Genomic DNA, 72,089 nt, shown 5'->3' with positions numbered 1-72,089 from the left:
CAATCAGCCAGAGCCCGAACGGTGATTTCCCAAAATACCCTTATTTTTGTGTTATGAGATATGTATGATGCACTTTATGAGATATTATTGCATGCTAGAGACAGGCTAGGTATTTCATATGTTAGGACTAGAGTGGCCTGATTTTTGATGCCTTAGCCTAGGACTCGTTGTTATATGTGTTATGTTTTGAGTATGTGATGAGTGAGAGTATCCAGCTAGAACCCATGAGGGGTAGAGTTACAGAGTTTGATGGTACTTTCGAGGATGAGCTGGGAAGTTGGAGTTATCACAGGGAGGGAGTCCTATGTATTCTTCGATGCTCGAATGCTACTTGCTTTGTGCTTTGTGGAACTCTCGATGATGGGAGTCAGCTACCAAGTGAATATGACGATATTCAAGAGGTAGATGGTTGGCATCATTAGGAACTCTTCAGCAGCTGATAGCAAAGAAGTGGGAGGACGACGGAAGAGCCTAGGGAATAACCCTATCCAGATGAGTACGCTGGTGGAGTAGAGGATTTCGCTGGGGAGCAAGCACGTGCGATGGGATTGGTGAAAGAGCAGGACGAGCAGCTACTTAGGAGCTCTGGGATGGTCCGTGTGGAAGGTATGGGTAGATGTGGCAGGTAGTATGGGCCCGTACTACTGAAAGCAGAGGACCCATACTTAATACAGGGAGCATTCTGAAGGTCCTAAGGAACAGATTGAGGAGTGATGCTATGGTTCGAGTACCATACATCGGAGCAGGTTGAGGAGTGAAGTTATGGTTCGGGTACCATACATCGGAGCAGATTGAGGAGTGATGCTATGGTTCAGGTACCATACATCGGAGCAGATTGAGGAGTGATGCTATGGTTCGAGTACCATACATCGGAGCAGGTTGAGGAGTGAAGCTATGGTTCGGGTACCATACATCGGAGCAGGTTGAGGAGTGAAGCTATGGTTCGGGTACCATACACCGGAGCAGATTGAGAAGGGATGTCATGGGATGAGTACCATGGTTCGTAGTGAACGATGCTTGTGATTATCTTATTATCCGGTCATGATCAATGAGGTAGAGATCGGACGCTAGGGGTTTTTAGGCCTGTAGACCCTGATTGAGTATGGAGAGGCGTCCCTCGAGAGGAAAGGCGAGTGCCTATCAGAGTATTTTGGTAAGGAGTTAAAGGAAGAGGAAAATTTCGGTCTGAGTTGAGCAATCAGTCGATAGAGGAGAGGTCATCTTCTAGGTGGGTGGTTCTATTTTTGTTCGTGTGCAAGACACGGGAGGCCTGATGTCTCAGTTTTGGGTTTGGGGGTACACCCTACAGGTCGTATCGGTGATGATTTTCCCCAGAGTATCAGGTGGCATGTGTGCCGCGAGGTAGTGACTTATCGGGAGCAGACAGTCAGTTGGGACTGAGGTAGTTGAGGACCACACCACACCTAATTGAGAATAGTAGGTTGTGTTATAGTGGTAGTAGTGGGGAGTTCAGTTGAGTTTTGCAGTGCAGGGAGTTTTCATCTATGTTGGGAGTGGGTCCCTGTCCTTGGGAAAATTCCAGTGTTGGAACATTGGTTGATGAGTTGAGGTGAGAGGAACGATGATTTTGCAGTGCAGTCTATGAGCCAGGGATGTTATTGAGCAGTTGTGATGCTTGGTGCTAGATTGGTATGGGATTTGGAACGATTAGAGGCAGTCGTGATGAGAGGTTCTTGAGGAGTTCATCAGAGGTTCAGAGTATAGGGGGTTGATTGAGTTCCTTAAAAGGGAATTATCGGGCGTGGTGTAGCACTTTCCGGGGGCAGGTGCGATTTCGCTGGTGGAAAAATAGTCGTGGGTTGGTTCTGTGCTAATTGGTAATGATTCGAACCCTAAGTGGGGGAGAACCGGGTGTAGTATGTAAGAAAGCAAATATTTTTCAAGAGTAGTTATAAGTGGAGTATAGAGATATGTTGTAAGAAATCATGAGACCAGAGATGTCGGTGATCGAGGAAAGGGGTCAGAGTGAGTTAATGCGGGAAGTACTTGAGGAGGAGTACGAATGTATCCATGACAGGTGATTGGTGTTGTTGCAAGTAGATAGAGAATGATTGGGCGGCCAACTCCCGGGGTCGGTATGCGTATCCTCGTCTGGATTTTGAGCGTCGGGAAAAAGGGGTTTCGGAGGATTATCAGTATATTTCGTAGCGTCAGCGTTTTCTCGTATTCCAATCGAGAAATTATATGCACCGAAGTTGTAATGTGGAAAAAGGTAGATCTAATTATGGGGTTCAGAGGAAACGTATCATTGTGTTTATATGGTGCTTGGGGCAGGAGATCAGTGGTTGTGGCAGGATCTTGTGGTGTTCTGTTGGAGTACTCTGTGATATCCGGGTATGATATCCTTATTTCGGAGTTACTAGTGAATCCTGAATTGAATCGACGTGTGGCATATCAAGTATCTGTGGATCTAGTGGGATCCCTTCGAGTATGGGCATCCAGGGAGATTATTTGAGAGAGTGGATTTTCGCAAAGATGGGCATTTGTTATGTTGATTGCCTCCAGAGTCTGTGGTGGATATTCGAGCCGTAGTACTCCCTACTCAGAGGGTGTTGTGATACTGCGTGGAGTTGCAGTACTCATTAGATGGCAAGAGAATTTCGATGTTGGAATGTGTTTCGAGCAGTGTATGATGTGGAAGAGTTGGGTTTGAGTAGCACTGGTATTGAGTCTTTGGAGCTTGGATGTTGAGTCGGGGGTCTCCGTCTCTGTCAGGAGATGCGGGGAGATACGCAAGGAATATGCGCAGCAGAAACCAGGGAATTGAGTTGAGACGATCCTCGGTTGGATTGTGTTTTTCTCGCATGAAGAAAAGAAGATTTTGTGACTTGTGTGTCACTGGGTTGGGATAGTGGTCACGGGGAGGAAGTTAGTGGGATATTTGGATCATGATATGAGTGACGTTGGGGGCTCAGTTGTGGAGCCAAAAGCTGATCTGGTACTCAGTCTTGAAGAGGAATATGAGAAAGGAGATTATCCTGATGACATCTAAGGACACTTTAGAGAGAGGGAGCGATCCAGACGCTCGAAGACATGCTTCGGGCATATGTATTAGATTTCGGAGGAAGCTGTGGCACGTATTTATCCTTGGTTGAGTTGTTCCATAACAACAACCATCATTAGTGCATTGGTATGCCACCCTTTTGAGTTGTTGCATAGGAGGTGATGTCGGACCCTCATTGCTGAGGAGAGGTAACGCATGGGTCTGAGAGTCCTTGCGAGCAGATCCAGAGCATGTGCGATACATGGAGTAGTGGCAAGGTCGTCAAGCGGATTTCCCTAGGTAAGGGAGAGGAAGGTATGTTGGGACTAGTGCAGCATGTGTATGCGAATACAAGAAGGGAACTCATGAGAGTTGCTCTGAGAGTGTGAATGGGTCTCTCAGTCGTTCCGAAATGGATAAAGTGGGTTTTGGATCGGGGATCCGGTGATTCATGGTTTCCTAACCCTTATGGGTCGAGTGATCGTTGAGATTTGGAGCAGAATTGCATCGTGGGTGAGTCTCGGTTACAGGGAGTAGTGGGCAGTACAGAGATCGTGCTTTAGTCGACAGAGCAGATTCAGCAGGTTAAACAGAGGTTATTGGTCGCCTAGAGCTGACAGAAAAGTTATGCAGACAGATGCCGGTACGAGCCTGAGTTTCAGGTCGGCGACTTCGTACTCCTGAAGGTCTCTCCTTGGAAAGGGGTGATTCGATTCAGGAAGAGGGGCAAGTTGGGGCCCCGGTATATTGGACCTTTTTCGTGAGATTGTGAGGGTAGGACGGGTGACCTACCGTTTGGAGTTGCCAACGGAATTGAGATAGATCCACGACACTTTTCATGTGTCGCAATTGAAGAAGTGTATAGCCGATGAGTCAGCAGTGGTTCCACTGGAGAACATTTAGGTGGATGCGAGCCTGAGTTATGCTGAGAGACCAGTGGCCATCAGGGATCGGAAGATCAAGGTTCTGAGGAGCAAGATGGTACCTCTGGTGTTGGTTCAGTGGCAACCCCGGAAAGGATCGGAAATGACTTGGGAGTCGGAACGTGAGATGCGGGAGCAGCATCCGGAACTATTTTCAGAGTAAGACTTCGAGGGCGAAGTCTGATTCTAGTGGGGGAGAATTGTAACAGCCCGGAATCTCAAGTATTGTTGAAATTATATTTATAGGGTGTTTTAAGGGGGGACTCGGCGAGTTGGAGCCAGACTCGCCGAGTAGGATCGCAGACCTGGTCGCGGGTTCGCGACTGGACTCGACGAGTCAGATAGGGACTCGGCGAGTCTGCGCTGTTTAGTGAAAACCCTAGCCGTTTAGGTTTGGGACGTATATAATGAACTTATAGGCCGTCATTGTCCGTCTTTAGCCTACTGAGAAGAACCCTAATCGGTTGTGTGCATCTGGAGCAAGGATTGAAGGCCATTGGTGATCTTGAAGAAGTTATTGTGCAAGGAAGAGAAGGGTTTGGCTAAAGGAACAGCAAGGGAATCGCATTCTGAGGATGGGAGACACAAAGAGCACATTATCCAGGTAAGGATTTGTGTATACTCTGCTATGGTGATGTATTTAGAGAATTAGGGTTTATGGAACCCTTTTATGGATAGATTGAATGTTACCCTTGTTCCCCAAACGATTGTAACCCTGTATTAGGACCCTTGGAGGTCCAGAATATCCCATGTCTGTGCATTTCGGGAATTGGTGAAGGTTTTGGATTGAAATCCTTATGCCTTAGGTCAACATGTAAATTATAAGTCTTGAGGTGTATCATGAGCACCTAAATGAAGACCTTATGTAATGGACCAGTCGAGGAAGGCCAGACCTATGAATGGTCGGAGCAGTTATGACCTTAGGAAGCAGTTTGCGCGACTGCATGGCATGGACTCGCCGAGTCAGATGAGCAGACTCGGCGAGTAGCTTGAAGAATAACTGGGACTCGTCGAGTTGTTCATCAGACTTGGCGAGTGGAGTCGGGGTGGCCCCGCGATTCTTCCAGGAGTAACTCGTCGGGTCAAGGAGGATACTCGACGAGTAGAAGGGAAAACTTAGAGGATTGGAGGACGACTAGACTCGCCGAGTCGCCAGAGTACTCGCCGAGTCCGGTCGAGTTGACCGTGGACTGTTGACCAGAGTTGACCTATGTGTGATTTCTTAGGGTCAGTTGTCTTGAAAGATAAAAGTATTAATAAGAGAATACATTATCCAGGGAGTTTGAAGCTCGGCGGATCAAGTGCAAGTGATTTCAGGAGTTGCTAATTTCCAGTATCCACGAGGTGAATCTTCTCACTATACTGTACCCGGAAGGGTTTGACTGTGTGACCGGAAGGTCGGACATGATATGTGTTATACGTGCTATAAAATGGTAAGATAATTGCTATGCGTACTATGTATGTTTATATGGGCCGGAAGGCAATATGTTATGTGACTGAAAGGTCGGATATGATATATGATATATGTGCTATATGTGTTAGGGTAAATGTATTAATTGCTATGTATGTTTATGGACTGGAAGGCAATATGTTATGGGCCGGAAGGCAATATGTTATGGGCCGGAAGGCGATTATCTCAAGGGCCGGAAGGCGATTGTGTTGTGGACCGGAAGGTCAGGGCCTGGAAAGGCGTATATGCGTAAGTAGTATACTGGGGAACTCACTAAGCATTTATGCTTACAGTGTTTTGTGTTATGTTGTTTTCAGGTTCTTTCAGTAACACGGGACGGCACCGGCTCGATTGTACACACCAGAGAAAGAGTTACATGTTGGGGGATCCTGGTTTTCTATTCAAGTGAAAATGAAATTATGTCTTGTAATTCAATTATGTATGAGATTTTAAACAAGTGTTTTAATATTAAAATGATTATTTTAAACGAAAATTTTGCCTTGAAATTTACGGTGTTACATTCACCTGAATGAATCGCGGGGCCACCCCGACTCAACTCGCCGAGTCTCAAGGACAACTCGGCGAGTCCAAGTTTGACTCAGTCCACTCGTCATCCCTCTCCAACTCACCCTGACTCACTGAGTCTACCCATGACTCGATTAGACCACTCGCTGAGCAGTCCCAAGGCAATCTTCAAGCTACTCGCCGAGTCGGATGAACAGAATCGGCGAGTCCATGCCATGCAACCACTCCAACTCGCTTCTAAGGTCAGATCTGCTTCCAAAAACTATAGATCTGGCCTCCCTCGACTGATTCATCACGTAAAGCTCCTATCTTGGTGCTCATAACACACCCTATAGCTCATAAATGGAGTTTTTGACCTAAGGCATGAGGATTCCAATCCAAAGTCTCCATTGATTCTCAAAAAACTTGGGTAAAGGAACACTCTGGACCTCTAAGGGTCCAGATCTATGGTTCCAACCTCATAAGGGACCAAGAGGACACTAAATCTTGCCATAAAAGGGTTCAACAAACCCTAAATCTAGATAAACAACAACAAACAAGAAGGTAACTCGGATTTATTACCACAAAAGTGATGCTCTGGACTCCAAACCCACAGAAGTGGCTCCTCTTGCTTTCCCTTGGCTAGCTCTTCTCCTTCCTTGCAACAATGGCACCTCCAAGGTCAATAGTGGCCTCCTACTTAGCTCCAAATGCTCACACTCGATTAGGGTTTCACTCAAGGGGCTGGTGAGCACAAATGACGGCCATTAGGCCCTTTAAATAAGTCTCAAACCCGAGAAATTAGGGTTTCATTACACAGCGTTGACTCGTCGAGTCCATATCCTGGACTCGTCGAGTCCAAGCGCGATCCCGCGTCCAGATCCGCGTCCCTACTTGGCGAGTCTGAGCTCCAACTCGCCGAGTCCCCCCCACAAATCAACAAAATATAATAAACAAGATACCTGATAAAATCCGGCTGTTACAACTCTCCCCCACTAGGACTAGACTTCATCCTCGAAGTCTCGCTCTAAAAACAGCTCCGGATACTGCTCCTGCATCATACGCTCTGGCTCCCAGGTCATCTCTGATCCCCTCCGGTGTTGCCACTGAACCAACACCAGAGGTACCTCCTTGTTTCTCAAAACCTTGATCTTCCGATCCCTGATGGCCACTGGTCTCTCGGCATAATTCAGGCTTGCATCCACCTGAATATCCTCTAACGGAACCACTGCAGATTCATCGGCTATACACTTCCTCAACTGCGACACATGAAAAGTGTCGTGAATCTGTCCCAACTCTGTTGGCAACTCCAACCGATAGGCTACCCGGCCTACCCTCGCAATCACACGAAATGGACCTATAAACCGGGGCCCCAACTTGCCCCTCTTCCTGAACCGAATCACTCCTTTCCAAGGAGAAACCTTCAGGAGAACGAAGTCGCCGACCTTAAATTCAAGCTCGGACCGGCGCCTGTCCGCATAACTCTTTTGTCAGCTCTGGGCGGTCAATAACCTCTATCTGACCCGCTGTATCTGCTCTGTCGTCTGAATCACGATCTCTGTACTGCCCATCACTCTCTGCCCAACCTCACCCCAACAAATGGGAGTCCGACACCTCCTACCATACAACAGCTCAAAGAGCGGCATACCGATGCTCGAATGATGGCTGTTGTTGTAGGAAAACTCTGCCAAGGGTAAATACGTATCCCAGCTACCCCCAAAATCCAATACACATGCTCGAAGCATGTCCTCAAGCGTCTGGATCGTCCACTCACTCTGGCCGTCTGTCTGGGGGTGATATGCGGTACTAAAATGCAGCTTAGTACCCAACTCCTCATGAAATTTCTTCCAGAATCGGGAAGTGAAGCGCACATCACGGTCCGAAACAATCGAGATTGGCACCCCATGCCGAGATACCACTTCTCTCACATAAACCTCCGCCAACTTCTCCGCTGAAGAACTCTCACTGATGGCAAGAAAGTGAGCGTTCTTTGTCAACCTATCCACAATCACCCAAATTGCATCAACTCCTCTGGCATTCCTCGGCAATTTGGTGATGAAATCCATAGTGATCTGTTCCCACTTCCACTCGGGAACCTCCAATGGCTGTAACTTGCCATGCGGTCTCTGGTGCTCGGCCTTCACCCTTCGACAGGTCAAACACCTCTCGACAAACCATGCGACGTCCCTCTTCATACAAGGCCACCAATACTCTTTCCTCAAATCCAAATACATTTTTGTAGCCCCGGGATGGATCGAAAATTTCGATCTATGAGCTTCCTCCATCAATGTAGTACGCGTACCGCCCACAAACGGTACCCAAATCCGGCCCTGAAAAGTCATAAGCCCTCGACTATCCGACACAAACTCACACACCAAACCAACGACCCGTTCTCTCTTCTGCATCTCCGGATGCACAGCCTCGGCCTGTGCCCCACGAATGGCGTCCAGAACTAGAGCTATCACGGTCAATCTCAAACATACATTTCGCAGTGGAGTACTCTCCGCCCTGCGACTCAATGTGTCGGCTACCACATTAGCCTTGCCCGGGTGGTACAAGATCTCACAATCATAATCCTTGACCACATCTAACCACCTCCTCTGCCGCATATTTAGGTTAGGCTGATCCATCAAGTACTTCAAACTCTTATGGTCCGTGTATATCGTACAACAAACCCCATACAAGTAGTGTCACCAAATCTTGAGAGCGAACACCACTGCCCCCAACTCTAAATCATGTGTGGGATATCTTGTCTCATGAGGCTTCAACTGCCTCGATGCATATGCTATCACATGTCCCTTCTGCATCAGCACCGCTCCCAGCCCTAAAATCGATGCATCACAGAATACCACAAAATCTTCCATCCCTTCCGGTAGAGCTAATAACGGAGCTTCGCACAACCTTTGGCGAAGCGTCTCAAAGGAGGTCTGCTGCTCGGGACCCCATAAAAATGTAACACCCTTCCGGGTCAATCTGGTGAGTGGCACTGCGATCTTGGAGAAATCCCTGATAAACCTCCGATAGTACCCTGCCAACCCAAGGAAGCTCCTGATCTCAGAGGGTGACTTTGGAACCTCCCATCTCATCACCGCGTCAACCTTGGCCGGATCGACCACTATCCCTTTCTGATTAACGAGGTGCCCCAAAAACTGGACCTCCCGCAACCAGAAATCGCACTTGGAAAACTTTGCATAAAGTTTCTCCGATCTCAAAACTCCAAGAACTTCCCTCAAATGCTCCTCATGCTGCTCTCTAGATCTCGAATATACCAGAATATCATCGATAAATACAATCACCGACCGATCCAACATCGGCCTGCATACCCTGTTCATGAGGTCCATGAACACAGCCGGGGCATTAGTGAGACCAAAAGGCATCACCACAAACTCATAATGCCCATAACGCATCCTGAATGCTGTCTTCTGGACGTCCTCGTCTTGCACTCTCACCTGATGGTAGCCCGACCTCAAATCGATCTTGGAGAACCAAGATGTTCCCTGTAACTGATCGAATAAATCATCGATCCTCGGCAACGGGTAACGGTTCTTGACCATCAGCTTATTCAATTCTCGGTAATCAATACACATTCGATGCGAGCCGTCCTTCTTCTTCACAAACAGAATGGGTGCTCCCCACGGCGAGCTACTCGGCCGAATAAACCCCTTCCCCAGCAGCTCCTGAAGCTGCGAGGATAACTATTGCATCTCTGGAGGTGCAAGACGATAAGGCACCTTAGCGATAGGCGCGGCTCCCGGAACCAAATCGATACTGAACTCCACTTGCCTCACGGGAGGCACACCCGGTAATTCTTCGGGAAAAACATCTGGAAACTCACGCACCACCGGAACTTCATCCACTGAACTCGGTCTCTCGGAGATCACTCGCGTATCCATCAAATACGCCACAAAACCCTTACAGCCCTGCTGTAAACACTGCCTCGCCCTAGCGGCCGAACAAAAGGCTGATCCAGAACGTGCACCCTCGCCGTATACCGAAAGAACTCCCCCACTAGGATCTCGTATGGTCACCAGCTGACGCTCGCAGTCGATAACCGCGCCGAATCGGCTCAACCAGTCCATGCCCACTATGACACAGACATCACCCATCGCAATAGGAACCAGATCAATCGGAAACTCAACCCCAAAAATCTCTACCACACACCCCTGGAGGACCTCCGTGGCACAAATCACTCTGTCGGCAGCTATGGAAACCCGCAGAGGCCGACTCAATGCCTCACGACTAACACTGATATGCTGACTAAAGGCCAAAGATACAAAAGACCGACTCGCACCCGAGTCAAATAACACTAAAGCAGGCACAGAGTTCACAAGGAAGGTACCTATGCATAGCATAATATAAGCATAATATCTCAACACCAAAAATAAATATATAGAAGGAAACGTACCAGCCACAACGTCGGGTGCAGCGTGGACCTCTTCCGCAGTCAGCTGAAAGGCTCTCCCTCGAGCTCTTGGTGCCTCGGCCTTCACGGGCCGACTCTCTGTAGCTCTGATGGCGGCGGGAGCAGATCCCTGAGATGCTCCACGCAGCAGCGGACACTCCGCCTTCCAGTGTCCGATCTGGTTGCAGTGAAAACACACTGCAAACCCCTTGGGGCAGTCCTTGGCCATATGCCCCTCCTTGCCACATTTGTAGCAAGATCCTGCTCGACAGACTCCATCGTGACCCTTGCCACACTTCCCGCAAGTGCGGCCCTTCTGGCTCCCGGGTTTGGTATCAGCAGGCTTGGCCCGCTTGGCTGCCGGCCGTCGATCCCTCCCCAGAGACTCCGCCTCCTCCCTGGCCTGAGTCTTAAGCTCAATCTCCCTCTTCCGGGAATTTGCCTGAAGCTCAGCAAATGTCCGATACGAGCAGTTTGCGGCGAACTCCCGAATATCCCGTCTCAAAATGCTCAGGTAGCGGCTCATACGTGCTTGCTCAGTGGACACGTGCTCAGGGCAGAACATCGCCCTCTCATGAAACATCCTCGTGATCGCTGTAACTGACTCAGTACCCTGCTTGAGGGTCAGAAACTCCTGTGCCAAACGCTCCCTCTCCACCTGGGGAACGTACTCATCTCGGAACATGGTAGTGAACCTCTCCCAGGTCACTGCCGAAAGCTCAGCAGACGTGAAATGCGCCGTCACAAACTTCCACCAGTCCTTCGCTCCCAAGCGAAGCTGGTTCAGCGCGAACCGAACCTTCAAATGCTCAGGAGATGAGCAAGTTAAGGAGCACCCCTCCATATCAGATATCCACCTCATAGCTGCCACCGGATCCTGTGTACCATCAAACTCTGGTGGTTTGGTGTTGCTGAACTCCCGAAACAGTGACGCATCACCTCCCTGGGGTCTCGCCGCAGCGATCGCTGCGGTAGCCGCTGCAACAGCAGCCTCAGAAAGAGCGGCATAACGCTCGTCAAACGTCTCAATCAGCGCGGTCTTAATAGACCCGAACATCTTTGGTATCTCAGCTCTGATGACCGCAGCCACCTCCTCATGAATGATCTGTCGAGTCTCCTCATCACTAGCTCCGGCACCCTCCGGCATATGACGTGTCCTCACCATGATCAACCTCTGAAATACAACATGCGATAAATTAGAATTCACTCGAACATTCTTACACTCGACAATCCACCCCTCCTTGATTCTTGGTATCCCAAGATTCTTATTTGGACTGTATACTGCCCCGGTGCTTTCAGTAGTACGGGCCCAATACTACTGTCCACACCGTCTCAGTACACACCCCAAACCTTCCTCTTCGGATCCCAATTCCCAAGTACTCTATCATGCGTAGACCACTCTCTAATAGATCTCTCATAAACCCCTTGCTGCTACCTACTCACTCTCAGCATCTCATAGCAACTCACCCCTCCCTAGGCTAAGGCATCACAAATCAGGCCACTCTAGTCCTATTAGCAATACCTAGCCTACTCTAGCATGCAGATACATCATATCAATATTAATATCACGTAATATAAAGGTATTTTGGGAATTCACCGTTCGGGCGCTGACTGATCGTACACACATTTCTTCCTGGAATTTGTTTCTTTTTCAAGAAAATCTTTTACTCTTAGAAAAGTTAGGTTTTCTTTTGAAAATATCTTTCCAATTCCTCAGTTTGAGTTCAAATATTCCCGAAGGTGTACCCGAATCCCTCAAACCAAGGCTCTGATACCAAATTGTAACACCGTAAATTTCAAAACAAAATTTTCAATTTTCTTATAAAACATAATTCGATTAATATTCATCAAACAACCATATTAATTATCCAATATAGGTTAATACAAAATCCCAAGATCACAATGTAAAAACTCCGAGTGTGTGTGTACGGATCAAGCCGACGCCTTCCCGCGGTCGTCACTAGTACCTGAAACAATAACATCAAACACTATAAGCACAAGGCTTAGTGAGTTCCCCAAAATACCACATATAACACATATTAGCCACTCGAGGCTATAACTCTGTGGGTCCGTGCACCCAAACTCTGTGAACCCTCAGGTTCTAGCTCTGATAAACATGCACTACATAAATCACATAGAAATAATGCAGTACAACACATAACATACATAGCATACAAATACTCTATCACATAACTCTGGTTACCTACTCAAGGTAATGTAGTATAGTGAGAAGACTCACCTCGCGTATCTCGGTATCTCACGAATCCTGGCAATCCCTCGTGCTCAATCCTCCGAGCTCTAATCCTCCTATAACATTATATGTTTCTAATTAACACTTTATATCTCTAAGGTTGACTATCCATAAGAAGTCAATCACAGGTTAACTCTGGTCAACGGTCAACGGTCAACGTTCAACTCTGACCGGACTCGGCGAGTACCATTCCGACTCGGCGAGTCTAGACGTTTTCACCAACCCTCTGAAATCCCCTTACTACACGTCGAGTATCCCCCCCCCCCCCTTTACTCGACGAGTTTCACCTGAATGAATCGCGGGGCCACCCCGACTCAACTCGCCGAGTCTCAAGGACAACTCGGCGAGTCCAAGTTTGACTCAGTCCACTCGTCATCCCTCTCCAACTCACCCTGACTCACTGAGTCTACCCATGACTCGATTGGACCACTCGCTGAGCAGTCCCAAGGCAATCTTCAAGCTACTCGCCGAGTCGGATGAACAGACTCGGCGAGTCCATGCCATGCAACCACTCCAACTCGCTTCTAAGGTCAGATCTGCTTCCAAAAACTATAGACCCTCAACTGATTCATCACGTAAAGCTCCTATCTTGGTGCTCATAACACACCCTGTAGCTCATAAATGGAGTTTTTGACCTAAGGCATGAGGATTCCAATCCAAAGCCTCCATTGATTCTCAAAAGGCTTGGGTAAAGGAACACTCTGGACCTCTAAGGGTCCAGATCTATGGTTCCAACCTCATAAGGGACCAAGAGGACACTAAATCTTGCCATAAAAGGGTTCAACAAACCCTAAATCTAAATAAACAACAACAAACAAGAAGGTAACTCGGATTTATTACCACAAAAGTGATGCTCTGGACTCCAAACCCACAGAAGTGGCTCCTCTTGCTTTCCCTTGGCTAGCTCTTCTCCTTCCTTGCAACAATGGAACCTCCAAGGTCAATAATGGCCTCCTACTTAGCTCCAAATGCTCACACTCGATTAGGGTTTCACTCAAGGGGCTGGTGAGCACAAATGACGGCCATTAGGCCCTTTAAATAAGTCTCAAACCCGAGAAATTAGGGTTTCATTACACAGCGCTGACTCACCGAGTCCATATCCTGGACTCGTCGAGTCTAGGCGCGATCCCGCGTCCAGATCCGTGTCCCTACTCGGCGAGTCTGAGCTCCAACTCGCCGAGTCCCCCCCACAAATCAACAAAATATAATAAACAAGATACCTGATAAAATCCGGCTGTTACATATACGATAGTCATTTTATTATCTCTGTTGCATTGTAACCCTAAACATCTCTACATTCGAAGTTCTTAATCGAGCTCTTCTGAGGTGTTCAAGTTAATCATTTGACATCAGTTAAACCATTCTTGTGTTCATCAATTCTTTATCTTTATTTTTCTGCTTGAATCTAACGATCTTTAAGAAAATTATATTCCAACAAGTGCCTCGGCCTTCGCTGGCTGACTCTTTGTAGCTCAAACAGCAGCAGGTGCAGATCCCTACGCTAATCCCTGAAGTAGTTGCGGGCACTCGGCCTTCCGATGGCCAATCTGGTTACAGTGAAAGAAAAGTGTAAACCCCTTGGGGCAATCTCTCGCGATATGCCCATCCCTGCCACACTTATAGCACACCCCCGCTCTGTATACCCTATCATGACTCTTACCGCACTACCCACAAGGTCGGCCCTTCTAGCCCCCAGATCTCGAATCAACGGGCTTTGACCGCTTTGCTGCTAGCTGAGACTGTGCCGGCTGCCGATCCCTCCCGTGAGACTCTGCCTCCTCCCTGGACTGAGTCTCTAGCTCAATCTCCCTCTTCTAGGAATTTTCCTGGAGCTCACCAAATGTCTGATATGTCAAATTCGCCACGAATTCATGAATATCCCTCCTCAGTATGCTCAAATATCGGCTCATTCGTGCCTGCTCGGTAGACACGTGCTCATGGAAGAAAACGCCCTCTCATGGAACATCCTCGTAATCACTATCAGAGACTCTATTCTCTGCTTGAGGGACAAGAACTCCTGGACCAACCGTTCCCTCTCCACCGGGGGAACATACTCATCTCGAAACATAGTAGTAAACCTCTCCCAAGACACTGCAGTGACACAAACTTCCACCAGTCCTTCTCCCCCAAACAAAGTTTGTTCAGCGCGAACCGTACCCTCAAATGTTCTGGACAGGAACGAGCATAGAAACACCCCTTGATGTCAGAGATCCATCTCATCGCTGCAATCGGATCCTGAGTCCCATCAAACTCTAGTAGCTTCGTGTTGCTGAACTCTCAGTACAGCAATGAGTCACCCCCAGGTGGCTTAGCAGCAGCGACAGCTACGGTGGTTGCAGCAACAGCCGCCTCAGCAACGGCAGCGTATCTCTTGTCAGACGTCTCAATCAGTGTGGCCTTAATAGACTCGAACATCTCTGGGATAGCCTCTCGAATAGCTGTATCCACCTCATCATGAATAATCCTGTGAATCTCCTCATCGCTGACCCAACTGCTCTCAGGGTTATGGCGCATACTCACCATGATGTCTTTGAAACACAACACAAAATAATTAGAGACTCGATCGAGAATACTCACACTCGATCACCCACCCCTATTTGTTCCTTAGCATCCTAAGGATTCTAACTTGGACTGCTCACTGATCCAGTGTTTCCAGTAGTACAGGCCCAATACTACCTTCCACACCGCATTTGTGCTCATCCCAAGTCTCATTCCTAGGATCCTATATTACAAGTACTCTATATCTCGTCTAACATCGATTACTCTCATAGTAGACCTCTCACAAGTTCATCTCTACTACATACTTACACTCAAGAAACTCACTAGTAGTAGTAACTCCTAGGCTAAGGAATCACAAATCAGGTCACTCTAGTCCTAAAATATGAAATACCTAGCCTACTCTCTAGCATGCATAATATATCTCATAATATCTCATACCATAGAAATAAGGGTATATCTCATATTATCTCATGAATATGAAATACCTAGTCCTAAAATATGAAATACCTAGCCTACCCTCCAGTCCCGTGGCTCGTTGGAACCTTTGGTCCGGTTTGGTTGAGAACCTCCGGTCTCATAGTTCGTTAGACCCTCTGGTCCGGTCTAAATATCACATAATAAATCATACAACACATATATCACAAAGAAAATACATAACCCAAGCAAGCACATAAGACCCTGTGGTCACACATAATTACCACTCTAGGTAAAGTATAGTGAGAAGACTCACCTCGAAGCAAGCAAGCTAATACACCTCGTACACGAATCACCGATCTAGCCTCCACCTAATACATGTGATGATTATCTTTAATTAGACCACAATTCTGATAAACTCATATTAACCCCTTTTTAACTCTTGGTAAGGGTAAAAGACCATTGTACCCCTCCATGGTCTCAGTTACTCACATTTGGTCAAAAATCTAAAAGTCAACCTAAGTCAAACTTGAGTTAACAGTCCATGTTGACCCAACTCATCGAGTGCATCAGGTGGACTCGTCGAGTCCCCTTGCAGCTTGTCAAGGTTCTTTGATTCAGGTGAGTTTCGCCTCACATTACCCGTGAGTCAAAGGCATGAATGTTGGTCCACTAGTTTTGGTTATCTTTAGAAGAAGGATGCCATAAGGATTGTATATATTCATGTAGGATAGACTGCGGACACTTGATCTAAGCTCTTTTACATGTTCCTAGTTTGGTTGTGGTTATAAAGTAGGACCACCTGTCCGGGTGTCTATCTCACCTCTGAGTATATACGGTTATGCATTCATTGGATTGTGGGTATTTAGTATGTTGTTATGTTGTAGTGACATGATAGATATGTATCCTAGTAGTTGGTATGTTTCTGTGTTGTAGTGACCTGTTAGATCTTTATCCTAGTAGTTAGTATGTTGTTATGTTGTAGTGGGCGAGTGTTTATGAGGATAGTAACTATTTAGAATTGAGGGGGGGGGGGGTCCTTAGGAAAAAAATTAGACACAAATGCATGCGTTGCGGTCTTGGCATAATGGCCGGGTTCGATTGGGATTGTCTTATATGGTATTAGTGTGCTAAAATTCAGTTTTGCTTAGGGGCAAGCAAAAGTCAAGTGTAAGGTATTTTGATATGGGCGTATTTAATTATAAAATTCACGCATTATCTTAATACTTTATGTTGTTTTTATCTCATTTAATGAACAAAAGGTGCTTAATTATCTTAAATATTTCATTTTCAGCAATAATGACATGCTCAGAAGGAAAAGGAAGTGGAATTGGCGATTGAAAGCTTGGATCTTGAATTTTGAAGAAAGAATGATGTTGCTAGACAACTTGACCCATCGTCAGTGTTTTTGCCATATCTCATGAACCGTAACTCCGATTGAAAAGATTCAAAATGTTCCGAAAACTAGACACAATTTCGAACGACTTTCGTGTTTTGAGAAAATGTTGATTCCGAAAAAACTTGACGAGTTGGGCCTAAACTCGATGTGCTGGTCAGGATGTTCCAGATTCGAAGATGCCTTTCCGTACACGCTTTATACGCGGATTATCGAAAAAACTCGATGAGTTATTTTTAAAAACTCAGCGATTTGGCCCTGTTTTCAGAATTTATATATAGAAGCACTTCTCATTCGAACCCTAACTAATGCTGGAGGCTTTTGACGATTTTTGGAGGCCAGAAGGGTTCTTAGAGCTACTGTTTTCGAGATTTCAACATAAGAAACAATTTCAAAGAGAATCAAAGGCAAAAAAAATCATTCTTCTTTTATTAATCTTTGTTTCGAACCATGTTTGAATCTTTAGATTTTGATTTTAGGTTATTACTTGCTGTAGATATGAGCTAAAAGCTTTATACTTCTGTTTGGATGAGATAATCTTATGAACATGGTTTGATTGAGTGGTTGGATCAATATTAATTTGGTTATTTATCTTGTTAAGCTTGTTAAGGATCCTCATGTGTTGATGATAAATATTTTTTGTTAATAAGTGAGTTATTAAGTTGTATTAACATCTTCTTGATTACTTGATTCATATAGTTTTGTGAATATAAGATTGTATGCCTAGGAATAATGAACATGAAACTAGGGTTAAATAGAAAATATGTAAATCAATGTGTGAGCATGTGTGATGAACAACCACGTATGAATTTATTGAATTGAACAAATTTGATTAGCTATTATTACAAGTCTTACTTGATACGAACTGAACACTAGGAAACTTGTTACTTTAATCAACTGGCCATTGTTTGAATTAACTTGTCTACTAAAGTATTAGTAATAATGAACATGAACCCAATCACATTAGAAATTGGTAATCATTGACATATTGATCCATTGCACTTGCCACAAAATCAACCATAGGAATAAGTGAATCGAATCTGAACAGAAGTCTCTTTTATGATTGAATCTAGTCGTCCTATCTTGTTCTTCTCAGTTGTTAATTGTCTTTGTTTGAAAGTTAATTGATTGATTAAGTTTCTAGTCTTGCAAAACTAGAGAAAACCCCCCTCTTTTATTAATTGTTTTATTTAGATGATATTAGTATTAATTTTAGTTGTTACTGTTCCCTGAGTTCGATACCCAACTTGTTTGAACTAAACTACTATCGATAGGTACACTGCCTGCGTGTGTTTGTTTAAATTTGATTTTGTTAGGATTAAAACTAGTTCGTTTCACACACATCAGCTTTTCTTAAAATGGTTTTATAATTGGGAAGTTTACTTTAAATAAAATGAAAAAAGAAATTGTCATGAAAATGGGACGTTACATCTCCCTTGATCAAAGCTCCTTGTTCAAAGATCTTCTTCCTCAAAGCTCACCAAATCACAATAAGGTGTTGTTTGTATTTTCTAAAAAACCACTTCAGACCACTTATTGTTGCGTCACGCAACACTTGACCCTTTGCAGCTGTTTGTTTTTCAGAAGACTTCTGACTTAAAAATTATTGTGTGTGTGCTGCATGGCGCAACAGTAGACCAACTGCTTCAAACATCTTCACACATTACTTAAACTTACTACAACAGCTTGCAGACGTTAAAAAAAGAAACAAACTTTTTATTAAATGCTATAGCCTTTTGGTCCAACTCTTTTACTACAGAGAGTTGCAGAGCTGGTTCGCAGACGTCAGATATTTTCACTTCGAAAAACAAACAACACCTAAAACACACACAAAGAGGGTCAAATGTTCTCTATATGGGCTAGGGTTTCGAAATGAAGCTCAAAGGGTAATGTGGGATGAGAAATGAGGGGATAATGGGTCATAATGTTGCTTAAATAGGGTCCCCTGGATGCGTATGCCCAACGTACGAGAAGTACGCCGAGTGTACTCCTATTTTTCTGATAATGACAATAATGCCCCTTAGGGATCAAATTTGCAAACTATTTACACACCAATGGTCAAAAATGAAAAGTACCTTGAATCGGGTGTTACAGGTCCCGTCTTCTTTCTGACTAATCATGGCTAGTCTTTTTTTGATTCCATCGCGTTCTAGACCAGTTGGCTCTCAATCTTTTTTCGAGACTGGTATTTTTGTTCATTTTTTCATGTCTACGTACAATAATAAATGTATACCAACAATTAAAAATTAAGAAACTGTATTTATATTTATGCCCTAATCCAAGTTTAAAACTAATTTGATGAGAATGCGATGATGAATTTTGATCAATAATTGTCTCAGAAAGCATAGTGGTGATCAGAGGCACATCCAAATATTGATAAAATATTCATGGTGTTGTCTCATGTTTCTCTCAAAATGCATATTGTTGATCAATTTACAAAGCACATATTTCCCAACTTATAACTATTAGGTATGAAGAAACGATAAATAAAACAGATCTAAGGAATACAAGAAAAAACATAAACAAAAAAAAAAGTACACAAAACACAAAGATTTAAGTGGTTCCCAATATCTTGTGATAGGCTATACCCACAGTCGAACCAAAGGGGAAGAAAGAGTGAGAGAGAGAGAGAGATAGATAGAGAGAGAGAGAGAGAGAGAGATTATTCCACACACGTTTTTTCCAATATAATATTACAGATACGGCCGTTCATACGTATATATTCCCAAAAAAATTCAGTTTTTATGATAAATCTTCATATATAACAATAATGACTATGGTTATGAAAGTAGAAGTATGATATAAATATAACCAATCACTAATTATTAACAAACTTTGTTGTGAGACCCGTATATTATACGGGTTGGGTAAAACAAAAAATTAAATATGAATGTTTAAACAAAAATTTATTTAAATTTGGAATTTAAAAGGAAACATATTAAATATAATATATGAGTACTAATATTGTAATTTATTGACTATTTTCAATTAAAACAATTATTAAGTAAGGTGTAAATATCATATGTTAATTAAGAAAATAATAACACATGGAAAAAATTTTATTCAAAAATATTAAAAAATAACATTTGTCCAAACGAAGGAGATAATAACATGTGATAAAAAGATTTTGATTTAATAGGAAATATATAAATTTTACGCTGCAACAAAATTAAAAACTCATCCATTCAAATAAAAGGTAATCAATATATATATATATATATATATATATATATATATATATATATATATATATATATATATATATATATAGTATATAATTTCAAAATAAACAATCGAGAATGGAATCATAAGACTCATAACATAATACAACTGCTTTACTGTATACAACACCCCACCTATCACCTATGTTGAGGTAGCGGTGGTGGTGGTCTTGTGATCACCAAAAATGCGTTGCCTGAAATCAGAAACCATCAAAGGGAGACCCTTGCGGAGAGGGACCTTCGGATTCCATCCTAGAAGCTCCTTAGCCTTTGTAATATCTGGCTTTCTTTTGTGGGGATCATCTTCCGTGTTTGCCCTGAATTCTATTTTCGCTTCCGAGTCTATAGTCTCCTGGACCACCTGTTGTGTTTGTGTTGACCATCACAACTTGTCAAAATTTTATAAAAAAAAAAAAAAAAAAAAAAAAAAAAAAAAAAAAAAAAATTGTGGGACCAAAGCATTATGCATTTAACAATCGTTAAAAGCATTACACATTTTTACCCGATTTTGAAAAAGTGGAAATAATTAAAGGATATATACGTATATATACCTGGGCGAGTTCGAGCATGGTGAATTCACCGGGGTTTCCAAGATTAAAAGGTCCGACATGTTCTCCTTCCATTAGTCGTATTAGACCTTCAACCTTCGGATCCAATTCAAACAAATTCATTAGAAGGTTGATTTTTCATGATGACAATTGTCATATGTGATATTAAATACAAGTGCGAGATACATATAGAGATATGAAGGAAAAAGAAGAGAAATGCATTGCTAACCAAATCAGAAACATATTGGAAACTTCTTGTTTGCTTGCCATCTCCGTAAACAGTGAGAGGTTCTTTCCTTAGTGCCTGCATCCATGGTTTAGAATCATAAAATGGTTGCAAGTGATAGAATATGAATCCACTTTGAAATAGAAATAGAAGCATAAAATATATATATAATATAAATTAACAACAGCATATCTAAAATCCCACCTGAGCAACAAAGTTACTAACGACACGTCCATCGTCAATGCACATCCGAGGACCATATGTATTGAATATCCTCGCAATCCGTACCTACAATACATTGCACAAAACCAACTTTCGAATTAATAACACCTTGCGGTTTTTTAACTTCGCATTTAATTTTTAATTTGGCTCTAAACACTTGTGTCCAAACAAATTAATTTTTTAACTTTCAAGTTGTTTGTAACAAAAAAATAAAATAAAAAGTTGCACTATGACACGTCAACAGTCAGTTGACATTTTAAACATTGTATTTTTTTATATTTTTGTTATAGATAGGATATTCTGTTACAATTTTTTTTTAAAGAAAAAATCACAATAGTTTAATAATGAAGACATAGATCTAATTGAACAATTCACCGTATAAACGTTTAATTTTGACAAAAATAACAAGTCCTTTTCCTTTTTATTTTATTTCACGGGAACAAAATACAATGATTAAAAGCAAGTCTAACACTTTGAACAAAATATAACGGCTTAGTTACTCTAGGATTATTTTTACACCAATAATATCTTATTTCAGTTATAAAAATATTTTTTTGTCATAATATTAAAAAATAAATTATGTTTAACAAAATATTTTACTTCAACTAGTTTATCCAAAACTTTAAAAATCAAGCCTCTACTTAAAAAAAAATACAATGTATTTTCATTTAATTCTTAAAACAAACATTATATTGTTTTTGTGATTGGTAGATGTTTTCACGATATTAAAATTTTATGTAAAGAAAATTCAAAATAAAAATTAAAAAACCGACCTCGACGCCAGCACCTCTATGGTAGTCCATGGTCAACGTTTCTGCAGTTCGCTTTCCTTCATCGTAGCAGCTTCGGACACCTGTCAAAAAAAAAGTTCCAAATACCAACTTCCTGTTCAGATCTTGTTTGCTTTGTTTGTTTTTTTCTCAGATCCCCCAAATTTCCCAAATTAAGATCACAATTTCCGGAAAAGGTGATTGATGTAAACATTGACCACTTGATAGATCTAATTACAAATTTACAAACGCATATGGTGGTTGGAATCTACCAAATTCATCCACATTTGTCGGCGACAGGAAGAAGAAGAAGAAGAAGAAGAAAGAAAGAAAGAACTGACCGATAGGATTGACGTTGCCCCAGTAGGTTTCGACTTGAGGATGTTGAAGAGGATCACCGTATACCTCACTGGTGCTTGTTAGCAAGAAGCGTGCTCCGATCCTCTTTGCCAACCCTAGCATGTTCAGTGTTCCCACAACGTTCGTTTTGTGAGAAGGAACGAAATTGGAATTAAGGATTCACAAAAGGGAAATTAGTAACAATCAAACATGAATGAACGAATGAATGAATGAAGATCCCATGTGATCAAATCAGAATCAAAACTGCAACTAAGGATCCTATTCAGGAACAGAAAATTAGTAATACTCAAACATGGATGAATGATTAAAGCTACGCTACCTGTTGATGAAATAAAGATCAAAATTGAGAAATTAAGATATCAAGGAAAGAAAATTAGTAATAAAATGAATGGTTAATCGAAGTTAGTTATAAGGAAGGATATGATTGTCTTGACGGGATTGTGTTTGTAGTGAACAGGGGAAGCAGGGCAAGCAAGGTGATAGATCTGATCGACTTCAAGGAGCAAGGGCTCAACAACATCGTGTCGAATTAGCTCAAATCTAGGGTTCCCAAAATGATGCATTACGTTATCCTTATTCCCGGTGAAGAAATTATCAACAACAATCACACTATCTCCCCTCGCAATCAACCGATCAACCAGATGACTTCCGACAAAACCTGCACCACCCGTCACCACAATCCTTAACCCCTTCCTTTTCAGCCCTAAAGGAATCTTCCCGCCCATACTGAACGACGACTCGAATCCAGTAGGGTAAACGGATCGTCTCGGGTTTGTCATTTGGATCGATTCGGAGACGGAGTAGGCATGGGTGGAGGTTTTGGTGTTGGTGGAGGAAGGAAGGATCGCGAAGACGGAGGTGGCAATGACAATGCCGACGAGGACAAACACAAGGCGTTGTTCCCGGAGCATGTAACGAACAAGGCGAGTGACAGCGAGCCATGGCTTGTTGGGCTTCGGCGAGTAAGAATCCGACGTGGGTTGAGGTTCGTGCCGCCTGTATGTCAACTCAGATCCCATCTTCATGTCGTTTCACTATGTGTTTCTCTCTCTGTATGTGTACAGGCAGAGAGATGAGTGGTGGAGGCGTGGTGGAGGGTGGTATATATATGGGGAGAAGATGGGCTGGTGGTGGTGGTTTAAACTCTCCGGTAGGTGACTAAAGAAAGAATGAATAGAATAAAGGGTGGCGTAGGGTGAATTTACAAATTGGCCCTTTGGATGTGGCCTAAAAAGCAAACAGTAGGTTCCAAGTAAGAGAGAGTTGCGGAAAGTCCTTGTTTGTGTACTTACTACTTAGATATCTTTTTTAAATTAAGTTACTAAATATTCATGATTTTTGTAAAATTATAAACTATAATATTTATTAAAAAAAAAAATTAAATTACTGTTTTTAAGGTCTTAGGAACAGCACAGGGTGGTATGTCAACCTCCCTACTTGAGGTTGAGGGTTCAAATCCCGTCGTGGACATAGGTGGATTTAAGGTGTAGTTTAGGAGTAGGTTAGATTTGCCGTTTAAAAAAAAAAGTTTCAAGGTAAGTTAGTTTGTTATTTATATATAATATTTGTATTTTTGGAATGTGGTAATTCCGGTAAATGCCATTTTGGTATTACCGAAATCAAATTTTACGGTATTGATTTAAAATAAAATATGCATGTTACTTTCCCAAGGCAAAAATAGCATGTTATTTTAAATTTTAAGCCAACAATAACAAGCTACTTTAATTTAATTTGTAGAAGGAAAATATCATGCCACAATTTTAAGCCAACAATAAAATGTCATTTCATTTTAAAGTGAAAATTAGCATTCATTTTAACCGGAAAAATAACATGTTACTTTAATTTTTAAGGCAAAATATACATGCTACTTTCTTTTGTAACAACATGCTACTTTTGTTTTTAAGCCAACATATCATGATAATTTCATTTTTAAGCGAAAAATAGCATGTTATTTTCGTAAAATATGCATGTTACTTTCATTTAGAAGGAAAAAATAGCATGATACGTTTTGTCTTTAAGCCAACAATAATATGTTACTATCAGTTTAAGAAAAATATGCATCTAATTTCATTTCAAGGAAAAAAATAGCATGCTACTTTCAATTTAGGCAAAAACAATAGTGTGTTATTTTCACTTTTAAGGCATAAATACATGTTACTTTCATTTTTAAGACAAAAATAGTATATTGCTTTAATTTTTAAGGCAAAATACACATGCTACTTTTATTTATAATGAAAAAATAATATGCTACTTTCGTTTTTAAGCCAACAATAGCACGTTGCTTTCAGTTTAAGCTAAATAATAACATGATACATTCATTTTTAAGGCAAAATAGCATGTTACTTAAATTTGTAAAACAAAAATAGCATGCTACTTTCATTTTTAAGCCAATAATAACATGCTACTGTAATTAAGCGATAAATAGGATGTTGCTTTAATTTTTAAGGCAACATATGCATGGTGCTATCATTTATAAGAAAAAAATAACATACAATTTTCATTTTTAAGTCAACTATAACATGTCACTTTCAATATAAGTGAAATAATAGCATGTTGCTTTATTACTTCAATTTGTAAGGCAAAAATAGAATGGTATTTTCATTTTTAAGCCAACAATGACATGTTATTTTCAAACTAAGCGAAAAATAGCATTCTGCTTTAATTTTTATGGCAAAATATGTACGTTATTTTCATTTGTAAGGTAAAAATAACATGTTATTTTCGTTTTTAAGCGAATAATAACATGATATTTTCATTTTTAAGGTAGGATATTCATGTTATTTTCATTTGTAATGCAAAAATGCATGCTACTTTCGTTTTTAAGCTACCAACAAATGATAATTTCTTTGCTATGGATTTTCATAATTTGTAATGAACATGCAATCGAAAATGAGACACGTTCAGTTTTCACAAATAATTTGCTTAAACTTCTGCCGCAACACATTTGCTTTTTATAACAGCAGCAGAATTTTATAACAAACACAAAAGGGGTGGAAGAGGGTGGAAATTGTCATTCTACAAAATAAAATAGAGAAAATTGCAAATGTACGAAAGTCTATAACCAAATGTGTTAACAAAAAAAAACTTTTGTAGCCAAAATATGAAAGTGATTGGTGGCCAAAATGTGAAATAAGAAATTTTCATGATCAAATTATAAAAACACAACTTTATTAAGATTGCTTTTTATTATATATAATTATGTGTTTTTTTATCTTTTTTATATCAAACAAACACCGATTTCTAAAATACCTTAATTTGAACGATGTTTTTTATTATTATGTAAATTAACAAAAATGTAAATAGTCATAGATAAGAAAAAGTATATTATTATTCGATTTAAAATAAAGTTGGATAAAAATAAGTTATTATCTGAAAAGACATTAAAAAGTACTTTTCATTTTTATTTATAAAGCTTCTTTATTTTTGTTTTTAGTTGATACGTGATTTTATTTATTTATTAAATGACAAAGTAATTGCATTAAATCATGTGTACACCAAAAGTTTTACTATTTCTCACACTAAATTAATAAAAATGGCACCTTATTAAGAAAAAGTAAGACGGATAACATGACCATTGGTTTAATGAGTTCATATGGTATTAAGAGTATTTGCTTTGCTTTACATGGACAGTTGCCCAAACCTAGCCTAAACTCTAAAACAGCATTTACATCTATTCTATTTTTATATATTAATTGTCCACTTGTGTATTTTAGTTTTTCCGTTATAAGCATGCTCTAAATTAATACAACTCTCTCTCTCATTTAGCTCTACTTGCTTTGTATAAAAATTCATGGTGAGAGTCGTCCAAAACTTATTCAAATGGTTAGTTCATAAAATCGATAATGATTTAGGAGGGTAATAAGGTTTCCAGCTTGTCCGTATTAGGTCACTAAGATTTTTTTTGTGCGTATTAAACCAATATGGTTGTTATTACCGTTTAGAAATGGTCCTTTTACCGGTTTTAATGGATAAAAATGACTATTTCTAAATGGTAATAACAACCATATTAGTCTAATACGCACAAAAAAATCTTAGTGACCTAATACGGACAAACTGGAAACCTTATTACCCTCCTAAGTCATTAACTCTAATTATTTAGAAAACATGCTTACTAATCAATGTGACTGATTTGTTTGATTGAAAATAGTTACTTCCATTTAAACTTATTTCACAACCCTTGCAGAACTTCTAAGTCCAAAAACTCATATGATTGATGATCTTCATTACATAAATATGCAACATTTTATCAATAACTTCTTTTTTGTCATTTAAATGTTTACATGAACACATCCATATGTACAAAAACAAAATCTCACTTTGATACCTCTCATCAATGTCTACATTTGATAACGAATGGAAATGTAAAACCAACAGGGACTTGTATAGGATGTCTATTATCAATTATTTTATAAAAGCAAAACCACAACATAAACTAAGAAACTGAAGTTGCAAAATGAATAAAAGAATCGGCACATAAACAAATACATACATACTATATACAACAAATGCACGGAAGTTTATAAAGCATGAAACTTAATGACATGAAAAGTAAAAAACTTAAAGGAGACTTTATAGAAAGAAAGATCACTCTTACTTGTCACAAATGGTTGAAGACATCAACAAGAAGATCAATCTGACCATAGAATCCACATGTTGTCTCGATTTGTGTGTGTCATCATTGCGCATGGGCCATGCTAATCTTCTCTGTATCGTTCCAATTTTATCGGATGTCCCCAAAGGGACGACTATAGATGAAGAGCTTCGTCATATAGAGGAGTAGCGGGTTATATGGGACGACGCGAGTTCTAAACAAAGCAGTTTACTATTGATGCTCATATATTTTCAATGTCTTTAAAATTAGGGTTAATGACTTAGGAGGGTAATAAGGTTTCCAGTTTGTCCGTATTAGATCACTAAGGTTTTTTTTGCGTATTAGACCAATATGGTTGTTATTACCGTTTAGAAATAGTCATTTTTACCCGTTAGAACTGGTCAAATGACTATTTCTAAACGGTAATAACAACCATATTGATCTAATACGCACAAAAAAACCTTAGTGATCTAAGACGAACAAACTGAAAACCTTATTAACTCCTAAGTCATTATCCCCTTATTAAAAGGAACTATTACTTTAATATTATATAAGTTTTTTATAAGTTTACATAATGAACTAATTATTTGTCAAAGTCATAAAAAGAAATCGATGGTGGATCAATCCTCCCTATCTTGACATGTACAAATTCGTTGTATACTGTTATTCTGTTAAATGGTATAAACGATTATTATCAAAACAACGTTGGAGTGAAAAGTATACAAATAATTAAATCACGGGACAAATGGCAATCTCACTCAAAGGTGGTTTGGCGGTGGACTTTGAGTAATTTTGACTCTGTCCATTTAAAAGTCAAACTCTAACCTCTATAATGCACCAATCGTGGATCTTTAATGCATTTTTAATTCTCCACAATAATATATAATATTTTATTTTTAAATGTTATAACTTATAACTTACACAAAAATTGAGAATTGATCCCTACAATTTTTATAAAATAATTCTATAAAATATCGAAAATATCATGCCACCAACCACTATCTTGATATTTCAAAAGAGTGTATAGTTGGCTATTTTAACAAAAACACTTTCGGCCTATAAGAAGTTGACGAATAGTTGTCTCTCAACCAAATAGAAAAGGTAGTAATTTTGTTGTGGACAAAAGATGCGCATGTATAAGCAATTCTAAAAAAAAAAAAAAAAAAAAAAAAAAAAAAAAAAAAAAAAAAGTTCAATTACTAAATTTGAAAATTTTTCATGCACATTACTATGTTTACATATTAACGAATTTGTTGGGATATTTTTTATTGTGTCAATTGTAATGTATGCTAGAATAGTCCACTTTGTAATGGGTTAGGCCTGTCCACTCGATTTTAATGATTCTAGTGTTAGATTATTTAAAGTGCATGCATGTACCGTATTAGAGAATCGATTGTATTTGTCCTACTTTGCCTTTACAGAGAAGTTCTCATCGAGTTCTTCTAAGGCAATGATTTATAATTATTCAACATATTTCAATAATTGCTTTTGTTGTTTTGATTCATATTACTGTTCAGAATCTATCGATCTGTTAATTCTTATCTCAAGAATTGGTATCAGAGCAGAAGATTGTATAAACCATACGCAACTCTTCTATCGAAGTGTTATTAGGGTTTTCCACTTTTATTGGATCTATTCTTGTCATCTTCATTGTTTTCATCGATTGTCGATGTTGGATCTTGATCTTTATTTTTCCCTAAAGTTGATTTTAGATTTACATATATGATTCTTTATAGGTTTTAGTAATTGTCACACCCCCAAACCGGAACGGCGGAAACGTTCGGGGACGGATGACTTCATGTGGTAACGTAACAAATGAATACATAGTAAAGAAAGCAATACAACCATTATATATATAATTGAAAGTTTACTTTGCTTAAAAGAGTACATGTTCAAAACCAATTACAATATGATGCCAAAATATGAATTTAAACTAGTGCCACAGCGTTCCTTCTTCAAAAGTTGTTTACTACATGTAATTACTGAGTCCCTGGGACATACAAGTAGTTTTGAAAGAGTAGATCAACATTTAAGCTGGCGAGTTTTATAAGCATTTAATAATAGTATTTGTATGAAAATGAAATGGTTCGTTTTTGTTTGTTAGTCTCTAGAAAATCCCATATTTCCTACTGGTATAAACATAGCCTTAAATCAAGAACAATATATGTTTAAAAGTTGATGTTTTCCCATCTATGAGTAGTGGTTAGAAGTTCCAAATTTATATCACAATTGGGTTTTTCATGCATAAAGTAAATGAATTTATATACGTATAAAACCTCATTTACATCTGAAAAACCCCGTAAATCAATGTGTTTTAATACTCTAGGTGAGTTTTATAACCATGCTATTGACAAGGAATGCCTATACACAATGTTCTTCAGGCGTTGGAATGTTCTGATGTTTGTCACCCCAAATGGTATATTGTAGCTAACAGTCAGGGTGCGGGGTTGTCAATCCCGTATAGATCTATACACAAACACCATGCTCCCCCTCCAAGGGATTCTGGCATATAATACAAGACTTGAAATGTGTACTCGGGCATACGTGAAGTTTAATGTCTCACAAAACTTAGTATAAAACAGATTTACGTGTGAAAATGTTCGTTTGTTCTTGTATATGAAAGTAAATTCTTGAAATAGTATTTCCATGTATGTAAAAGTCCGTAATATTCTCGTAAAACTATACCTATTATAGTTTTCTAAAAGTGTGTTTCGTTAGTATAGTAATTCCTAGTGAAAGTGTTCACTTGTTATGAAAAGTATAATTTTTGTAGTGTTAAAACCAACACACATAAATATAGTATAAGCAGAGTGTCTGATTTACATAAATACATAAATCATTTCTTGTTTCAAAAGATAAAACGTTATCGTGGTATAATTTGCATATGAAAGTTTCCCTATAATAGTTATAAATCACATATGATTCCGTTGATAAAAAGCGTATAATGAAACTTTATATAACACACAATAATAATCGAGTGTTTTACTTGTATTCCCCCCCCCCCCCCCACCCCCACCCCTTTAAAAGCATGTAAAAGTACTTATAAAACGTTTAAAGTGTGAATTATAGGGGTATGAACTCACTTGGAAGATCGGAGAAGGCTGGACGAAAACCAGACAGAATTTCGACTCGAGAAAGCGGATTTTCTCGGGATTCTCGGGAGCACAAACAACCCTCGGGACTTGAGCAATGTGACCGGGACTTCGGGATAGCACGGGCACGGAAAATGAGGCAAAAACGAAAGAGCAAATGAGAGAGAATGGCCCTTTTCTTCGGAACCCTCGCATCCCTTTTATAGGGGGTGTGAACCACCTCCATACGCGGGGCGTACCCGTGCGTCACGCATGCGCGCATCCTCGACTGCTTCGGACTCCGGATGGGATGTGACATAGCTCGCATAGGGTGCGACGTGGACGATCCGAGGCCAAGGCCTTGAGTACGCTGGGCGTACTCGCGTGACTCAGCCTTCGGATAATACCGAAGTTCTCATTATATATATATATATATATATATATATGTATGTATGTATATAATATTTAATAAACTTCAAAAATTCATATCTTCTTCAAAAATTTGGATACTCTACTTGAGTCTTCCAAAACTTCGTCAAGCACTGAATACTCCTATGAGTTTGTAAAAGCTTTAATCGAGACCTTTACAAAGGAGCATGCCAAAAGTCTCGATGCCTCTACTAAAGATGTGGAATATTCCGATAAGACTCTTCGTGAGGTGACCACAAAATTCGAAAAACTAGTGAATGATGTTACTGAGTTTATGGTGGATTTTCGATGATCCTCAGACAAAAATACTGAAGCTGCAAATAAGGTCATTACGAGTATAGGCTCGACTCTTCAAACATAAAATTATGCTCTTTCGAAGGTCCGCACTGAAATTCAGGCTGATAATGATGAGTTGCAATCTTTCATTGCTTCTCGGCTTGCTAAGCTTCAAGATGACCTTGTTATTGAGAATTCTCTTCTGGATAAACTTGAGGTGAAAACTAAGAAGATCAAAGTTCTTTCTGTTCAACTTTCGCTTGCACAACAGCAAAACGATGAGCTTAAGTCTAAAAAGGTTGTAATAAAAAGTTGCGTTGGAGAAATTAATCAATTCTTGTGAAATCTCATCGAGACTCATGATTCTCTACTCACGGTCTTAATTCACCAACATCTGATTGATAAGCTTAAAACCTGTCTTCTCAATGCTTAATCGTCTAAAAGGTGTTTCAGAGTCTAGCTCGCTTTCGAAACAAGGGGAGAAGTCAAGAAACTAGTTTATGATTTTGGTGAACAAGAACAGAAACCGACTCCAAACGATTTGAAGGGTAATGAAGCTTCAGGGTCGAAAGGGAAAGGAAAGTTGATCGATGATGAAGAGGATGAAGGTGAAAAGCTCAAACGAAAGTCTCACGATAAAGATCTTGATGAATACCTACGAATTACGAGAGAAGTTGATGCTCGTGATGCACAGGTAACATTGGAAACTCAAAAGATTCTTTTCCCTCACTGGACTGTGGGCGGATTATGAACGAAGCTATCGACAATCTAAGTACCTACTGGTTGGAGCCAGTTACTGATGGGTTTTAGTCATAAGACATCCTATGTGCTCATACAAACCCTAATGCTTGGATCTAGGTTTCTCTATTGTACATGCTTTGAATCCAAGACTATAAACCCTAATTCTAGTATTCAAATAATCATATTAACATAAGAATGAGTTTATAATGTTACCTTGATTGTTATGTAGCAATAACAATCCCAAATCTCCTTGTATTGACTTTGGAAGGCTTAGAGTCACAAGTGTCACTCCTCTAATGGCTCACAAACACCATAAGCAAGTGGAGAAGGTATAAGGAGAGAGGTGAGAGGTTAGAATTCGTATCTAGGACCTCTCGGGAAGGGATTCACGAATTCATGGCCCTAGGGGTGTTTATATAGGTGTAGAGATAGGGTTTCAGTCATTATCCTTATCTAGTTGATTATCCATTAAGCAACCAATAAGATAATCCTTGAATCCTTATCATACTCGAATTCTAAGGGATTTACACCTCAAATTCGTTCACCATATATATAAGATAATCCTTACCTTATTTTGTAACTATCACATAATTACAATTCAGCCCCTCTAGTTTAATTAATTACATTTGATCACAAAACTAATTCTTAATTAATTATTGACCAATATTAATTAAACAAATATGATTTCTCCTTTAATATATTATTCTTATAACATATTAATAAATCATATTATCCTCTCTCTCTTTATTCATTTCTCCAATCAAGTTGCTTTGGTGAAGGCAACCCAAAAGGACCATGCACCATCGGGTCAAGTACATACCAAAATAGTTATGGACTTAGACACTAATCCAACAGTTACTTCGTTTGATTTGGAGAACATTTGGGATTCGCATCTTGATCTACCATTTACTCCAAAGGCGTTCCTATTTCGTTGTTTTGAAAAAATTGAGAAAGCACCCACTACAGACTGCGACATCAATCATTCACTTTTCTCTTTCTACCTCAAGCACGGGAAGCCTTAGTATCAAACCTAGAGCTCAAAGAAAATTATAGTTGTGAAAATCACTGGACTAGTTCAAACGGAGAGCTTTATCAATTCTAAATTCAAATTTGTCCGTGGTGCAAAAAGTTCAGTTTTTGAGTTTACACTCGTAGACTTGTCGTGCCTTAACCCATATGACTGGATTTCCTTGTTCCATCTCTTATTAAAGGATGAACAGAAATTCGAACCCCTCGTGGCACATCTAAAAAGGATGTTAATCTCCTGCATCCAAGAGTTTAGTAAGATGGATGTAGAGATTGTTGTAGTACTTCGAAAGAAACCCTGCGTGGAACCAAAAGAAACTACGAATAATGTCACGAAGATGAAGCTTGGAAAAATCCTCAGGGACAATTGGAGTGTGGACTTTCAGCAAAGCAATAGAGATGGAACGAATGTTCAGAAGCGCTTATTCTTGTTACCTGACAAGCATCTTTATTCCACTTCATGTCTGAACTATATCGTGGGTGTCACAGAATAATGCAAGGCGAACAAAGTTGCTGATAAGAAATGCTTCGCAAACATGATTAAGTGATACATCACTATTCACAATACCTTGTTCGGATTAATGCCAAAACTTTTCAAGGTTCAGAAGCATCAACAGAGCTGAAGAATTTCCTTCATTATTGACACAATGGGGGGGATTGTTGGGATATTTTGTGTTGTGTCAATTGTAATGTATGCTAAAATAGCCCATTTTGTAATGGGTTGGGCCTGTCCACCTGGTTTTTAATAATTATAGGGTTAAACTATTTAAAGTGCATTCATGCACTGTATTAGGGAATCAATTGTATTTGCCCTACTTTGCCTTTACAGAGAAGTTCTCATCGCGCTCTTCTAAGGCATTGATTTATAATCATTCAGCACAATTCCGATCATTGCTTTTGTTGTTTTGATTCATATTACTATTCAGAATCTATCGATCTGTTAATTTTTATCTCAACATAATTTGTAGTTTTTCTCGACGTAACCGATTATTTTTATTCTTGTGAATATAATCAAAATTTTCATGTTTTATTTTCGAAATTTTGCAAATTCGCGAGCTTTGTGAGTTTTCAAATATTGTTGAGTTTTTTGTTAGAAAAAGTTATCTCCTCAAGATTTACACATTATTTACCAAGTCCATATGGTTATTTTGAGATAAAACGATAAAAATACGATTATGTTCTTATATGCTAAGCTTCCAAATATGGTTGATAATAGTACAATTATTTTTATTAGAAAAAGTTATCTCCCGAAATTTACACATTATTTACAGAGTCCATAGTTATTTGAGATAAATCGATAAAAATACACTTATGTTGTTATATGTTAAGCTTTCAAATATGGTTGATAAGAGTATGATTTTTATTCTTACAATCTCAAGTTTGACTCATGATTGGACTCAAACTCAGTAAATTTGATTCACATAAACTAAGACTTGATATAATATTACATTGTTTACAACTGATTGATCACCATATAATAGAATAATAAGACAAAAGTTCTTCGTATATACTAATCTAATCATTTCAATTCTTATTGCAGTAAAGAAAATCCCATGTGGCTGTGATATGGGTCAATTTTACATTAAAAAACAATAATGGTGCTAAGGCTGGGGAGAGTGTCTCCCAACCTAATTGCTAACGGAGCCACTTGATAAAAATGACTAAAGATATGGTACGGGTCAAAATGAAGTGGGTGAACAATGTGACTCCTATCGACATATGCTTCAACACAATTTTAAAGTATAAATAAATAATATTATTAAATATGATCGGTTAAACTATGGATGATATATGTCCTGGAATCGATCCGAACCAAATCGTGAATCAAAAACCGAACCCAAAATACCAATTCATTTCCGGTTTTCTGTTCCAAAACCACAAAGAACCGAACTTGTAAAGTACTTTTTCATTTTTCGCATTTTGAGGTAGCATTTTCTCATTATCTAGCAATTTATTTAACGATTACAAAGAAATATAAAATAACTTACTTTTCTATACAAAAATATATATACAGCCTTAAATAGAGCTCTGTAACGCAATAATTTCTTAACCAAATCATCTGTTTTTTTAGCTGAAATTATAGCCAAAATAAAGGGCTACAACCTATGGAAAAAATCAGCTTATTCCAAGTTTCTATGAGTGAGGTATGGTCGTTCAAAGTTTGGCAAAAATTATAAACAATCCTAAGAAAAAGCTGACAGTCTAAGTCTATCTCCAACTCATCTTTATTTTTTCTTTATAAATTGAGTAAAAAATAAAGTAAATAGTATTTCATCTCCACCCTACTTCATTTTCTACCCTATTTTTTATTTCAAAAAATATATTCCTAGAATATTCCATTTTTACAACTTATATATATATTATCAAATACACCCCTCTACTAATTAGATTTTAACAGATATATATTATATTTTTTCATTACAAACATATTTCAAATTATATTATAATAAATAAAATGTTTATAAATAATAAATTAATTATTACTTTATTATAAATAATTATTAAATAAATAAGATTACATTCATAATAAATATATTAAGATTACGATCATATTTGTTTACTATATTTTATAAATTATATTATTGTGTTTCAAGTTTTTAATATATATTTAATTTTTTATATGAATTCAGTAAATAAATATTAAATTCTATATTTATGATTAATTAATATAAATTAGTTTATAACATGATATTATAAATATTAAATATTGTATTTAAACTATAATTAATAGATAAAATAAACTAAAAATGTATAAAATAAAAATGAGAGAAATTAAAATTAATAACCAAATTTCACCTCCATTTTTAGATATATGAACAGTATTCCATTCCTCCATATATGGGAACATACTATTCATATCTCCAAAAATCAAAAATAAAGGTGGAAATAAAATAAGGTTGGAAAAGAATATGTGAAGAAATAAAAGAAAAAACAGAGTTTCGGGATGGGTTGAAGATATCCTAACAATCCTTTTTTAGAGTTATGTAACCCACCCATTTCCCTAACAAATTCCGTTCAAAGTTAGACAAAAAAAATTTTAAAAAAAAATGCTGAGGAAAAAAAACACAAAAATAAAAAATAGTTCCAAAACAGAGAGAGAGAGAGAGAGAACCAGAGAACCAACAACCAAAAACAGGGAATTAATTGAACCAAAAACTGAACTGAATAACTAGTTCGTTCCGATTCCGGTTCATTTTTTCGGTTTTTTTCTTCTCCCTAGGTTAAAACTATATAATAATAATAATACAAAAAAAAATCAAAATCTCTAAAAATCCATTAGGCTTTTTCCCATATTTGGGCCAAAAAAATACATTTCACCGAACGAAAAAATCCCTAAATGGGCTAGAAATCAGCAAGTGTGTTGCATAATTGAATAAACAGATTGCTAAATGTTGTCCAAGTAGTTCTCATATCTAATGCATATTTTACTAATCTTCTTCGACTTCACATCATTTTGGGGTGAAATCATCTAAAAAAAACTTTAAAAGATTACATATTTTACACCATTTAAATTATGGATAAGATCAACACAAGACAATCCAAAACGATCGCTTCACTAACAGAATAGAACGTAGTTATACATTAATTTAGCTCCCATAAACACACATCCCATTCAATCTTTACCCTATAATTACTATTCCTAAAAACCTAGCATTAGCAATAATATACCATTTTCCTAACTTAACTTATGTTATGTAGCTGCTTGTGAAAAAGTGATGCGAAATCCCCAAACTGAATATCATTAGGTGGAGGACACAAATCGAATGCATACACAACTGCCTTTGATGTCAACATTGGCTTTTTAGTAGTCACACCATCACAAAGCTTTCCAAAGCTGTATTCATCAAACCCAAACGATTCTCTAAGGTAAAAAAAACTCTCCCTCCCAACATTTTCAACCTACAACAAATACATAAAACAGTTTTTCATTTTATGTTTTAGAGTAAATTACACGAATAGTCCTTATGGTTTGGGGTAGTTTGCACATTTGGTCCCTAACTTGTTTTTTTAACTCGGAAAGTCCCTACTGTTTGTTTTTGTTACGCGTTTGGTCCCTACTATTTGTTTTTGTTACGCGTTTGGTCCCTATCTTACCTAAAAAGACTATTATTTAAATACGAAAAAATAGTGGGGTAGGTAAGGTAAAGTGAGGGGGTGGATTTGGGGTGTGTTTATTTAATATAAATTAAAAAATCAAGACCAAAATAATCTTTTTAGGTAAGATAAAAACCAAACGCGTAACAAAAACAAACAATAGGGACCTTCCGAGTTGAAAAAAAAAAGTTAGGGACCAAATGCGCAAATTACGCTAAACCATAGGGACCATTCGTGTAATTTACTCTATGTTTTAACTTTAAAAAGTTAGTTGTTTGATAATAGTAAGTAATATATATACCTGTAGTTGAGCGAATCGAAGGTTGTTCATAACAAGGATGACTTGGACTTGATGCAAAGCATCACCCAACATACGAATGGAAAGATAGTCAAAGAAAGTCTTCACAAGACTTTTCTGTTCTTCCATATTCTCTACATCATTACCAAATTTAGGAATCCAAACCATGCACTTGACTTGTTTCCATGGGATTCCCATGTTTTTGGAAGATTTAGGAATAATGGTTTCATGTGGATGAGAGAGTCCCCAATGTATTCTTATATCTTTCAGATACGGATCAACTGAAGTTTCAACTGCAGAGGTTGTGCATATTATAGATGACGCGTTGTAAAACTGTGCAAAATTTGCAGAGAATTGAATGTCAAAATCATCGAATAAAAGAACACATCCTTCATCTGGAGTAGGAAATAAACTCAAAAGCATAGAAGCATCAGTAGATAAATCTTCTGAAACACATAATCCTTTCTCATTATTTGGTAAAGATCGTGGTTGCTCTGAAGTGTGAGAGAAATAACACGTATTTCCATTTCTACAACCCTGTAGATTCAGATTCAGATTCAGATTCAGATTCAGATTCAGATATATTCAGGGACCAAAAATCTAATTTAGTTTAATACCTGTAACGAAAGGAAGAATTTACAAACTGGTCTTTTAGCTTCTAATGAATGCGCATATAAACAAAGGCTTCCCTTGTTACATGTCCCATTGAGAAAAAATCTACATTGAGAAACTTCTGAACTATTGTAAGAATTTGAAATCTCTTGGTTGTCAGATATGTCCTCCAGATATCTTGACCTTATCTACATCACATTACAAACATAAAACTATAAATTTTTATAATGGAAACACATGTAAAGTTAGAAAAAAAAAAAAAAAAAAAAAAGAAATACCTCTTTTATTGAGTTAGCCAATGTGAAAGAGACTTCTTTTTTGTTAAATCCATGTGCATCTACAAAAGGTAGAGCTATGCATTTTTTGGTTTCATGAATAGTAGTGCTGATGTCATCTTCTATGGGAAATGTATCGGAATCTTCATTGTATTCAACATTGAGAAGACATGTATGCTTATGTTCATAGGGTGTGTAAGGTGGTAGACCACTGGAAGTTGCTAGAAACTTTGGACGAAATCTATGTACAGAATTAAGAACACTCTCATCTGAAAAAAATTAAAAAATACTCGACATTAACATTACACTTTTATATAATAAAAAAAAAAAAAAAAGGACTTGAATTGACATCTCAAGAATCTTTACATATATTTGCAACATGCTGGAGTGATGACTGGACAAGATTGTGGAATAAACACCATTCTTCTTCTATCTTTAATGGAGGAATTTGGATGTCTGTTGTCTCTTTGAACTTTAACACGTTTTTCAATCGTTCAATTCGAAACTTATCCTTCAATTTGGTAAAAAAAAAAAAAATAGAAATAAATGTCATTATTTAAACCATTTAAGATACAAAACATATAAAAAGAATAATATTAATCATGTGATTATGTACCTTAAAAGTACGTTGCCAGAAGTGGAAAGCACAAAAGTTTGCCATGTATATGACTTCCTTCCTACCCATCAAACCATTGATTTTACCGTTTTGATTATAGTAGTCATCTGTGAACTTAGAAAACTGTAAATGTAATAATCTTGGAAGATTAGAAGCTAAAAGAAATAAGTGTTGATCAATAATAATAATAATAATAATCATATTCATATTACCAATGCTTCTTGACCAAAGGGACGAATGATTGGTAAAGGCTGAGTATCCATGAGGATACCCATTATAATCCCTTCATGTAACATTCCAGCTTCTCCAAATATAAGTATAAGCATTGAAGCATCAAATGATAATGAAAAACTCGAAAGCAATCTTCCATAGAAAGTTGGCTCATAACGCCCTCTAGGAGATGTTGTCTCCAAAGCACAAATGTGAACTAACAAATCCAATGCATCTTCAACAACTCCCGGTTTTGGTGGATCCATAACTTTTTGCAACAACACTTTTTAAAAAAAAAAAAAATTAGATATGAAAATAGTAAATATAGTATTTAGAAAATTCAGTTTATGACTATTAAATTATACGTTTTGGATCATTTATGGTTCTTGATTCAGCACAAGCTGTAAGAAGCACTTGTTGTCTTAATGATAATTTCAATATAGCTGGAGTCTCGTATTTCTCTAACTGCCCAAAAAATGGTTCTGTCACAAGTCGATAAACTTCACCATCACAAGTCCGCCCTGTTCTTCCCCTACGCTGCTCAGCCTATATAAAAAAGGGTAATCATGTCATTTCCCAAAAAAGCAAAGGTTAAGTGAAACTGTGAATTGTGAAACCCTAATTACCTGAGATTCGGACACCCAAACGATCTCTGAGGATTCGGTTTTTCTATTAGCATCCCAGAAGACTTGTAATGATCTACAAGAATCAATGACATATGCGACTTTTGGTATTGTTACAGAAGATTCTGCAATGTTTGTTGCTAATATAACCTTGCGATGTGACTTCCAGATTCTCATTGCATTAAGAGCTTGCTCTGTGTCAATGCTGCTATGTAAGATGTGGATTTTGAAAGCACTGCTGAAACGACTTAAAGAAAGCCATTGTTGTTCTAAGGAGTAGTAAGTTGGAAGGAATATCAGAATGCTTTTCTCCATGTCTGATTCGGTTTTGTGAATATGTAACACTAGATTGTGTATAAGCTTGTGCACATCTTCGTTCATTGTTGCTTCACTTGATGGACTTGATCCTGAACAGTATTTTAATGTCAGAGGTGTTTCTGAATCCATTTCCAAAAGTTCAACCACCTGAAAAAAGATGAAACACTAATTATAATTGTCCAAAACAAAAACTTGATTCAGAATAATAAAACTACCTGTTCAAGATATGAAACTCTACGTTGATAAAGGGTATGCTGACTGGAACTGGGGATACCTAAAACTTCAACCCTTTCACCTCTTCCAAGATCTTTAAAGTAATCTTTGTATCTTGAAATATCAGCAGTTGCAGACATCAATACAACCCTGGAAAATGCTACAATGTATTGTCATGTTACCTAAACCAGTTAAAGCTTTTAAACCCACAAAAAAAAGCTGACCTTAATGAGCTATTCTTTATCAGAAACTGTTTTACACATACGAGAACAAGATCCGATTCAACAGAACGTTCATGAACTTCATCGAGAATAATAACCTTATACTTCAAAGCGTTCATGCCTTTTTCTCGCATTTCCTCCAATAAGACTCCAGCAGTTTTAAAGATGATCTTAGAGCTGTAAGATCGGGATTGAAAGTTTAGAGATTATGAAGGACTCGTTGGCATGAAAATCAGAATCCCTTAAAGAGTAAGAGAAAGATGTTTGAAAATATGAAAATATGATGTGAGTACCTTGAGGAGATAACCTTGGAATGACCAATGTGATATCCAACCTCACCCCCTGTTGTACAATTTCGAGCTTTGGCCACCATTTTTGCAACTGCCACCACAGCGAATCTTCTTGGTTGTGTGCATATTATCGGCTCGATATTTGCTTCTAGTAAAAACTGAGGAACTTGGGAGCTCTTACCTTCATTATCAAAATCCAAGGTAATCGGTATAAATAAAATTACAAAATACATATCAACGTATCACAGCAAACTAGGCTTCAGACGAAAATTGCAGATGTGGATATTGTTAGATTTTTAACCCCTTTGCACTTCTATTTAGACGTGCATTGTAAACCCTCGCGTAGTTGGAGAACTCAAAAAGTTTGAGTAAAACCTCATACGATTAACTTAAGTTGACGAGTAGTAGGTTATGCTCGATATTAAAGGGCAAGCTAAAGTCTTTTCTAAAGTCCAGTGAGTCACTGACTCGCTGATATCTTTATCCAACAACTTTAGATGATTGAAAAAGCAACATCAACAAACTACACAACAGTTGAAGTAATTTTACCGCAGCCGGTTTCACCGACGATCAGAGTGACGCGATTCTCCATTATCTTCTCGACAATTTTGCTCCGGAGCGACATGATAGGAAGATTACTGAAATTCTCCATAGACGAAGACGAAGAAGAAGAGGACGACGATGACTCAAAAGCTGAAGAAGTCGACGATACCACCATCGCCAAAAAAGAAAAACCCTCGGCAGTCTGCGCAATTCTCGCTCTGTGAAATCGGAAGGAAAATACCGTGAAATCCGAGTGGTGCGTTGCTCTATCGTAGAAAAAGGGTAGTACGCTGTTCAGAGAAGTGGGCCCGGGCTAAAGTTCCCGCCTCAGCCCTCAGGTGCGGCTCTGTCCATGAAAGTCCGGGTGCACGACCGACCGCGACCGTGGGTCATGGCCGCTCGAGGTTGAAGTTATGTTTTTCTTTTATAAGTCTAACCATGTTTATAATATCTTTGTTGTTTTTTCGTCCTTTGACATATGTATTACCTTTTATTTTTATTTTTTTGTTTGTTTATTATTAATCTAATAAAAAAAACAAATTAAATATATATAGGTTGGTCTTGTCCTCACTAAAAGAACATGAAAACATCATCCACACCCATCACATCGTTCCATAACACCACTACCTCCGTCTTGATCACCACTCACCAAAACAAGATCTCCATAAACATAGGATCTAACTCATATTCACTTTAATCTAGAACATAAGCTTGAATTTGGAAACAAATCTTTAAACAAACTCATGAACCCAAAAATCTCACTGATACTTGTTTCATCCTAGGAAACTCATCAATGATTAATGATAAACCAATAAACATCGAATAATTATGAGCCCATGACATAACATGAACCAAGAAATCCACAAACCTATAAATATCCTCAAATTGATTTTAATATCAAACCTTAAAGTTTTGCATATCTGTATGAATTTCATACATGAATCAAGAAATAAGAGAAAAGCAAGCATCCTTAATTTATGTTAGTCTAGATTAATCTATTATAATAAATGAAAACCGTTTGTGATCGATATCATGTTCTTATGCATTTTGATAAATGTTATTTTTCTATAATCTATAATTTTTTCATATTCAATATTAAAATTATTCGTGATTTTCTGTGATTTCATATTTAAATTTAGTCATATTTTAATCCTTGTAATTAAGCACCACAATTTGTATTCTTTATTATTATTTTCAGTTTTGATATGAAGCATCAGAAAATCAGGAATAAATTATCAATAAATTTGAATCGAATTCATAACTGGCATTCTTCTACTTCATATATTTAGAAGCGCATTGGATTACAAATTCAATCTCTAAATAGAAGGTAATCACCGTTCCTTTTCTCCCCTATATTACCACTGTATTTCACAATCGTCTACTCTCCATTCACTGTTTTTGGAGCTTAGTTGTCGCTAGTATTCTTCCCAAAATTCTAAAAACATTCATCGAGTGTCATCATGTTCTTCGTAAAAATTAGAAATAGTTCATTTAGTTTTTGCTACTGAAACGACCAACACAGTTTCTTGCGGTAATGGATGCGGTCATGGTATATATGAGGCATGAAGTTTTTGTTTGATTTGAGTTTTTACTTTCTTTTATTATACACAACTGATGTTACAAAACATCGATTACATACCTAAACATGGATTTCTAATTTTTGACGGGCAATTTCTTTTGAATGTATTTGATATGCTAAAGTTAATGGTCATGCAATAAATCATTCATTTTTCAAATTTTGAACCGATTTGCAATAAATCAGGAAATAAAGACAGGTCATATTGGTAGCTGGTTACCTAAATATCAGGAAATCACATTTTATTCTTCCATGAATCATTCTCTTGATGATTGGTGTGATGTCCCAAAATACAAGGTAAAATTTTTATTTTTAAATTAACCAAATCATTCATTTAGTACTTCCAAAAAATAGTCAGAATATTGAAAACTGTTTCAAAATAACATCAAAGTAATAATAAAATCATAAGTCCAGAATTTCTAATGGATGTAATGCAATCATGTCGAGTTTTTTTCCTTGGAACAAGAAGTACCTGAAACATTCAAATATAAAACTGTAAGCACAAAGCTTAGTGAGTTCCCAAAATATCACACATCATATACAACATGCATAAAAAGTGAATGGTGTGGTCCTGCCACAATCTTACAATCACTCACTATTGCAATCCTCCTCTAGCCTTCATTGTTATGGTCCTGAGGTCCTCCCATAGTCTTCAGTACGACTGTCATGGTCCTCCCATGGTCTTTCATACAGGTGTCATGGCCCTCCTATGGTCTTTCATATACGCGTCATGGTCATCCCATGGTCTTTCATATATGTGTCAAGGTCCTCACATGGTCTTTCATGCTAAAGTCACAAAGACAGTCTATCAACCTACATAGTATAGTGAGAAGACTCGTCTTACAAACATAGTCGACAACTAACCAGCTCACACAGTTAAGATGGATGTTATACACCACCTACTAAATTACACAATGTAAAACCCTTAGTCTACCTTCTAAAACTAGCCATTTAACTAAAAGTCAGACTATGTCAAAAAGTCAACGGTGAAAGTCAAATCTAACTGACCTCCATGTCGTGGCTATCCAGTCTCAATTGCGATCACGACGTGCTTCTATTTCGTGGTCGGCATGATTCCACGCCGTGACAACACCAAACAGAATCATCACGAATTCCTTTCCTTCTCCATGTCATGGCAACCAACTCGCCACATCATAGATACTGTTCTTGGACAACTTAATGGATTAACCCCAAAATCCATTAAGCACTAAAGTCGTACTTTCCAAAAAGCTTATAGGGCCTCCAAAGACTTATAAAAATACAAGCTTTATGGACAAGCATGTCACACCCCCGAACTGGACGGCGGAAACGTTCAAGGGCTCGCGTGACTTGAATTGAAATATCATCACAATTAATATACATGAAACATAACAGAAACATCACCCTGCATTAATACATTACAACTGATATTGTTCACATCAAGTACATTGTCTAAATATAACATATCCATAGCGTAAATTGTTTGAGATTTTTCAAAACATAACTTCCTAACACACTTGGTATTGTTCTTCAGCTTATCTGTTACCTAAGAATACAAGTTATTTTGAAAACATCAACATATAGAATTTCGGTGAGTTCATAAGCAGGTTTGATATGAAAATGTTTTGTGTAGTTTATAAAACCCAAAAAAATCCGATATTTTCTAAAACGACAATTGTTTATACAAAAAGTGTGAAGATCCATAGGTATATGCGTGAATGATTTCAAATCGTGTAAAAATGAGAAGTTTTGCATTATAGTTATTGAAAGTACAAGTGAATGATGTTGATTTCCCCAGAAAACCCGATCTTTTCTGATAAAACAATATAATCGTTTTGTATTATTGTTTGTCCTGGCATTCTAGTGAATGCCGAAATTGATCTTAAGATTTTGTCACCCTAGACTGGCCGAGTCTAACTGTAGCAAACAACTTAGGTGTGGGGGAGTCACCCCCATATAGATCTATAAACAAACTCTCTCTCTCCCTCCAGGATACTTTGATTATAATTACAGACTACGACCGACACTTATTGGTTTTGCCCGTTATTCCTCACCACATGCTCTCTATACTACTACCAAGCCAAAAATGGCAAAACAAGCCAAATAAGAGATCTATTTGAAGAAGGACAAAGGTTTGAGCTTGATACCTCAAAGAAGACTGTAATGCAACAAGGAAATCGGATCTACTTTGCTCCCCCTTGATTCCTCATCTTCTCTTCTCTTCTTCTCGCTTTAAATGCACCAACAACTTGCACAATTTGAGAAATCACACCAAAAATGATAAGGAACGACTAGGGTTTTAGTATGGAACTCTCTATGGATGAGGGAGGCTGATTAGTGCATAAAAGTTGTTTAAATAAGGTGCAAACCCTTAGCCTTAGGGTTTCATCCAAACTGGCGGACTCGCTGAGTCCAAGCATATGGACTCGACGAGGCGTCGGCTCCAAGCACGTGCTTATCCTGTCTCTACTCGACGAGTCGGGCTACTGACTCGTCGAGTTCCTCTTGAAAACTTGAAAATTTAGATATTTAAATACATACCAGAATTGGGGCGTTACAACTCTCCCCCACTTGTCTCAGACTTCGTCCTTGAAGTCTGCTACTACTGAATTTGGGAACAGATATGGGTGATGCTCCCTCATCTCTTCCTATGCCTCCCACGTCCACTCAGACCCCTTCCGGTGCTGCCACTGCACCTTCATCAACTGAACTACCTTGTTTCTCAAGGTCTTCATCTTCCGATCCAAGATCCCTACGGGTCTCTCAATATAATTCAGGTTGCTATTAACCTGAATATCCTCCATGGGTACTACTGCTGTCTCGTCCACCAAACACTTTCTCAACTGAGAAACATGGAAAGTGTTGTGGATCTGGCTAAGCTCTACCGGAAGATCTAACAGATACGCAACCCAACCCACTCTAGCCAAAGCTCGAAAAGGGCCAATGAACCTGAGGCCCAACTTGCCCCTCTTCCGGAACCTAATAACACCCTTCCAGGGTGACACCTTCAGGAGGACCATATCGCCCACCTGGAACTCCAAGTCTGAACGCCTCTTGTCGGCGTAACTCTTCTGCCGACTCTGTGCAGTCTGCAGTCTACTATGAACCTGCTGAATCAAATTTGTCGTCTTGAGCACCACTTCGATGCTCCCGGTGACTCGATGACCGACTTTGCCCCAGGAAATCGGGGTCCTGCACTTCCTCCCATTGAGGATCTCGAAGGGAGGGCGATCAATACTCGCATGGTAACTGTTTTTATATGAAAATTCCACTAACGGAAGATACGCATCCCAACTGCCACCGAAATCTAGGACACATGCCCGAAGCATGTCCTCGAGAGTCTGAATCGTCCTTTCACTCTACCCGTCCGTCTGAGGGTGGAAAGCAGTGCTGAAATGGAGACGAGTACCCATCTCGTTGTGAAACCGCTTCTAGAATCTAGAAGTAAAAACGGACATCTCGGTCTGACACTACCGATACATGCACTCCATGTCGTGCCACAACCTCTCGCACATAAATATCGGCTAGCTTCTCAACCGATATGCTATCCTGGATCGGTATAAAATGAGCGCTCTTCGTCAATCGATCCACAATAACCCAAATTGAATCTACTCCACGTGCGGTCCTGGGAAGCTTAGTGATAAAATCCATGGTGATATCCTCCCATTTTCACACTGGAATATCTAATGGATGCATCTTGCTGTGGGGCCTCTGGTGCTCTTCCTTGACCTTCCTGCAGGTCAGGCATCTCTCCACATACCAGGCGACATCTCGCTTCATGCAGAGCCACCAATAGTTAGGTAGAAGATCTCTATACATCTTCGTTGCGCCTGGGTGGATGGAAAATCGAGACTTATGAGCCTCATCCATCAACACCTGCCGTACTCTGCCCCAATACAGTACCCAATCACTCCCATGAAGGGTCAATAATCCCTAGGTATCATAATCAAAAGAAGCTACTCGGCCCACGATCCTCTCACACTTCTGCCTCTCCTCCTTGAGGCCCTCAACCTGTGCCTCCCTAATCTTCTCCAACAGCGAAGTAATCACTATCATCCTCAAGCATATATCCCTGATCGGGACCACTGCCGTCTTGCGGCTCAAGGCGTCGGCCACTACGTTGGCCTTCCCCGGATGATAAAGGATCTCACAATCGTAATCATTCACCACATCTAACCACCGATGTTGCCTCATGTTAAGATTCGGCTGGTCCATGAGGTATATTAGACTCTTGTGATTTGTGTAGATGGTACAACGGACCCGTAGAGGTAGTGTCTCCACATCTTAAGGGAGAACACCACTGCCCCCAACTCCAAATCGTGCGTCGGATAGTTAGCCTCGTGAGGCTTCAACTGTCTGGAGGCGTAAGCTATCACATACCCCCGCTGCATCAACACTGCCCCATACCTGAGATCGATGCATCACAGTAGACTACAAAATCATCCAATCCCTATGGCAGGGTAAGAATCAGTGCCTCGCACAATCGCTGTCTGAGGGTCTCTAATGCCGCCTGCTGCTCAGGCCCCCAACGAAACACCACCGACTTCTTGGTCAGTCGGGTGAGTGGTACTGCTATCTTGGAGAAATCCTGGATGAATCTCCTGTAGTACCCTGCCAAACTTAGGAAGCTCTGAATCTCTAATGGAGACTTCGGGACCTCCCACTGCATCACGACCTCTATCTTGGCCGGATCTACCAGTATACCCTTCTGGTTGACGAGGTGCCCAAGGAACTGCACCTCACGTAACCAAAACTCGCAGTTGGAGAACTTCGCGAAAAGTTTCTCCCTTCTCAAGACCTCTAGCACCTCCCTCTGGTGCTCCCCGTGCTGCTCCAAAGTCTTGGAATAAACCAAGATGTCATCGATGAATACAATCACAAACCGATCCAACATCAGCCTGCACACGCGATTCATGAGGTCCATGAATGCGGCTAGAGCGTTGGTGAGCCCAAACGACATCACCACAAACTCATAATGACCATAATGGGTCCTAAAAGTCGTCTTCTTAACATCCTCACCCCTGAACCGCATCTGATGATACCCGGAGCACAGATCAATCTTGGAAAACCAAGATGATCCCTGAATCTAATTGAACAAGTCATCTATCCTCGGGAGTGGGTAACGGTTCTTCACTGTTACCTTGTTCAATTCCCTGTAATCTATACACATACGTTGTGACCCATCCTTCTTCTTCACAAACAGGATCGGGGTTCCCCATAACGAACTACTCGGTCTGATGAAACCCTTGTCTAACAACTCCTGTAGTTGTGTAGACAACTCCTGCATCTCTGGAGGAGCCAACCGATACGGTGCCTTGGCTATCGGAGTCGCACCAGGAACCAGGTCAATCCTGAACTCAACCTGTCTCCTTGGAGGTATCCTAGGAAATTCCTCTGGGAACACGTACGACTACTCTCGCACCACTACTACATCATCTACTATCAACGTACCCTTATCCTGGGTATCCATCACATATGCGACATAACTTGTGCAACCCTGCTGCAAGTAGCGCCTCACTCTTGCTGCTGAACAGAGAATCGGTCCGCGCTGTGGCCTCTAGCCCTGAATCACTAACTATCCCCCACTGGGAGTGAGAACCCTCACTAGCTGTAACTCGTAATCAATCACCGCCCTATTAGGGCTCTGCCAATCCATGACTACTATGACCTTGTTCCCTCGCAAAGGAATAGGGACCAGGTCCACCGAAAACTGCTCATCGAATAACTACAGCGAGCATGCCTTATGCACCCTCGCAACCCTGACGGTCCTATCATCGGCTATCTCCAACTCGAGTGGACAATCCAGCTCCCCAAGCTCTACTAAACCTCTTGCTAAGCGCAAGTGAAACAAATGATCGGGTAGCCCCCGAATCAAACAAGATTGTGGCTGAAATGCCATTCATTAAGAATGACCCTATACAAAACATGTAACCATAAGAAACAATCAACAATCAATAATACTAAAGGGATGAAAGGAAATACATACCCGTCACCACATCAGGAGTCACTCGCGCCTCCTCTACTGTCATCTGAAAAGCTCTACTCTTCGCCACTGGCGCCTCACTTCGGCCCTGACGGCCGTCTGTAGTCCTCAATGTTGCAGGGGCAGGTGTTACCACCTTCCTTGCTGCTGATGCTGCTATCAAACTCGGACACTGGGACTTTTTATGTCCCCTCTTATTGCAATGGAAGCAAATCAAATCTGATGTTGCGGTGGCGGTGGTAGAAGCTGTACAATCTCTGCTGATATGCCCAGTCCGACCGCACTTGTAGCAGCCGGAACTCCCTGCCTTGCATGCCCCATCGTGCAATATCCCACACTTACCACACTGAACGTGGCTCTGCTGACCTCTGGATCTATGCTCTGAAACCCTGGGCTTCTTGCCGGAACTCCCTATACCCGAAGCCACCTCCGGCTTCCTCTTTCTCTCCATCTCAAGGTCAATCTCTCTCTCACGAGCCCTAGCAATCATGTCATCCAGCATTTTATAGCTGGACCGGCTCACAAACTGGCGGATATCACTCCGCAACATCTCATGATATCGGACCTTCTTCATTTCCTCATCAACTGCATACTGAGGAACGAGAAGGGCCCTCTCCCTGAACTTGGCGGTAATCTTTGCCACCGTCTCTGTAGTCTGAGTAAGATCCTGAAACTCCCTGGCTAACTGTTGCACCTCAATGACCGGTGCAAACTCGGCTCTGAACCTGGTACTAAAATCAGCCCAAGTCATAGCATCAAGTGTTGTGTCATCCTGATGACATGCCTAATCTCCTCCCACCAATCTCGTGCCCTATCCTTCAGAAGACCGGACACTAATCTGACCTTATCCCTCTCGGGACATCTGCTAGTGCGGAATGTGTTGGCCACATCCGCCAACCATCTAGTACTCACAATGGGGTCTCGCGCCCCATGATAATCTAGAGCTCTGCATGCCCGTAACTCTTTGAAAGTGAGCGTGCACCCATCATGGCCGCCATCTCAGCACAGAACGTGCTCAACTTCTCATCCATCAACTCCAAGATACCCTCCTTGATTGAACCAAAGATCACCGGAGTCTAATCAAGTATGATGCGGGTAACCTCTGAAGTGAAGAACTCCCTAGTCTGCTCATCCAACTACTCAGCCCCCGAGCCTGATCCTGATCCCTCCCCGGCACCTAAACTGCCGCCTGTTGGTCTAGGGCGTAAAACCACCATTCTCGAAAACACATTACGATAAACGTCAGAAACAGTGATATATCTCGAGGGATCATTACTACTATAGGTTTTCCGGTCTCATCTCAGCCTTCTTTAATTCAAGTACGGATCCTCTGCTTCCAGTAGTAGGGGCCCCTACTACCTTCCACATCTATCCATACCTTCCTCAAGAACTGCCTCGACTCCACAGAGCCACTACTACTGCTACTGATCTCAGATACTCTCATCCTAGGCTTGCCCTAGGGAAATCTCTGACTCAACAAAACCAGTCCGCAACTCATGAAGGCCTCCTTGTAATGCCAATTAGTTATCACCTGAATACCATCACATGAGACGAGGCTCAGATAATCCTTCGAGTAAAAGACTCATCCCACAACGGTTGGACTCAAACAAGAGCTACGCAGTAGGGCCAAATTTGGCACTCTGAGATTATTCAACCCTAATCTCATGTGACATGTCGTATTCACCTAATAGCTAACTCCCATCGCTCAGAGTCCCACAAAGCACAAAGCAAGCAACATTCGGACACAACAAACTTAATCAAGCAACTATATTCTCATAACAAGAAATTGTACTAGCATACAATGCTAAGCTCATACTATCAGACATAACCTAAACAGGCTATCCTACTGCTGTCTACTCAATACTAGTATGCATTTCTCATAATGCTGAAACACATATAGCAGGCACATAAGGCATCCTCCTAGATCCTTAGTCCTATTCTAGCATGCTGTTCAACTGAAACTAAAACAGATAATCATAACATAAACTTGTATGTATAATTTAGGAGTACTTACTTGAGCTCGGTTGATCGCAAGCACCGCACCCTTTTCTCATTTTCAAAACTCTTTTCTTTTTAAGTCACTTTCTCAAAAATTCTTTTGAAAATATTTTTCTTTCGAAAATCTTTTTACTATTTCCTTAGTTTGAGTTCAGTCACACCCATAAGTGTGCCTGAATCCCTCAAACCAAGGCTCTGATACCAACTTGAAACATCCCAAAATACGACCTAAAATACGAGGAGAAGAGGGCCACGAGGTCCTACTAATCACGTATGTTATTTAAGGCTGTCGAGTACACGAAGGGCGCGTTGGCCTATTTCGCATATGATTTATTTGGACCTTTGAAACGTCCCAAAATACGACCCAAATTTTTTTGTTTAAATAATACTAAAACCATAACATCGAATGCCATAAAATAAAAATCATACGTCAATATCTCAAAACCATAATAAAGTGTCGTGATAAAAACTGTATTAAACTGTGTCAAGTCATATCTAATAAAAACTAAACCAACTCTCAGGATAAAACTGAAGTTGTGGTGTGTGTGATGCCATCATCCCAAGCTCCTCCCTTTACTTGCGGAAGTACCTGAAACAAAAATGAAACTGTAAGCACAAAGCTTTGTGAGCTCCCCTAAACTACCACATACCATACAATCATATAAACACATATTGGGCCTTGCCCACTGCATCGGACCGAAGTCTAGAAACTGCATCAGACCGAAGTCCATAACTAACCAGGGCCTTGCCCTCTACATCGGACCGAAGTCTGTAAACTGCATCGGACCGAAGTCCGGAACTAACCAGGGCCTTGCCCTCTGCATCAGACCGATGTCCGGAAACTGCATCGGACCGAAGTCCGGAATTGTCTGGGACCTTGTCCCCTGCATCGGACCGAAGTCCGGAACTAACTGCATCAGATTGAAATCCGGAACTGACCGGGACCTTGTCCCCTACATCAGACCGAAGTCCGGAAACTGACCGAGCATAACATAGCATAGCATAAACATATCAACTAGCATAAGCACATATATTGCATACTGCATCGGACCGAAGCCCGGAACACATAACACAAAACATGCTTGAATCACAAAGACATCAAGCAATCTAACTACTGCATCAGACCGAGATCCGGAACTACTGCTAACTAAACGGGCCAGCATTGTGGTCGTAGACCCGTTCCTACTGGAAGTAAAACTCACCTCGAAAGTTGGCTGGTGAAACTCTACTCGGGAACTGTCTGTTGCTGCTCCGGTCTCTCCCGACTACAATTCCCATAAACACACTCAATCAACTACTGATAACTATACTGAGGGTAAAATGACTATTTTACCCATGGTCAAAGTCAACCTCCTGGTCAAATTCAACATACAGTTGATCCGACTCGTCGAGTCCCTACTCTTATTTCTCATTCTTGCCCGCTAATACTCGTCGAGTTTGGCATAGACTCGACTAGTTCCTCCTCGATACTAATAAACAGTCTATCTTCATCTGACTCGCCGATTTGTATGAACAACTCATCGAGTTCTCCTTCATCATAAGAGCATTCTAGCATGTGACTCGCCGAGTAGTATGAACAACTCACCGAGTCTGTTCTTGAGGCAAGAAGATTGCCCTGGACTTGTCGAGTTAGGGCATTGACTCATCGAATCCCTCCATTGATGAGTCTGACTTCCAACTCACTGAGTCCATCTCCAATTCACTGGTTCCACTCGGTATAACTCAAAAGGGGAAAAATTGGGGACTCGTGACTCGACTCGCCGAGTCTGAAGAACAACTCGCCGAGTCGCTTCCATGCAAACACTATACAGTCGATTCTGATCGATTCCATTGCATTCAACTTATAGATCTGTGTTCCTAAGGCTTGTTTCACACATAAAGTTTCCAACTTTACGTGTGTATATGCATCAATGAAGGTTAAAAGGCTCTAAAGGGACCAAAAGTGTAGATCTAGGGCTTTTTATGCAAGAATGGTCCTATAAAGGCAGTAGATCTGAGCTTCTAGAGCTCAGACATCGGTAGATCTGATGGCTATTCATCACCACATGCTCTCTATACTACTACCAAGCCAAAAATGGCAAAACAAGCCAAATAAGAGATCTAATTGAAGAAGGACAAAGGTTTGAGCTTGATACCTCAAAGAAGACTGTAACGCAACAAGGAAATCGGATCTACTTTGCTCCCCATTGATTCCTCGTCTTCTCTTTTCTTCTTCTAGCTTTAAATGCACCAACAACTTGCACAATTTGAGAAATCACACCAAAAATGATAAGGAACGGCTAGGGTTTTAGTATGGAACTCTCTGTGGGTGAGGGAGGCTGATTAGTGCACAAATGTTGTTTAAATAAGGTGCAAACCCTTAGCTTTAGGGTTTCATCCAGACTGGCGGACTCACCGAGTCCAAGCATATGGACTCGCTGAGTTGCCGGCTCCAAACACGTGCTTATCCCGTCTCTACTCGACGAGTCGGACTACTGACTCGTCGAGTTCCTCTTGAAAACTTGAAAATTTAGATATTTAAATACATACCAAAATTGGGGCGTTACAACCTTACTAGCAATGTTAATGGGCCACTGAGGCCCAATAGCATGTGAATGCCATTGAGGGTCCTTTAAGCATGTAAGTGGGTCACAGGAAGCCTAATAAAACATGTATTATTTATGTTAGGCCCAAAAGTCATGTTAATGGGTCACGAAAGCCCAATAAGCATGATTAGAATCTTTCAAGCCCAACAATTTGAATGTTTACTTGTTTTATATAGTATAAATGTCGGGAATTTTGTTTGACAATTGTTGAATCGCAAAGACACAAAGTTTGTCGATTGTTTTATAACGATATTTAGATTTATGACAATATATGTATATCTTTCATTCTAAATTCTTAAGTTATAATGTGGTACTTTTGACCCAAATATCTTAATAGTAAAATAATTGACTAAAAAATATTGGTTTGACCTATTAAACCATTCTTTAATAAAAATGACAATTTTATTCCCTTTTTTTATAGAAAAATGACATTTTAGGTCCTTAAACTATCTTTCTTGACATTTTGGCCCAAAGACTTATTTAGATAAGGTTTTCAGCCTAATGTTAACTTTTTGGCAGTTTCAAGCCCCTTTAGTAAAAAGAGTTTCATTTATAATCCAAACTTCTCGCAACTTTTACAAATTTGACCTATAATCCAAAAACTTTACATTTTTAATCCTTTTTGGCAAAAAGGGTAATTTTAACCCCTGAAATAGATTTATTTACTTTTATACCCACAATTTTAATAAAAATCACATTTTTGGCACATATTTACCACATAAACACAAGAAATCACACATAACATACAAATACACATAGATCTACACATTTTACTTGTATTCACCCCCATAAAACATGTGAAAACCGAAAATAGATGGGAATGAACTCACATTTGCTTGTTGTTTTCGGTTTTGAAGAAAGAATGGAAGAGTTTGATGTTATTTTCGGCCCTAGAAAGCTTCTTGAGAAAACTTTGGCTTAGATAGGTTCTAAGAAGCATGATTATGAACTTTCATGAGTTAGAAGGAGATTTATAAAAGAATTAAGAAACTAAACCATGGATCTAAGTACAACTTATCAAGGATGATGATTTCTTATGGACGAACTTCTTTGAAATGACCTAGATCTCAAAATTTTGATGGAGGAAAGGAAAGTGTTCGTGAGAGAATTTGGAAAGAGCTGGAAATGAATTATGTGTGTGTGTCTACTTTCGAACGAGAGTAAGAGAGAAGAAGAAGAAGAGAGATGAGGTTGCATGGGAATATGAGAGGGCTTGGAAGTTTGGAGTGTAATATGCCTAGTTATCCACCAAATAAAAATGAGGTGGTACCACACAAGTCAACTCTCTTAATCTCTTTTCTCTTTTTTTTAGGCTGAGAACTTGGGCTAGAAGGAAAGAGTTGAGTAGTTTGGGCCATTAGTTGCCCTAGTTCGAAATCATAGGCCTAGTTTATTATTTTTCAGCCCATTGGGCTTTTAAGATATCTTACGACCCGATAATTTTTAAAAGAGTGAGGTTTACGACCCAATAAAGCTTATTAGTTTAGTTAAGGCCCATTAGGGTAATTTATTTCATTTTAGGCTCATTATGGCCCAACGTGTTAAATTTTATGAAAGTGGGTCTAATTAGAGCCCATTTAAGGGTTCTAGACCCAAAATAGTCAAATTGGAAGTTTATTGGTCCATTAGGCCCAATAAGGAAATCCAAGTCCATAATGGACTTAAACCGGGATTTCTAGGGTTTCCAACCTTTTGTTGACTATTTGAATGTTTGCACAGAATGTTTGATGGAAATTTTGTTGTCATTGAATAAACATCATACATGCTTTTAGGTTTTAATCACAATGTTATACTTGTTAAGTGTTTATAAAGCATCAAAATTCCTAGCTGTGACAAAGCATGCCTAATGCATGTCCTTCATCCAACTAGGTCAAAATGTGAGAAAAAATGACCTAAACCACATGCATGATGCTAAAAACTCAACCAACTTCTAGATCTAAAAGATATAAGGCTCAAGGGACTTAGGTGAGTTATAAAGTTGAAAACTTTATCTTATAGGACCATTGTAATCACAACCATGAACCTAAAGATGCTACAAATCCTAGATCTACAAAAGAACCAAAAAGATAAGATCTTTAAGCCTTAAAAATGGTCTATAGAATGATTCCAAGGATGAGAGAAGTTAATTGCTTGATCCTTTCACCAAAACTTTCTTCTTCTTCCTTCAAGGTGCACCAAAGACTCCAAAATGGGATAAGAACTTCAAAGAGAGACTAGGGTTTATCAAGAATGCTTTAGGAGGTGATGGAGTGTAACATCCCAAAATTCAAGGCCAAAATTTTCATTTTTAAATAAGTTATTATAAAACCGACACTATAAGAAACATATGTAATATCATGTCATGTCAAAACCAAAGTAGAAATAATCAAAACATGTTATCATAAACTATATCATAGTGTAATCCCAAATATCTCATGTGCGGAAAACCATAATGTGATGCGCTACAATCGAGCCAGCTCATTTTCTTTGAAAACAAAGTACATAAAACCAAAACTAAAAACTCTAAGCACGATTGTCACACCTCGCTAAAGCGGAAACGCAAGGTTTGACAGCGATAACGGTTTCAATGCAAAAGATAAAGATACATCACCATAGAAGTATTTAAAAGTTTACAACCCATAGCTTCAAAAGAAACAAAATACAAGTTTTTCAAAATAACATTGTTCAAAATATAGCTTCATAATAGCTTCAACACGATGCAGCATGCTCTATGATGATGAATCTTTACATCCACTTACTAATTACTTCCTGAAAAAGCATGTAAAACGAGCGTCAACTATGAAAATAGTTGGTGAGTATCACAAATTTATAAAAATCGAGCGTACAATAAGGCTTTTCGTAAATACAAGTACATTGCTTCAATGATAAACAAGTTGATTGCTATTAATGAATACAAGTTTATTGCTATAACGAGAAACGAGTTTGTATGTGTATGAGCAAACAATGAGTCTCAACCAAACCTATGACTGAAGCCCTATCGAGATCTATGCTTATCGTTCCATAGATGAATATGGTATCATGCACTCCAGCGATTCGGGCGAGTGAGGAGTTGTCAATTCCTAATAGCGCTATCCATAACGACCATTGGCTCAAAGAGTTAATGGTTAGAGATAAGAGAAGGGCCTTAGTACGATAAGTTCTCATGTTCCGTGTTGCATAGACATACATAAAGAAACATAGCAATACAATAGCAATCATGTTTGATACAATTCAATTTAAATACAACATGCAAACAGTAGTTTTTCTGGACATGTTTTTCCACCTCAAAACATAAAAACCGAAAATAGGGGAGTGCGTGAATACTCACGATGTTTTGTGTAGACACAAGCGGTACTTCGGGATGCACCAACGTCTTACTACCGGGATCCTACGATATCAAACACACGCACTAGTGAGTTTCCATGTCGATATCTAATGCTAATATACTAAACTCTACATATAGCGAAATGCCAATTTATGTTTTACTATTGGATTTTATATCAATTAGTTACACTTTTTCTGAAGTAATGAAATTCTATATATCGGGCGATTAATTACAACCTTGGAATATAAACTTTCCAAATTTTTAAGTCCTTATTACAACATAAATTCACGAAAAATAGCATTCGAGGGATAAAAATTCTCAAACTTTTTATTTAACTGTTATTACACAATACTAAGCTGGGAAAATTATAAAAATGGATTTCCAAGCTGTTTAATTATATTTTATGATTTTTGAGTATTTATTTCAATAAAAATTGAAATAAATAGAAAACAGTTTCCAAAATTACCCAAACTTTTTATTTAATTGTTATTATACATAAATAGGCTGGGAAAAATATAAAAGATATTTTTCAGTGGGTAATTCTATTTTTCCTTGCTTTATTCCTTTAAATAGTCATTAATTAAAGAAATAATATTAAACAGTTAAAATAAATCACCATAAATTTTTGTAACATCATTTACAGTATAAATATCCTGGGAAAAATATCAAAAGTGGTTTTCATAATGTATAAACTAGTTTTGGGTATTTATGTATATTTAAGTGTATTTTAGTGCAATTAACTTTAGAAAATAAGAGAAAAATAGTTTACAGTAGAGAAAAATATTCAAAATTTTTATGTAACCTCCTACTCTATAATATTATATCCTGGTAAATTTTCATGAATTTTGGATAATCAGAACTATTTCTCCCATTTTTAGACCATTATAATTACAAAAAATTGGGAAAAATAGTAAAACATGATGGAAAATCTTGAAATTATTTTCTGGAGTCACCCATCACACGTAAGGTATGCGAAAATTGTTAGATACAATTTTCACATCCTATAAAGTGGTTTTGTAATTTATCATGTCCTAAATAAAAGAAAATTAGAAATCATATGAAACAGTAACAAAAATTGCTGAAATTTGGTGAGGGGTCATTATTCCCCATATGGATCATCCATGAATTTATTTAGGATTTATTGACCTCTGGAAGTATTTTATATGATTTATACCCTTGGTTTTAGCAATAATTCTAATAAATCAAAGAAATAACAAAAGCTCTTGAAATTTTCTAGATTATCTCATGCATGCAAGGGCTTTCAAAAGGAAAAATGTAAAAAAATGTATTCAGAAGAGAAATGAGGGTAATGATTTCAAACAATTTAAGAAAAGTTGCATGCAATAATGCATGAAGTGTAAATGTGGCTGAAGTTCATGAATTTGTGTAGTCCATTCAGTGAGGTTTTAAGCCACGAAATTTCAACCATAATTCACTAGATATGTTAAGTTTCTAAGGTATTTTTCCTCAGATTTATGGTTAGGTTTAAGGCCATTGTTTAAGCAAGATAAAAATAGTGATCACAGAAAAAGAGCTGTATGCGCAACCTTTTTGTAAAATCTGCTAAAAATCGGATATTTAATATTTTACAGTGAGACCAGTTGGGTTTGAAAGCTAACTCGTGGAACTAACCAATACAGAAAGAATATCATGATTTGGTTAAGAAATGACTGAGTTATGACTGTTCAAAGTCGAACAAAGTAATCTGGCAGATTGCATGTTTGCTTGTGTGCATTATTAGGGTATTTCAACAAGAACATCATGCATGTCTTTGGTAAGGCCCGATTTCTAACACATGCATGGAATGAATGAGCATCCAAGATGTTCTAGAAATGGTTTAAATGCTTTTGTTCATGCATGAACAAAAAAGAAATGGAGAAGAACATGAAATATTAGGTTTTGATGTCACATGATCATATGTGCATCTTTTCCACTCCTTGCATGGGTTTGATCCCGGATTTTCACCATCTCTAACACATGCATTGTGTTATGGTGAGAATCTACAAACCACAAGGGGAGAATAAAGATTTCTAGCCATGGAAAGGCATAGAATCCGAAAAGTAGAGAAGACTAAGAAGAAAAAGAGGTTTAACCATGAAACTATGGAAGAAGATGTTGTTGTTTACCTTGGTTTTGACCTTGAGAGAAGTAAGAACACTTCAAGGGCTTCACAATCTCGAAATTTTGCAGAGAAATGAGAGGATTTTCGTGAGTTTAGAGAGAGGGAAGAAGAGAGTGAAGTGTGTGAAGAGAGTGAAGTGAGAGAGTGAAGAGGGAAGAGGTGGAGTAAGGGTTTAAGCTTAATGATTGTGTTTTGGGGAAGAGAGAGGGCATGGGGAGAGGTGATGGCCGGTTTTTGCATGCATTTTGGCCTCCTCTCTCCTAAATTCTAAACTTTATAAACTTCCCTCCTATATTTTATATAAAAACATTCATTTTTATAAAATGTTTATTAAGCAATTTGATTTATTTAAAAATCTTGTTTTCAACAAATAATTTATGATTAATACTTGTAATTTATATTTCTAGTTCATTGGTATAATCCATAATTTGATTAATAAATTTGATATTAGGAAGTTTATAGCCAAATTTTATAAAGTTTTTAAGCTTTATAATTTATAAATTTGGATTTTTGGCTCTTTAGGGTTTTTGGAATATTGTTTGATATTCAACAACATGTTGAAGTATAATTAGAATGTTTTAATTTATTTTTAGAGTTTTATACCCTATTTCAGTTATAACAAAGCTTGAAGTTTTATTCTAATTATAGTATTGGGATTTCCTATTGTAGCTAAGCAACTTACTAGAATTGTAAGTATCAAGTATATTAGTCCTAGACCTTAGTTGGATCCTAGTTTATGCAAGATTTTTGACCTAATTTATACTACTAGGTCATGGCATGTTGTGCATGAATGGTTATTATAAAGATGCATGAGTCCAAGAATGACCTGAATTGGCAGTTGTCACAACGATGCTTAGTGAGTTCCCCAAATACCACATACCATACATATCAACATACTTCCTAGCATATCTGGGTGTTGGCCTACTCCCTGAGTCTTCCTATTATATATAAACTCATTAGTGCCTTAGACCCATACAAATAGTGAGGAGACTCACCTCACAATGTTGAAGCCCCACGGATAAAGTTGTGGTTGTTGGCTACCAGATTCCCGAATATGTCAACATCAAAATAACATCTAATTAATAATTGGGTTCCAATACATAACCATAAGTCCATGCTTGGGGTAAAAGACTACTTTACCTCAATCTTAGCTTGATCCAAGCCTAAGGCGCAATCCAAAGGCCCAAAAGTCAACTATGGGTCAAAGCCTAACACATGGCCTATTTTTACAAATTGGGCCCAAACCTTTATAAGGTCTTACCATAAGACCCAACCATACATCCCTAGCTAGACCAACAATCCATAACCCAAATAATAGCCCAAACCCAAAATGGCCCATAAGGCCCAATGAATGGCTCTAACTTCCAATTAAGCCCAATCCCTTCTCATGGGCCTTAGCTAAAGGCCCAATAATGGTTCTTTAGTCTAAAAGTTCAATTCCAGATGGCCCACTAAAGCCCAAAGTAGTCAAGTCCAAAGAATTGACCAAAACGAGGCCCATTAGTGCGGAACCCACTATGACTGAGTACAAGGGGCTTACTGGGCTTGTGACTTGTATACTGCGTGTACCAGCTTGTACGCCCAACGTACTCCCATATTAAGCCCCTTTATTCTTTTAAGCACTTAATCACTTCATCCCTTATCCCAACTCTCCAGTCTGACTTCTATGGGTTACTTTTCAAGTAAAGTTGGCAACTTTACTAACATGCATGGCTTAATGGGACTCTAGAGCTCAAAAGAGCTTAATGGATGGTCTTAACTCATGCATGGACTCAAACACTTCACAAAGCTTGCACCTTTATGAGAGAGAGATGACCTTAGAATGTCCATATCTACAAGTTTGAGTCCCCAAAACGATCCTAGCTCACAAAGACCAAGAAAAAGGCTAAGAATAGCCAAAACCAACTCAAAAGAGGATCTATGAAATGGAAGGTTAATATCAGAGCTTTTTACCTCCAATGGGTTGACAAATAGGAGAACTTTCTGGATCTACAAGCTCCCTTCCAAGATCAACACTTGAACACCACCTTCTCTTCTTGCACACACACAGACACTAAAAGTCTTCTTTCAAGCTCCAAGCTTCATCCAAGGTTATTTAGGGTTTCATGGTCATGAAAAGGGGTGGAGGCTAATCTGAAATGACCTAGGGAAGGATATAATGAGGCTTATATAGGGAAAAAGTAGATGAATTAGGGTTTTAGACACTCTGAACGTACGATGGGCATACGCCTCTCCACACCCGCGACCATGTGACTTAATACGCTGGGCGTACCCAACTAAACACACGCATGAATTTTATGCATATATGGGTTTCCTTTGTCACAAAACTCCATTAGGGACCAATTCTGCCAACAACTTCAAAGTATTATAACTTCTTCGTTCTAAGTCTGTTTCCGACGAAATTTATATCCACGGAAAGGCAGCGAGATTCCCTACGCTCCTAGCATCACACCCGAGCCTTAAAACCTTCCAAGTAAAGCTTAAAATGCATAACATGCCGAGATATCAATTTACAGTCATACCCTTGGCTCCCGAAGACACCATTGAAAACATGGTAACTTGAATCATAGCAACTACATTTGTGATGGGCTAAATCCTTCCTTTCCCAATGCTCTAATCCCCATGACAACTAATAATTGAGTCGAGCCCCAATTAATAAGGCAGATCGGAAACCAGGTGTTACATGGAGGCTGATCGTGGAGGAAACCCTTGCCATAAATTACTTTAAATAGGGCCTTAAGCCCGAAAATTAGGGTTTAGCACGTCTGTCGTTGCCACATCATGGCACACATGTTGCCACATCATGGTGACCTTTAATGAAACACACGTTTCATGTGGATTGTCACGTCGTAGTGATCTATTCAACACATCATGGTCAACCATAAATTTCAAAATTAGCAAGTTAAATTCGTACCAGAAATTGAGCATTAGAACTCTCCCCCACTTGAATCATATTTCACCCTTAAAATCCATTGCTGCAAACAACTAAGGATAATGCTCTAACATCTCCTCTTCGGGTTCCCGTATCCACTCGGAACCCTTATGGTATTGTTATTGCACCTTCACTTAACCAACCACCTTGTTGCATAAGGTATTCATCTTCCTGTCTAAAACTGCAACTGGTATTTCCACATAGTTTTGGCACTCATCAACTTGAATTTCATCTAAGGAAAATACTACGGAATCATCAGTCAAACACTTTCGCAAATGAGAGTCATGAAACATGTTGTGAATACGGCTAAGTTCGACGTGTAGATCTAAACGATATGAAATCCTACTTACCCGTGCATCAATATTCAAAGGTCCAATGAACCTAGGGCCCAACTTGCCATGTTTTCAAAACTGGATAACACCTTTCCAAGGTGACACCTTTAGAAGCACGTGATCTCCTACCTGAAACTCAAGGTTGAAACGACATCGATTAACATAACACTTATGCCTGCTTTGCACAATCTGCAACCTATCTTGTATATGTTGGATCAGTTTTCTGGTCTTGAGCACTACTTTAGTGTTTCCCATCACTCGTTGACCAACCTGTAACATCCGGAATCTTAAAGAGAAAATTGTGAGAAAAACCCCAATTCTAGGTTAACTCGACAAGTTGTAGGGACCAACTCGTCGTGTTGAATATGGATTGATCATGAGGGTTTAATGAACCAACTCGATGAGTCGGGGAGCCTCGACTCAACGAGTTGGCAGCTGGGAAGGATACCCTAATTTTTTGGGTCTTACACCCTATTTAAAGTCATTAAGCCTTTCTTCTAGCTTCCTTATCAACCTTCATTGTTGTCCAAACCCTAAATTGAGTTATAGCCTTCGTTGTCTAGTTTTGGAGCCTTTGAAGGAAGTTTGGTGCTTATTTTATGCATTATGAAGGAATTAGAAGATCTTGAAGTTTCTAACTTGGATGTAACACCCGGTTTTGAAAGTGCTTCGTTACTCGAGATTACAACCCAATCATCGGTTACCATAGGGTTTAGGGATTTGGGAAAGGAAAGATTTAACCCATTTTAGATGTAGTTTTGCATGGTTTAAGTGATCAATGCATGCGATTGTGGCTTCGGAATCCTAGGGCATGACTGTAAATTAACATCTCAGTTTTTTTTATGGATTTTGGGTTTTGATTGGAAGGTTTAAGGGTTGGGGGTATTCCTGGGGGAGTAGGGCTTCTCGCCACCTTTTCGTGGATATAAAGTTTGCCGGAAGTGGACTTAGAGTGAGGGAGTTTTGGTACTTTGAAGGTTTTGGCAGAATTGGCCTTTAATGGAAAGACTTTGCAGATCAGTCCCATGCTGCAAGGATGCATGCACTTGTTTAGCTGGGTTGTAACATCCCAAAATTCAAGGCCATTTTTTTTTCATTTTTAATATAAGGAAACCGATAATAACTTTGTTCCAGACATTGAAAACATTTCAATTAAAATAAATATTAGAGCTTAATCCCAAAGATCACATAATGCGGAATAACATGGGTGAATGCATTGCGATCGTCCGAGCTCCCTTTTCTTGAAAACTGAAGGTACCTGAAACCAGAACTGTAAACCGTAAGCACGAAGCTTACTGAGTTCCTAATTACCACATACCATACATATCAAATGGGCCATACATGTCGTACATACTGTGAGCCATACATATGAAACATATCCATAATCAAGTAAGGTGTTATGTGCCAAATATAGTCTTGTCGTTATGCCACAGGTCGTACATGGCCTTTCTTGCCAAGCCTGGGGCCATCCCCTCAGTCTTACAGACAAGTTCCAAGAGCCACCTCCTGGTCTTCCATGCAAGTATCACAAAGACAACTAGGATACACAATGCTCTACTTAGCTAATCAACATATAATGTGCCAAGAGCCACCTCCTGGTCTTTAATACATATTGCCTAGGGCTAACCCCCAGGTCTTACTACCTTACATAATAACATGATGTGTGCTAGGAGCTGCCTCCTGGTCTTTCATACATATTGCCTAGGGCTAACCCCCGGGTCTTACTACAATACATAATAACATGTTGGGTGTCAGGAGCCGCCTCCTGGTCTTTCATACATATTGCCTAGGGCTAACCCCAGGGTCTTACTACCATACATAATAGCATGTTGTGTGCTAGGAATTGCCTCCTGGCCTTTCATACATATTGCCTAGGGCTAACCCCCGAGTCTTCGTATGATACATAAACTAAATGGGCCGACATTGGTGCCTTAGACCATACATACAATGAGGAGACTCACCCCACACTACTGAAAACTAGCAGAACACTTCTGACTGCTAACCGGCAACTCCTGAACTGCTAATCCTTCGGCTCCCCGAACTATCAATACCCAAAATAACATGTAGACCACAATACCCTCAAAAATCAAACTTGGTCAATGTCAATGGTCAAATTCAATGCTCCGAGTTGACTCTACTCGCCGAGTTGGCCCACCAACGCGTTGAGTCCCACCATCCACACGCCACTATGGATTTCGATCCTACTCGTCGAGTCTTCCTTGAGCTCGTCGACTTCACCTTCAAACACGTCGGGACCCTTATTCAACTGACTCGCTGAGTTCACCCTTGAACTCATCGAGTCCATCTTCATAAGTTAGGGATGTTGCCTTGGACTCGCCGAGACCGTCCTTGAAGTCATCGAGTACGATGCTCTTGAAGTCCATAATGAATCCAACTGGCTGAGTCCTCTTCAACTAAACCTACACCTACTAACAGAAAGGTTTTGGGTAAGAAAATGACCTGACTCACCGATTCCAAAGAGCAACTCGTCGATTCCTCTTAAGTCCAAATCTATTCAGAAGATTTCAGTCAAACACAAAGCATCCAAGACTGTCACAACCCCAAACCGAATTGCAGAAACATTCGGGGGTAGAGGATGTCATGTTAACTATCACAACACATGCATTATAGAAATCAAAGTACAACAACCATTGCATTAATAATGTATAAGTTTTTACATAAGTTCAAACATTTTAGCTATTCAACACTTAAAAGTAGGTATAGTGAAAGAAAAAAGATGCAACACGACACTAAACAGTCTTCTCAAAAGCTTCGAGGGTGCACCTGTTTACTGGATTCCTGAGAATACAAGTTATTTTGAAAGAGAGGATCAACATTTAAGCTGATGAGTTCATAAGTATTTAGTTATGGTTGTTTTACTTTATGAAAATGTTAGCAAGTGTTTTGATATAAATGGTTGTATCCTTTCTAGAAAATCCTATATTTTATACTAAAATGGAAAGTAGTCTTTTACCAAGACCCGGCTATTTGTGTGTTAGTTCTTGTGTAAAAGTGTAAGACCTGAGTTTGTACTTGCATTAGTACAGACAGTATGTTTGTATTTCATATCTGTATAAAAGTATGTTTTTTTTACATATATTGGCTATCCTTACTAGAAATAGTTTGCATTACTCGATGTGCGAATACCACTAAACAAAAGTAATGGGAAAAGTGGAGATGTACAATAGTTTTTGTGTAAAATACCCTACTGAAGTACTAACTACCTTAAAACCAATTAGTTAAAATAAGGTGAAATGTGATAAGGTTGTAACCATGCTAATTGATAGTTGTAAACACGACGATCATCTGACATCGAAACGATGTGACATTTTGTCACCCATTTGGCCTTGCTGGCTGGGACTATAGCTAACAGTCGGGGTGTGGGAGTGTCTGTCCCATATAGATCTATACACACAATGAACGCTCTCCCTCTAGGAGACTCTGGTTACAAAAACGTGACACAACAAGTGTATTGTTGTGCCATGAAGTAGGATGTCACATTCTTGTTATCTTGTTTTAGTTATATTATATATGTTCCTTTTGAAAATGTATATGTTCCTTTTGTAAAAGTATATGTATAGTATTCTTCTTGTACTTGTATGTGTATATGTATATGCTCTCTAAACTATACTTATTATAGTTTACTAGTATGTTTGTTTTGTAACTGACTTGTACAAAAGACTCAATTATTTAGCTTGTATCATTGAGTTAAGTATAACCTTAAAGGCAAGATTAATATTCTTATATGTATTTAGCATGTATAATTATGAGTTAATCGACAGTCGGACTAGAGTATCCTACCATAAGCCCACAACCAAACAAGGAACAGGAATCAAGGTTATCAACAATAGTCCTAAGTCCATTAAAACATATTTATACTCTAATACATAAAGGAATATGGTTTAATAGTAAAAGAGTTTGAAAAAAGGGTTTGAAATGAATTTAATCAATGTTTGAAAGTAGTTTGACAATGGTTTGAAAATGGTTTTAACAGTGTTAGAAAACTGTATAGTTCAAATGTTTGTAAGTTTTTTTTTATCAGTAATATATAACAGAATTTTCTTGTGTTCAACTTATACCCCCTCCCTATAAGCATTTAAAACAGTTAAAAAGGTTAATTTTAGGGGCATGAACTCACCTGTAGTGAGTGATTCAGATGAAAGATCGATATAGGATACTAAGTACGCCAAGTGATACCCCGAGCACAAACAGATCCTAATAAGAATATAATAGCACATATATGTATATAAGTAGTGTATACAACAACTAATCATTCAAGGAAACCATCTTTGGGACTAGGAAACACTTGAAATGAAGTGTTACAATCACATATGAATGTATAAAGTGTGTTAACGGCCACACCTTGAGTGTTTACGGCCCTATGGGAGTTTACGGCCAAAAGTACATGACTATAATAATGGTTTACAATCCTATCTAGCATCTAATAAGTGTTCACGGTCCTATGCTTGTCCTTAATAAGTGTTCACGTCCAAACCATGAACTTAACAAGGGTTTATGGCCAAGAGAAAGAGATTACGGCCGTAAACTCTTGAAGTTTATACAATATGTGTTGTTTCAAGGCTAGGAAATCAAGTGTTTCTTAAGGTTAACTAGATGATAGAATAGATACTCACACTTTGATGGTCCTTATGGAGTTCATGGCCCATGAACAAGTAGGTGTTCTTGGTGAAAAGGTTGATGATTTGAAGATCTAAACCCAAAAGAGATGAATTCATGGATGGAATCTAAGATCTTCAAGTGAATAAGAAGGATATCAAGTAATAAAGGATGAAACACTTACGGTTTTGAGATGAAATGCAAGTGCTCTAATAAAGGATGAAACACTTTACGTTGCTTCTGAATTCGTACTCTCTACTTGGTAGTTTCTCGGACGATTTCTGGACCAGCGAAGGTGTTTCCTGGAATTTGGCCTTTAGCTAGTTGCGAGTTACCTACTTTAGCCCAGTGCAGAAGGGATCTGTACCCGCGACCAAAGAGGGTTTTGAATGGAGAAACTTTAATGCTAGTATGTTAAAGGGATCAACTAATTGATAAGTGGGTATTCTTTCTCTACCAAAGTTGATCACATATGCTCTTCGTACAACATCTAATGATTGAATTGTTCTCTTATTCAGTCTGTTGGTTTAAGGATGGTAGGCTGTGCATCGTGACTGACCTAGTTCCCAAAAGTTTCCGAAGGGACTGCTTGGAATCACGCAGTGATTCCACTATTTCAATTGGGGATAACATGGATTGGAACGCCTTATAGTCTATCAAATCTCTCGGATACACGTTTTAGTTAGCTTTTCTATCTTGCATGTTCCTTCAAATTGGCAGGAAGTGCGCGAACTTGGTTAATCTTACGATGATCACCTAAAATGGTATCAAGTCCACCTGTTGCCTTGAGTAACTTGGTTATGAAGCCCATTGGAATCCACTACCACTTCCACCCAGGTATCCCCGATTGTTGTAGTAAGCCTACAGGCTTTTGATATTCTATTTTAACTTCGGAGTAGGTAAGACACTTGTCTACAAAGGTGGCAATGTTTACTTTCCTACTAGGCTACTAATATAACTTTTTGAGATCCAGGTACCTCTTGTCTGAATCTTGGATGAACAGAGTATCGAGTATTGTGGGCTTTATCTGGGACAATGTCTCCGAAGCCACCGAATTTTGGTGTTTAGCTCCGATCCATTAGGTATAGGATTCCATCACTCTTGACTTCTAAGTTTTTTTTTTCCATCCCTCTCAGGGATTCGCCTGTCATATTTTTAGGTTTCAAGGCTTCCCATTGAGCCGCCTTAATTTGTGTGAACAGATGTGAACGAATTTCGTATTCGTAATCATTTAGTAGCTCAACCCTATGTCGTTGTTTCAAGTTAATCTCCTTCTGGTAGAATATATGATGAAGGTTTTTGCTTTATGGTTCATGATAAAACTCATACTTGGATCATTCCTCTCTACTGCGTGTATACAATTCGTATATAATTGAGATCGACAAGATGTTCGAATGGGTGGCTCCGCCCCAATTCCACAACTAGACAAGGAACAAGATATAGGGTGGAAACAAACATCTTAAACCTATTTATCTAAATTATATACCACTCTCACGTATACACTTGGTAGTAATCAGGCTAATCCCATGGGTTCTTAATCTCTATTCATGAACTGGATAATATTGTACGAGTGGTCTTTCAAGGAGATCTATTGATTATTGGATAGGTTAACCAGACGTGGTACCCCTCTCTTGGGTACTTCTGAAGTTTGGAAATCAAGTGACAACATCATGGTTCGTATTAGGTTTTTCCATCTATAGATCCGAAGAATTTTTATTTGACGGATAACCAGGATGAAAGTTCTTTTACACAGCACATAAGTTTTTGCATGGTGAGGGCCAAGCCAAACCATGACATATGACAATGTCAAAAATTTGCGACATAATAGATATTTAATCGATATGGAAGAAATGATCATCACGACGATGTGCTATACCAATCACCTAAGACTTAAGTGATTCCGGTTTCATCCATGGTATTACTACTTCGAACTTTAGAACTGAAAATAACGAGCACGAACAATTTGAGCATCCCGATGATTTGGAATAATGTACTTTTCATGGAAGGGTCCCTACAAGGTCTCTCTATAACCTCCTGGTATATACTAGTGATGTATAATTAAGGTTTGAAAGTCTGTTGACTGAGTGACTTCGCCCTAAATCCACAACCAAACAAGGAATTGGAAATGAGGCCGCATCACTCATTCGAGGTCTACAAATCGTAATTATAAATGGTCCTAAAGTATACACTAAGCTATCATAGGTTTACCTGGTAGGGTTTTGAGTTCTTATAACAGTGTTGTGATTTTGTCTTAACGAGAAAATATTTTTAATTATAATTGATTATTAGAGTTGAGAAGCGTACGAAAATTTCTAGAGGGTTCCCTAATGCTTCTTCATGATCTGAGGTTAAACTCCTTCCGCGCCCTCATCATTTCTTTCAATTGGACAGTCCCTCTTGAAATGTCCCATTTCACCACATAGGTGGCATATTGGACTGATCCCAACATTGGTGGTTGAAGTGATGTGCCAGATTGGGATTCTACAGAAGCGAGTAGTATGCCCCTTTTGTTGCAGTTTATGCAGTGCAGCACTCGGCAGACTCCCAGGTGATGGAAGTTGCACTTCTTGCATAGGGGTAGGTTCCCGACATACTACCTTGCTGGGGTAGGAGTAACTAGGACATCCATAGGAATGGTAGTAGAAGCAGTAGATGTCGTGTCCACAGAAGCTGCCACCAGGTGCTATCTCTTGACCATCTTTTGAGATGATTTGCACTTCTTTTTATCCCATAACAATTGTTTCTTACTCTTAGGGTTGAGGTTCGATGTGTCTTTACAAGCAGGCACTTGTTGCAGTACTTGGTTATTGTCGCGATCGGGATTGTCGATAATGTTTCCACTAACATTTGCATTGTTGGCATTAAGATGATCCATGACAACTGCTACAGTTGCTAAAACTGCAACTTGAAACGTAACTGAATTTATCTGTAGGATTGGTGTTTTGTCGGTGGTTTGGTTATGTTTCTTCGTAGGCATGATGCTGTTATACGATGAGGAAACAAGTTTGTGAGCGATGATTGTTGCTTCTAGATGTATTCTATTTATTTATATATACATATAAATTTGTCGTTTTGATATTCAGTTCTCATGTTTCGACCTACATCCCTATGATGCAGTCCTGGTAAAGAGTAGAAGTAAGTTTCTAGAATGGTCACAAGGCGAGTGTCATCCGAACTAGGTTATCTTTGGTTGGTGGTTATCGTGTTCCAACTTTCGAAAAGGTTTGAAAGTAACTCATAATAGAGTCTATATGAAGTAGACTTATGATTTTGAGAAATATTCACTCTCGATTGGGATTTTGTGATCCGATTTATTGTTATTAGTCATGACGGAAAAGATGATAAGCTTAAAAACCTAACGCGAGTAATGTAATCACCAACTCGCTAGGTTGAATTAATTTATTAGTTATTACTACGACAAAAAGGTACTCAACCACTTTGCATGAAATAGGCATGGTTTTCCTCAGTTCTCTATTCTAATCTGGGTGGTAATGGTTTGTTCTTTCCTAGCATCTACATGGTATCCTTCTCCTCTGTAGATATATTGAATTCCTGCGCCGCCTTACTTCCAATTCTAACACTAATCCCCATTACTTCATAATGGAGAGTTCAAATCCCAGAAGTTCATGCGAACTTCTCTTCGGTGCCCTTATTAAGGTAAAGGTATTTTGTGCTTTCGGTAGTTTCTTTACTCCTCAACTGTTTCTTTCTCGGAATTCTTCTAATGAAACTCTGTTGTATTCTCATTGACTCTTCTAGTGATTGTTGGAGTGGCTACGTCTACATAAGTGGTTTATATGAGAATGGGAATATCCAAAGAATCTACAATATTAATTAAACATTTTTAAATGTTGATCCTTATTGGGTCCGTCTAGAATCACATAGTGCATACAGTTTATATATATCTCGGATTTAATAGACCTTCGAATATATGATACTACTCTGTATCCACATCCAAACAAGGAAAAGGAAATAAAGCGAAACCACACATTCTGAGTCTATAAGATCTTTAATATATATAACTTTGGAAGTATACACTCTGTAATTATAAACCAACCCCTAAGGGTCTTTTAGTTTTCACATAAGTTATTTATGGTACCCAAAATACTCCTATAGTATTTTAACTATGCGTTGGATTCTAGAATCTCTTGATAACTTTTTAGGTTTGTTGTTATTATATAGTATCCTAAAATACTCCTATAGTATTTTAAACTCTTATGTTGAGTTCTAGTATTCTTCTGGTATCTAGGTAAGTTTTAGACTTGTCGCAACACTATAATTACTTCCAAACACATGTTGGTCGTATCTCAAATAAAAATAGTTGATCAAGCTATATTGATCCCATATATGATTACATAACTGTCCAGGTTTAATTGTAATGCCCAACATCTAACATACTTTTATCTTGTTTCTTCTTGTGATACTTGTTCTAATATATATATATATATATATATATATATATATATATATATATATATATATATATATTGGATGTACTTATACTTTTATAAGATATTGTTATATTTTAAAGTATAACTCTTGATCAAAGTGTTTTTATCCTAATCTATTTATAGTTGTATATCTTTTGTGGTTTGATATACTGAGTTCACTATAAACAATGCTCTGATACCAATCTGTCACACCCCCAAACCGAATTGGCGGAAACATTCAGGGGCAAAGGATATCATGTCAAGTATCACAACACATGCATTATAGAAATCAAAGTACAACAACCATTGCATTAATAATGTATAAGTTTTTACATAAGTTCAAACATTTTAGCTATTCAACACTTAAAAGTAGGTATAGTGAAAGACAAAAGATGCAACACGACACTAAACACTCTTCTCAAAAGCTTCGAGCGTGCACCTGTTTACTGGATTCCTGAGAATACAAGTTATTTTGAAAGAGAGGATCAACATTTAAGCTGATGAGTTCATAAGTATTTAGTTATGGTTGTTTTACTTTATGAAAATGTTAGCAAGTGTTTTGATATAAATGGTTGTATACTTTCTAGAAAATCCTATATTTTCTACTAAAATGGAAAGTAGTCTTTTACCAAGACCCGGATATTTGTGTGTTACTTCTTGTGTAAAAGTGTAAGACCTGAGTTTGTACTTGCATTAGTACAGACAGTATGCTTGTATTTCATATCTGTATAAAAGTATGTTTTTTTTACATATATTGGCTATCTTTACTAGAAATAGTTTGCATTACTCGATGTGAGAATACCACTAAAAAAAGTAATGGGAAAAGTGGAGATGTACAATAGTTTTTGTGTAAAATACCCTACTGAAGTACTAACTACCTTAAAACCAATTAGTTAAAATAAGGTGAAATGTGATAAGGTTGTAACCATGCTGATTAACTGCTATAAACACGATTATCATCCGACGTCGAAACGATGTGACATTTTGTCACCCATTTGGCCTTGCTGGCTGGGACTATAGCTAACAGTCGGGGTGTGTGAGTGTCTGTCCCATATAGATCTATACACACAATGAACGCTCTCCCTCTAGGAGACTCTGGTTACAAAAACGTGACACAACAAGTGTATTGTTGTGCCATGAAGTAGGATGTCACATTCTTGTTATCTTGTTTTAGTTATATTATATATGTTCCTTTTTAAATTGTATATGTTCCTTCTGTAAAAGTATATGTATAGTTTTCTTCTTGTACTTGTATGTGTATATGTATATGCTCTCTAAACTATACTTATTATAGTCTACTAGTATGTTTGTTTTGTAACTGACTTGTAGAAAATACTCAATTATTCAGCTTGTACCATTGAGTTAAGTATAACCTTAAAGGCAAGATTTAATATTCTTATATGTATTTAGCATGTATAATTATGAGTTAATCGACAGTCGGACTAGAGTGTCCTACCATAAGCCCACAACCAAACAAGGAACAAGAATCAAGATTATCAACAATAGTCCTAAGTCCATTAAAACATATTTATACTCTAATACATAAAGGAATATCGTTTAAAAGTAAAAAAGTTTAAAAAAAGGGTTTGAAAT

The 72,089-nt window shown here is 38.7% G+C and overlaps 2 protein-coding genes and 1 non-coding gene across 3 annotated transcripts; all 3 read right to left on the bottom strand.

The window, feature by feature from the left end:
• Positions 1–20,116: 20,116 nt before the first annotated feature.
• LOC145010731 (UDP-glucuronic acid decarboxylase 2-like) lies at positions 20,117–23,424 on the bottom strand. The gene is made up of 7 exons (XM_078969251.1): positions 22,608–23,424; positions 22,172–22,314; positions 21,834–21,913; positions 21,043–21,126; positions 20,842–20,916; positions 20,616–20,708; positions 20,117–20,425 (listed from the first exon to the last, which is right to left on the bottom strand). The coding sequence occupies exons 1-7, from the start codon at positions 23,213–23,215 to the stop codon at positions 20,207–20,209; spliced, it is 1,302 nt and encodes a 433-aa protein (XP_078825377.1). The 5' UTR covers positions 23,216–23,424; the 3' UTR covers positions 20,117–20,206.
• A 3,406-nt stretch (positions 23,425–26,830) lies between these two features.
• LOC145013766 (U6 spliceosomal RNA) lies at positions 26,831–26,933 on the bottom strand. The gene has a single exon (XR_013665285.1). It is a non-coding gene; the product is annotated as a U6 spliceosomal RNA (small nuclear RNA).
• An 8,923-nt stretch (positions 26,934–35,856) lies between these two features.
• LOC145010847 (zinc finger (CCCH type) helicase family protein) lies at positions 35,857–41,051 on the bottom strand. The gene is made up of 13 exons (XM_078969397.1): positions 40,645–41,051; positions 40,099–40,276; positions 39,809–39,982; positions 39,587–39,734; positions 39,057–39,518; positions 38,796–38,976; positions 38,433–38,713; positions 38,221–38,343; positions 37,971–38,115; positions 37,608–37,873; positions 37,335–37,517; positions 36,721–37,254; positions 35,857–36,224 (listed from the first exon to the last, which is right to left on the bottom strand). Exons 1-13 carry the CDS (start codon positions 40,811–40,813, stop codon positions 36,006–36,008), a joined length of 3,063 nt encoding a protein of 1,020 aa, XP_078825523.1. The 5' UTR covers positions 40,814–41,051; the 3' UTR covers positions 35,857–36,005.
• Positions 41,052–72,089: the final 31,038 nt, after the last annotated feature.

Source organism: Lactuca saligna, chromosome 8, assembly GCF_052625555.1.
Source record: "Lactuca saligna cultivar CGN05327 chromosome 8, ASM5262555v1, whole genome shotgun sequence".
Classification (NCBI taxonomy): Eukaryota; Viridiplantae; Streptophyta; class Magnoliopsida; order Asterales; family Asteraceae; genus Lactuca; species Lactuca saligna.
This window is presented reverse-complemented; position numbering and strand designations above follow the sequence as displayed.

Bases quoted from the DNA above. Each gene is read 5' to 3' on its own strand.
- LOC145010731 (XM_078969251.1), bottom strand. From the start codon at position 23,215: ATGAAGATGGGATCTGAGTTGACATACAGGCGGCACGAACCTCAACCC. The intron at 21,914-22,171 runs GTCAGTTCTTTC...TTTTTTTGACAG, and splicing joins GGGCAACGTCAATCCTATCG to GTGTCCGAAGCTGCTACGAT. The intron at 21,127-21,833 runs GTCGGTTTTTTA...AATGTATTGTAG, and splicing joins ATAGAGGTGCTGGCGTCGAG to GTACGGATTGCGAGGATATT.
- LOC145010847 (XM_078969397.1), bottom strand. From the start codon at position 40,813: ATGGTGGTATCGTCGACTTCTTCAGCTTTTGAGTCATCGTCGTCCTCT. The intron at 40,277-40,644 runs GTAAAATTACTT...TTGATAATGAAG, and splicing joins CGTCGGTGAAACCGGCTGCG to GTAAGAGCTCCCAAGTTCCT. The intron at 38,116-38,220 runs GTACATAATCAC...ACCAAATTGAAG, and splicing joins TCTGGCAACGTACTTTTAAG to GATAAGTTTCGAATTGAACG.